Source organism: Nelumbo nucifera, chromosome 1 (genome assembly GCF_055504915.1).
Source record: "Nelumbo nucifera cultivar China Antique chromosome 1, China Antique-T2T, whole genome shotgun sequence".
In the NCBI taxonomy this organism is placed as follows: domain Eukaryota; kingdom Viridiplantae; phylum Streptophyta; class Magnoliopsida; order Proteales; family Nelumbonaceae; genus Nelumbo; species Nelumbo nucifera.
In genome coordinates this window covers 74783769-74855514 of record NC_142649.1, presented here as the reverse complement: position 1 = coordinate 74855514, position 71746 = coordinate 74783769, and the positions used below count along the sequence as shown (strand labels likewise).

Genomic DNA, 71746 nt, shown 5'->3' with positions numbered 1-71746 from the left:
CCAGTTGTAGAGACGGCTCCGACAAAGAGAGCAGTCGCGGTTCTGTCCCAATAGAGGTGATGACACCCGAATTGGCAGGAGCGCAGGGATAATCATACCCGACTTGACAGAAGCTTAGGAGTAAGTGCGCGAGGTGGTTATAAAAGGCTCCCTACCCCCCAAGAACGAGGTATGTGAATTTTGTGCCATTTGGTTTTTTCTTGCCTTTGAGAGAATACTAACTTGAGCTTCGGAGCAATCTCACCGGGTTCCTCCCGGAGATTCCCCACCTTCTTCTCTGTTTCAGGCCCCCTGTTGCTCCAATCAGAGGCAACGTCGTTGACAGCTAGGACCGGCCGGATTGCGCACCATCAATTGGCGCCATCTGTGGGAACGCTTCTAAAAGCCTCCCTCTAAAACTCTCATAACCTCTTTTTTCTCCAAAAAACCCCAACACTCGTGGCTTCTTCCAGCAACGATGGACGTGGCACGGACATGAACACCGTCGGGGAACAACTTCAAGGCCCCGTGGTGTGCATCGGGCAGTTCACCATCCCCCTTCCGGTGGATGGGATCCCCAGCCTGAATGCGCCACGAACAGTGGTGCCCATAAACCTTCCCGCCATGAATGTCCCCTTTCCACTCCCTATCAAAACAACCTTTACTGAACCAACTGCTATCCCCCTGGCGACTAGCCAGAGCCAGTTTGACGACCTGATGCAATGCATGCGGCAATGCAAGTCCAAATGCAATAATTCCAACAGCATCAACTCCAGCAGCACCAAGTACTACACCACCTCTCTCAACATCACTATCAGCAGTAGTTCCCCCAACTACCCCTGAACCAGTCACTACTTCCACCTCGGCACCCTGCTCCGAAGCCGGTTAAGGCCTCCCCTCAGGGTGGACGCCCTCACCGAGGAGAAGCCTCCCAACTCCAGAACCCCCTTAACAGCCAGGCCTCATCCCCAGGCCGAAGGGAAAGGAAAATGACCCTCGCCTCACTGCTCGCAGGCGGGTCGAGAACCTCGCCCGCAAAGTCAGCACCTCGGCGCTCCAAGCCTGAGTTCCCGCTCACAGAGAACCGATTCAGCACCCTAGCAGCAGACTACCAACATTCCGGGCCCATTGAGCTTGGCAACACAGAGGCCAGCAACGCCAGTACCAGGCCCACTCAACAACGAAGGCGCTGGCGAAGTCGCCGAACTGCCACCCGTGTCCTACCCGAGCTCAGAGGTAAGGAAGAGACGAGCTCGGATGAGGTAAAAGCTGCCCCAATTCTCTCAGTTCCTTCCCCCCTCGCATCAAAACTCCTAGGAGTCTCCATGCCCAGAGACTTCAAGCTCCCACCTTTGGACAAGTATGATGGGTCCTTTGACCCCAACGACCATGTCGATGCTTTCCAGTCCCAAATGCACATCGCTAGGGCCAGTGAATCATGCAAGTGCATGGCCTTCACCACCACCTTTAAGGGGTGGCCCGCACCTGGTACAGGAACCTAGCCCCAGGGTCAATAAGAAGCTGGACCCAATTCGTGCAGATCTTCATCGCACACTTCGTTACCAGCAAGCGGTGCCCCAGAACTGAGGAAAGCATCTTCGGAGTAGTCTAGAGAGAAGGAGAATCCATCCGGGCCTACATCAAGCGGTTCAATGAAGCGTGCTTGCAAATACTGTGATTAAACCCCGCGGTATAGCTCGCGGCGGCCAAGAGAGGAGTAACGCACAAGGAGTTTAAATGGCACATGGTAGCCAGCCAGCCCGCAACCGTGGCCGAATTCCTCAAGCTCGCGGACAAGTTCATGAGCATAGAGGAAGAGATCAACCAAAGGACCGAAGGTGGGGTCGAGAAAAGGAAAAGAGAAGGTGAGCCCTCCAACCCAGGTGACAGAAGAAACCCGGCCTGGGAGGCGAAGCCGGAACAGCCGTCCCGAGCTCCCTTAGAAGTTCGGACGGATTACACGCTGTTAAACACGAGGCGGACCGAGATCTTGATGACGATCAAAGACGCCCTATACGTAAAGTGGCCACCTCGCCTAAACGGGAATCCAAACGAGAGAAATAAAAATTTGTACTGTAATTTTCATAGAGATCACGGTCATAGTACCAAACAGTGTAATAATCTCCGGGACGAGATAAAGGGACTCATCCGTCGCGGATACTTGAGAAATTTTGTACAGCATAATAATAATAATAATAAGGCAGGTCGGCAAGGGGAGCGCGGAAAGGATGCCCCCGAATCCAGCAGCAGACCAGCCGAAGCGTTGCAACGACAGCCTCCGGAAGAGAGGCCAGTTCGGGGAACCATCCATGTGATAGTGGGAGGTTCGGTGGTAGCAGGGTGTACTTCGGCAGCATCCCAGACGTCAGTTCGCGAGGTAGCTCGAGAAGAATAGAACCCTCCAAAGAGGCCAAAGACAGAAGAACCGATCTTCTTCTCGGAAGACGATGCGCGAGGTGTCCACTACCCCCACGATGACACGCTCGTCATAAAACTAAGGATCAGCGATTTTGAAGTCAGGCGTGTACTTGTGGATTCAGGTAGCTCGGCGGACATCCTCTTCAAGTCGACATTTGACCAGCTACAGTTGCGGAGAAGCGAGTTGAAGCCCGCAAACACTCCTCTGGTGGGCTTCAGCGGAGAGGAAGTCAGGCCCCACGGGAAGATAACAGTACCTGTGGAAGTCGGCACATGGCCTTGTGCAGTCAGATTCAACCATGATTTTCTGGTGGTCGCGACCCCCTCCCCATACAATGCCATAATAGGGCGGCCAATTACGCATATTCTGCGGGCAGTGGTCTCCACCTACTATCTGGCAATGAAGTTCCCTACAAACTTCGGTGTGGGGGTAGTGCGGGGCGACCAGCTTGAGTCTCGCAAGTGTTATGTTGCCGCCCTGAAGGGAAAAACCAAGGCGGCCGATGACCTCGAGCTGGAGCGGCCTACGGAGCAGGGCGAGGAACGAGCTTCGCCCACAGAGGAAATGGTCGCAATCCCGACCTCGGCTACGGATCCGGGTCGGACGCTACAGATCGGTGCTTCCATCAAGGAACCTCTACGAACCGAACTGGTGAGTTTCTTACTTCAAAATTTAGATATTTTTGCATGGTCCGCGGCTGATATGCCCGGTATTGACCCTAGCCATATAACTCACAAACTTAACACTGACCCTGTAGTCAGACCCATTAGACAGAAGAAACGCAACTTAGCCCCGGAGCGCTAGAGGGCGGTCGACGAGGAGGTCGAAAAGCTCCTCGCAGCGGACTTCATAAGGGAAGTTCATCACCCGAGTTGGGTAGCCAACCCAGTGCTGGTAAAAAAGGCAAACTACAAGTGGCGCATGTGCGTCGACAACACCGACCTAAACCGAGCTTGCCCAAAAGACTACTTCCCCCTCCCCAGAATTGACCTCCTAGTGGACGCGACCTCGGGACATGAGTTGCTAAGCTTCTTGAACACCTACTCAGGCTGTACCAAATCAGGATGGACCAGTCCGACGAGAAAAAAACCAGCTTCATAACCGAGTTCGACCTGTACTGCTACAAGGTAATGCCCTTCGGACTGAAGAATGCTGGGGTGACCATCCAGAGACTTGTAAATAAGCTGTTTCGGCTCTTAATTGGCACGAAAATATAATGTTATGTAGACGACATGGTCGTCAAGACGCAGTTTTCACAGGAATTAATATGAGACTTAGATTTTGTCTTCCAAATTCTGCGTCAAGTTAGCATGAAACTGAACCCCAACAAATGTGTCTTCGGTGTCACCTCGGGTAAGTTCCTAGGGTACATTGTCAACCGGCGCGGTATTGAAGCCAACCCGGACAAGATAAAGGCCATCCTAGATATGAGACCACCCCGAAAAGTAAAAGAAGTTCAGAAGCTAAACGGCCGCATAGCCGCTCTGAGCCGCTTCATGTCCAAATCGGCAGACCGCTGTCTGCCTTTCTTTAAGGCAATCAAAGGCAAAGGGTTCGAATGGACCCGAGACTGCCAGCTCGCGTTCAACAAGCTAAAAATCTACCTCGCTACTGTGCCAACCTTAGCCAGGCCCGAGGAAGGCGAGGTCTTAGAACTGTACCTCTCGGCAAGTGACGAAGTGGTCAGTTTGGTACTAATAAAAGAAGTAGATCGGGTCCAGCGGCCCGTCTATTATGTTAGTAAAATTCTATAGGGAGCAGAGACGAGATACCCGCAGATAGAAAAGCTGGCATATGCACTGGTGATTGCAGCTCGGAAACTCCGCCCATATTTCCAGGCTCACACTGTCATGGTCTTGACCGACAAACCTCTGAGGCAAGTCTTACTCAAACCCGAGGTTTCCGGTCGGCTAACGAAGTGGGCCATCGAGCTCAGCGAGTATGACCTCCAGTATAAGCCACGAACTGCTATTAAGGCCCAAGCCTTAGCAGATTTTATCACCGAGTGCACGTTTAGCCTCAAAGTCCCTAGGCCGGTTGAGCCCGAGATCCCCAGCTCGGGTGAGCCCGGAGCTCCCAAGCCAATAGAGTCCAAACCCCGTGAAGTAGCAGCTAGTGTGGCATCTCTCCTAGTTAGGCCAAGCGCGAACTGGGATGAGGAGCCCTGGATCCTTCACGTAGATGGCTCCTCGAACCAGCAGGGCAACGGGGCTGGAATAGTCCTACGCAGCTCAGGTGGCATGAAATTGGAATACGCACTACGCTTTGGGTTCACGGTCCAACAACGAGGCGGAGTACGAGGCACTGATAGTCAGGCTGAACCTAGCGCAAAAGGTAAGAGCAAAGCACATAGTTTTCTGCAGTGATTCCCAGCTCATGGTCAACCAGGTTACGGGTGAATACAAAGCACGTGAGCTCACTGTGATCACATACTTGGCAAAAGTAAAGGAGGCTCTACTCAACTTCCAGTCACACTTCATCAGGCAAATCCCGAGGTCAGAGAACACTGAGGCCGACGCCCTATCCCGGTTAGCCAGCACGAGTCACAACACCAAGAGAACCGTGTACATAGAGGACTTACCTCGGCCTAGCATTCTCGGTGGAGCAGAGGAGGTCGCTCCCGTCTTTGAAGCAGAGCCGAGCTGGAGCGACCCACTCGCGAGCTTCTTGCTAGATGGAACCTTCCCTGCGGACCACAATGCAACCAAGAGGGTGCAGCGCCAGGCAGCCAAATACGTCATAATAGATGAACGGTTGTACCGATGGTCCTACACGCTCCTCTACCTGCGTTGCTTACGACCTGCCAAAGCCGAGCTCGTACTCTGCGACACTCATGAAGGCCTGTGCGGCGGACACCTTGGGGGCAGAGCCCTCGCCCAAAAGGCACATCGACAAGGATACTACTGGCCAACGATGAATGCAGAAGCTGTCGAGCTTGTCAGAAAATGCGACAAGTGTCAGAAGCATGTCAATATCCACCATCAGCCTGCTGCTGACCTCAAGTACCTCACCAGTCCATGGCCCTTTGCACAATGGGGCATCGACCTCCTGGGGCCATTCCCGCCAGCAACAGGTGGGAGAAAGTTCCTAGTGGTGGCAGTAGATTACTTCACAAAGTGGATAGAAGTTGAACCCCTGGCAACAGTCACAGCCCAAAATATACAGAACTTCTTTTGGAAGAATATAGTATGTCGCTTCGGACTACCTTGGGTACCGAACTCCGACGACGGCAAGCAGTTCAAGGATATCAAGTTCCAAGAATGGTGCCAAAATATGGGAATTCGTCAGAACTTCACATCGGTCGCACACCCGCAGGCAAACGGTCAGACAGAAGTAATGAACAGAGCCATCCTCTGCGGACTGAAAGCACGACTAGACCGAGCTAAAGGGTTGTGGGCGGACGAGCTACCAAGTGTTCTATGGGCCCACCGAACTACGGAAAAAACCGCCACGGGAGAGACCCCCTTTAACCTCACCTACGGCACTGAAGCGGTAATCCCAGAGGAAATCGAAATACCTACACTACGACTAGAAGCATATGACGATCAGACAAACGGAGACGAGTTACGTACCAACCTTGACCTACTGGATGAGGTAAGAGACCTCGCGCACATCCAGACAGCGGCCTACCAACAAAAAGTAGCTCGATACTACAATGCCAGAGTAAAGAAGCGAAGCTTCCGCGTTGGCGACCTGGTTCTCCGTAAGATCATGGTACCCAAACCCGGCGTGAGCAAACTTGGACCAAATTGGGAAGGGGGGCATACGAGCTCGAAACCTTAGAGGGCAAACAAGTACCCCGAGCGTGGAACATCGTCAACCTAAGGCGATACTACCTATAGACCACCAAGCGAAGTGGACAAAATCACTACCAGAGACTAAGTATTAACAGGGACATCGGCATCTCAGAGACTATGTATTAAAACCAAAACAGGCCGTGCAAGTGCAGTAACCCAGGCAAGAAACAGATCGGGCATATGGTTAGTTTGGCAAATACGGTCAGTTCGGGAGAAAAGTACAACCAACACTTAACCAAAAGAAAAGTCATTCCATTTCAAAATAAGGGAGTGTACATTTTGAAAAAAAAAACTTTTTTACATTTCACAGGCCCAGAGCTATTTCTTCATTATCAGAAGGCACTTCAGCGATACCCGAAGGTCCTGCCTCGCCCTCGGAATCTGGCTCACCATCAGCAGCATTGGCCATCTCCTGAGTTATGTGCGAAGTGGATATGGCACAGATGTCGAGCTCGGGATACGTATTCCGGATCATCCACCGGCTTAGCTTAAAACCCCTTCTGTACGAGTCTACCATCAGGTCGTCAAAGCACGGCGAGGCGATGTACTCATCGACAACCTTCTTCTTGGCATCTTCAATACCTTGAGAAAAGATCTGCGTCTTCTCCCTAATGTCCTCCTGAAGGTATTCGACCTAATATTGCAAATCCAGCCTCAGGTCCGCCATGTGCTTCACTACGACTCCCATGGCCTCGACATCTCTCTGAGACCTCGCCTGCCTGGCCTCTGCAGCGCGAGCAGCCGCCTCAGCAGCTCGGGAAGTCGCCTCTGCAGCGCGGAAAGCCTCATCGGCAGCTCGTGCCTGCCTCGAGCTCCTTTCCACCTGGGCCACCAAGGCATGGATAGAAGAATTCACCTACCAAAAGGGAAGAACAAGTGATCAAAAGGACGACAGCAAGAGGGATAAAAACAAAGAGCCCGACAAGAAATCTGACTTACCACCATGGCATGAGTAATAGCGTGACAAGTCACCTGGTTCAAAGGAAGATCGGTCCACGCCGCGACCTCCTCGGGGAAAATGGCCTCCCTACTCTTCTGAAGAGCGTGGTTCGGCGACAACACGCTCCTGAATTCCCCTTGGGCTCCTGAGCCTGAGGGCCCAGCTCGCGTATAAGCAGACCTAGAGTAAGCGGGAGCCCCCGAGTAAGTGGGAGCCCCATGTAAGTAGTCTCGGCATAAGGGGCCCCTGCCGCTTCTTGCATTGGAGGAGCCATCTCGGGCTCCCTGGGCGGATCCTCTGACGGGTAGTCTAGTACCTCGGGCTCCGCATCTCGGGGCAGCTCGGCACGAGTTCGTTTGGCGACTCGCTTCCTCCTCTTCATGCCTTGAAACAAGTGCCCACCACGAGTCCCTCCTGAGTCCATCACACCTGCAAAAGGAGTTCGGCATCAGAAAAAACAAAAGAACAGCAAAAACAAGACCTCTGAGTAAAGAACCTACCCGAACTCAGGCCGGCCGTAATGAGCTTGGCCTCCGTCAGATACTGATGGCATTTTAGCCCAAGCCGCACCCATTGCCGAAGGCCCTTCACCGTCTCTTTATCAAGCGTAACACCGGAGTCAGGGGCGGCCATTCCCCACCCGGTCTGAAATTGCCACCCCAATACACTTCGCACCCCGAAGTAGTCCTGCTTCCACGTCGGGACCTTGTTGGGAAGTTCATGTAAAAGCTTAAAACCCGGGCGAGGAGACAGGTAGTACGCCCGCCTACGCCCGGGAAGGGGACCCGCTTGCTTCTTAAGCATCAAAATGGAAGAGAAGATCTCCAAGTCTAAAGGAAAGCCTTGTTCGCAAAATAGGGAGATTGTCCCCACCAAGTTACGAATGGAGTTCGGGTGAAGCTGGCCGACCGTAACGCCAAAGTGGTTCAAGACCTTGACAAGGAGGGGTGGAAAGGCAGTTGCAGCCCCGTAGCGAGCTGCTCCCGGAATATCACGATCTCTTCAGGACCGTGTTCCCAAGGAAAGCTACCCGAAGGTATGAAATAGGCGTACTCCCCGGGCAAGTTGTAATAGGTAATAAGGGATTGGAGCCCCTCAGGCATCATGGTCGAGGGGTCAAACTTGTCTAACGTCTGACCCCGACGAGAAGTGGATGCCAAACTACCCGAGGCGACTCGGCCTACGGGTTTGAACTCTTCCTCGAGCTCTAACTCCGGCTCGCTAGAACCATCAGGGGATGCAACTCGGTTCATAGAACTTGTATCTGACCCACTTGAAGAACCGTCTGAGCTATCCAAGCTAGGCATCGAGGAGAGAAGATGGATTCCAAGAAGGTACTCACCCGGAAAACGGCTTGAATGGACTACGGGAACTTGAATGAGCAAAAACCTTGAATGCGAACTAAAAGCCTGGACGCAAGCTCAAGAAGCAAAGCGCAGAAGTGACAGCAACTGGGGTCGCCCACTATTTATACTCACAGTGATCGAGAACCAAAAGCACAGATCAAAGCCAATCCGACGGCCCGCAGTCGCGCTGACCACACGTCCCCTGAGACCGAGACGTGATTGGCGCACGTCTTTCTGAAACTGACAGAACATCGGCGCACGTCTTTCTGAAATTGACAGAACGCCAGCGCACGTCTCCTCACATTAAAAGCGGCAGCGGCGCGTTTTTTCAAAATTGAAAAGACCCGCTGTCACGTCTCCCAGCGGCGCACTTTTTTGAAATTTGAAATAAGCGCGTGCCGCCACGTCTGTCAACATTTTTAGACAGATCGGCGCGCTTACTGTCTCTTTGGCGCTCGAGAAACCCAAAAAATCCGGACGAACACCTCCCGCTATCAGTCAATTCGAAGTACGAGACAAATCCACCTGCCACCTCGCGAACTCCTCGCGCCAAGGCAAGTCCCTTAAACGTGAGGAGTGGGGGGCAATTGATGAAGGAAGATTTGGCCCGACGTCGTAATCACTCGACACGTGGCGAAGGCAACAGCTCGGCATGACAGCACACCCAAGACGCGAGCTCCGAAGCAAGGAACCAGCGGTCTGAATTCCCTGTAAGGAGCCTGAGCTCTCTCTTAAGCCCCGATCCTTGCAAGCACAAAGGGCAACGACCCGAACTGGCTTGCCCCATGGCAGTTCGGGACACACCTCTATCCGAACTCAAGACTTCACCTCGCTCACCACTCTAGCACTTCGCCTCCAGGATGCCAAACTGAACAAACCGTACCACACCTGACACCGAGGAAGTCCATACCTAGGGGCAGTGCACCTGACTGACTTGGGATCTGACGCTCGACAGCCGCACTCCAACGACCACCTGCCACCGCCACCTGCTACCGCCATCTCCAGTTGTAGAGACGGCTCCGACAAAGAGAGCAGTCGCGGTTCTGTCCCAGTAGAGGTGATGACACCCGAACTGGCAGGAGTGCAGGGATAACCATACCCAACTTGACAAAAGCTTAGGAGTAAATGCGCGAGGTGGTTATAAAAGGCTCCCTACCCCCAAGAACGAGGTATGTGAATTTTGCGCCATCTGGTTTTATCTTGCCTTTGAGAGAATACTAACTTGAGCTTCGGAGCAATCTCACCGGGTTCCTCCCCGGAGATTCCCCACCTTCTTCTCCGTTTCAGGCCCCCTGTTGATCTAATCAAAGGCAAGGCCGTTGACAGCTAGGACTGGCCGGATTGCGCACCATCACTTCTCTCCCTTGGCCATGCCTTTGGCTTTTGAATGAGACCAAGCTGTTCAAAGTTTCTCCTTCTCTTCTTTTTGTTATTTTTGTTATGTAAATAGAAAATACAATTTTCCAACTCATACTGTTGCGCAAAAGGCTAAGGCCTTATTTGACAAGTCTTCTTAAAAGATTTTTGGGCTTTTAGAAGCTGGATAGACCAAAAATAGTCTTTTTTGTTTGATTACTGAAAGCCTAATAGACCAAAAGACAGATGCCAAAAAAGACCTTAAAAAGACCATTTTGATCTAGATCTAAAAAGCTCCGAGCCAAGCTTGTCAATTCGGGCTTCTCAGCTTCTCGACATTTTGACAAAAATTCGACTCAGAGTTCAAACTCTCTACCCCCAGCAAGAGAACTGAGAAGCATCGAGTCTGTTTTCTAAAATAGTTGCAATTGTTAGTTATGATTTTCATCACTTATCCTTGGTAGTTATTTTGTTTTTTTTGGGGTAAGATACAATTGTTCAAAAATAGCTGCAAAGTCCTCCTTTAGGTAAGAGATGATTACCGTATTAGTAGGACGAAATGTAATTGAATATGATTGATTGGTAAGAGACAATTATTATTCTAAACAGTTGCAGATATGATTACTCTAAATCTAGCATTTGTTTGGCATTGATGCCGTTGCTCCAGAAAATAGTGATACATCAGCGCTATATCGGAAAAAATGGTGCTTTAGGAAATGTCTATTTGTTTGGAATCGTTTTTTCATAAAAAACAGTGCTCCAAATCACGCCATGGACATCGAGAAGGCGTGGCTTGGAGCAACTCTGAATTTGGTGTTTTTTCAGATTGCAGCTCGTTGTTGCCAATGAAGACATGATGTGACGGTGACATGGACTTCCTATAATGGGTACCAGTGCCGAAAACAGACATGGAGCACTGGTATCAAACAGAAAGTGTTGTTGTTGTTTCAGGAAACGTTCTACCTGGTAGCAACGTTTCCAAACAGAAAAAAAAAAAGACAGAAAACGATGCTTCCAACCCACACATCAGTTCTAAGAAAACGGTGTTATATATCAATGCTAAACATATACCTAATGTATATGCTAATGACCGAACTAATTTTGGATGGCTTAGTAGAAAGATACATTGAAAGAAGTTTTTGATTAATTGAAAGTTGATATATGGCCAATACATTTGCAATTGTGAACGCCTCTGCAACCATTTTAAAAATAAATTGTATTTGTATTTGAAAAATTAGGATTCTATGTATGTTAAATGTAGGAATTCTAAATCCAATGGTTAAAGAGAACCAACTGTGATTGAACACGATTTTCTTGGATTTTAAAAGAAAAAAAATATATATTAACTAAAACTGAAACCAATGGAAATAGGTATCCAGGTAGGTGAGGGCAGATGCAAGGGAAGAGGGGAGGGAGACAATAGATGAGTGGGGAAATCGTACGTAGTTTGATGTCAGTCCCCCCACCCCACCACAAAAAAAAAAATGGGTTCTAGGAGAAAAACTTATATCCATTTGGAGTGTCCATCAATACTTTTGCCATATGATCTAGATTCCCAGCATAAATGATAAGGAACCTCCTTCCACTTAAGCTAATGGATCTAATAAGAGGATAACCATGGCGAGTGGCAACTAAGTAAGGATAATGAGAATCAATTCTTCCGTCTACACCTTGCTATTATAGATTATATATATACATGCATCCATGTATATTTGTATGTGTGTAATCAGTTGGGAGGATCTGCGGTAAATGATCCTCCCATGGATTGGTTTGATGTAACGATGAAATGCAATTACTTAAATTAAGTATAGTTAGAGCTTTTCTCCTGAACATCATCACTCATTTTCAGAACTCGACTTACAGAGGTTTGCGCTAATCTTGATTCTGAATTAAAATTTCCAGAAGCAAACTACTATGAGGTCGTGATCGATGTCTATCGATTAATTTGTTTCCAAACACAAGTATCTACACTGATCTCAGTTATTGTAAATAATGGAATGTCAAGATCAGGAGGTGAACTGCCAATCTGAAACCTGAATTGTACCTCCAATTTTAGAGGTGCTCATGTAGATACACTACCTACAAAACAGAAATTTCATGCTAATCGGGCGCTCTTATTTATCTCATTAATCTCCTTCTTTCTACTATATATAATTACTATTACCAATACTAGAGAACGAATATATAATTTAAAGAAGCTGACTTCTTAAACCGAATTCTCTTTGAATTACGTTGAACTGAGAAGTGTCTCATGAATAAAAGTTAAAAAAAGAAGGATATTACAGTAGCAGATACATTAGAAGGAATTCCCTGTCACTTAACCAATCTTGGCGAGGACGTCGTTTAGGGTCGACACAGTCTCAGCATAGTACTTCTCTGCTTCAGGGGTGCTCTTAACCTTGGCAGCGTGGTCCAGCTGATGTTGAGAGCAATCAATCAGAAACCAATTTTAATATCTGAACCAAAGGATCAATCAAAATAAGAGATTAACAAGAATCTTGAGTTCAATTACTTAACACTGTCGATGGTTTGGAAGAGCTTGGAAGTTAGGTCCTTAAGGGGTTTCTTCTCCTCCTTGGGCTTAGCAGAGATGACGGTATTGAGGTCGTAGCGTAGATACTCAGCCTTGAGACGGAGGTCGTTCTGGACGTAAGGCCATGCTTTCTTGTCTATCAATTCCTTCACACCAACAATGCCCTTGGCAGACTGTTTTGCTCTCTGTGCTGCTTCCGTTGGAGTCAGTGGCTGAAGGTAGAACCGATTCTTCAATGGCAACTGAAGGTCCCTTGCCTGATCTGAATTTAGAGTTCCGGCTGTCAAACATAAGAAGGTCCCCGGCATCAGTGCCGGGAATATCAGAAACCGGACAAATCCAAGTTCTATATGCATATGATACATTGCTAGAAGACTATTCTTAGAATCTGATTGTCCTATGGGATCGGCTAGCGAACCCGTCGGCAGAGTCAGGAGAGCATTGGTGACAGTCCGAGCATTGCCCAAACTGCTCTAATCTATTCTTGGAACTCTCGTAAATATGGAATTAATTTCTTAAAATTGATTTGCGGCTGCACACAGAGAAGAATGACTCTTCACCAGAGTGGAGTGGAATAGAAACTTACGCAGTCCACCGGACGGCGGTGGGGGAGGGCCCAGCTTGATCGACTTAGCGTCGGCAAGCACTGCTTGAACGAAAGAACTGGTGGCCAAGCCGGCGGCAACGAGCCCAAGGACTGCTCGACGGCTACTCTGAGAAGCGGATTCGCTGTCGGACGACGCTTGTTGAGCTCTGACGGTGAAACCGGATCGGCTCACGGCTAGACGGTTGTTGCCATGTACGCTCAAGCGGGTGGAGCCGTTAAGCTGGAGACTACCTTCCAAAACGGCCTGAGACGAACCGCGTAAGCCAGCCATGGAAGCCATAGCTTGCGCCATTTCTTAACCTCACTCTTTGCTTTCTTGCGCTCTCTCTGCTGAGTGCTGACTGCTCTTCACCCTTCAGAAACGGTTTCGGCCTTTCGGGTAAGTGAGAGAAGGAGATTTGCAATTTAGAGGTTCCCCGGAATGCGTGTGGATGTGGAATGATTTCGGGCACCGGGCAGTTGCCTTATCTGCCCGTTCTCGTTGGATAAGTTGGATTTGCAGTCAGCCATTCATGATTAGACACATGTCTAAGTGCTTCTCCCCTAATGGAATGGCCGGATTGAGTGATGGCCTGGGCGAACAGTAATTTGACACGTCGGCTTCTAATGAGATCAGAATCTTAACAGGGGCCTGAGCCTGACCACGTGGGGCAACTCTTGGGTCGTGATTCGTGATTGGGGTTTGGTAACATGCTGTGATTCAAAGAGAATTCGCGGATCTCTTCAACCGCAAAAACTCTGCACACACGGCATCTAGTCACACATTAAGAATATCTTTCATTTATGTATGTTTGTTTAATGGGAGATGTTCCCCATGTGTGGCAAAGATGCCCCTATTTGCAAAGGTTTTTTCTTGTAGGTGATCCCCTTGCATTTGGCAAAGGGGTGGTATCGTTTTCAAGGAATTAGAAATGAAAAATTTATTGTTTTGTTTTTAGTGAATAAGTCTTTAGGTAAATTGTTAAAACCTCCCTAAGTCTTCAGTTGTTGTTACACCTCCCCTAAAGTTTGATAATTTGTATTCACTTTCTTCAACTTTTTGACATTATTGTAAGTAGACGCTTAGAATCTTCTAAACAAAGGCATGAATGCAGTTACTTTTCACAAAAATATATATTTTCCTATTTTTCTCTTCCTATGAATCACTTTCCAAACTCTTCCAATTTCTTTTTAGAATTGATTTATTTCTTAAAATTGTCCTTCATGGGTTCGCATCCGCCCCTCACAGCTTTGCCCTCCCAAAAACGCCCCACGGGCTGAGCACGCCGTGTGTCCTCCCACACGTGGATTAGAGGGACTTGTGCGGATCTAACGGGACGACCGTTAGCTCCCTCTCGCCAAAAGGTTATCCTTCTCACTCCTCTCTCTCGAATTTCAGCTCACTTCAACCCTCGACCTTCTGCTCTCAGAACTGAAACCCGTCGGAGATTGCCCCCCCCCCTTTGAGTTCCGTTGGTCGACGCCGACGATCGTTCTGGCAGATTTATTTATCGAAGGTAAGTATCCCTCAGTTCTCAAATAAGTTTTTTCTCATTTTTTACATAGTTTTTTGTTTTTTTTCTCATTTTCGCTGGAGGTGGGAGCCCCCTTCCAGTTCCGTCGGTCGATGCCGACAAATTAGAACCGCTACAACATCTGCAACTCTGTGCCTCTTCCATTGACCAACAACTCACTTCACAAGAGAAAAATTATTATGCTTTTAATGACAATTTAAGGTTCTGATGGAATCACCCAATTTAATTTAATAAAAAAATGCGTCGAACTGTACAATTTGATGTTTTCTTTTCCCGATGATCTTCGTGGGCTTTTCCAAATCACTCAGCTTGTACAATTTTGCTTCTCTTGTTCTCAGGTCGTCATCAAGGATTCTTGTTTCCTCAACCTCTATGTTCTGTTTCTTTGTCACCGGTCTAAATATTTACAAGTCAACTGCTGCCATCTCCTAGATTCGAGAATAAGGAAGAACTTAATTCCTTTCCTATTGCAGACGAAGCACCAATTCCTCCAGACATGCGGGAATATTCAAATGACTATATGGCTTAATCCATATAGTCATTTGAACAAAACATTTCAACCCAAAATCAGCACTTAATTCATTTTGTTTGTTTCAAGCATCGAAATATCAAACACATTCCGTTGTACATACCCATTTTCTTTGGCGCACATTCTTCTCAGGCCAGTTGTCTAGTAGCTTCTTGACACGCAAAGGATACATATATCCCTCATAATCTGAACCAATCCTCTTGCTCTTAAATAACCATCCACCTAATCCTTTTTGCAATAAACGAATTAAAGAGATTAGTTCTGCTTGTCCAGGAAAGCCAGGGATTTGCCAATGCCGAGAACATGACGTCTCTCGCTCAGCTGCTTCTACATTGATTCATCTTGTTCCCAACCTCCCTGATTAGCGCAAAATCGATTGCACCATGTTAATGTAGGACTAAGAAGCAACCCATTACTCGCTTCAGACAGTAGAACAAACCCTTCAATTGTCTCAAATTTAGGGGGGTCAGTACCTTTGGAAACCTCACAACGGAGCACGAGATTCGTCCCTTGCTGCAAAGTAAGACCCATCAAGAAGGCCTCAATAAAATCAAGAAACAGTGACTCACCCAACGACTTGGCGACGACCGACTTCATCATAACGTTGCGATTCTCTTTCCCTTTCCAGTACGAGAAAACAAAACGTCCACAACAGCCATTTTTTATTCTCGGAGAAAGAATAAAAGCATCCCCTTTCTCTTTCCCTTTCCTCTTCCTCTCTAATGGGAGACTTGAAGGACAACCTCAACTCAAACCCCTTTTCGTTTCAAACCTCAAGAAATGGAGAGCTTGCTATCGAAAACCAAACCTTCTCACTATTAAACCACTCGGTTTGTGTTACTGACGCGTCAGCATCGCCTTCGGGAGGAGGCGTTTGAGAGGACATCTTCTTCGTCATTTCTCACTATTTAAAATGCTTTGGTGAAAATGAGAAAAAAAAAAACAAGGTAGAAAATGAGAAAAAACTTATTTGAGAACTGACGGATATTTACCTCCGGTAAATAAATCTGCCAGAACGGTCGTCAGCGTCGACTGGCGGAACTCAAAGGGGGGCAATCTCCAGCAAGTTTCGGTTCTGAGAGCAGAAGGTTGAGGGTTGAAGTAAACTGAAATTCGAGAGAGAGGAGTGAGAAGGATGACCTTTTGGGCGAGAGGGAGCTAACGGGATGAGCTAATCCGCGTGTGGGAGGACACGTTAGCTCCACACAAGTCCCTCTGATCCGCGTGTGAGGGGACACGCGGCGCACTCACAGCCCGTTGGACGTTTTTGGGGGGCAAAGTTGTGGGGGGGCGGATGCGAAACCGTCCTTCATATCAATCACTCAAGTTAAAGTTGCAACTTTAAATTATCTTGTTTTGTTGTTCAAAATGTGCATTATATTGCTTTTTTCATATAAACCAATCTCAATAGTAATTGTATGGGTCTTTTGGACATTTTCATAGCTCTTTTTAGAAGATTACCAACCTCAAAAAATTCAGGGGAAGTGATTGTAAACTTGTAATTACCAAACTTCAAAGGAGGTTTCAGCAATTCAAAAACTTTAGGGGAGATTTTAACAATTTACCCAAAATTTTTAATGAAATTGTGAATTCCTTAAAATGAAAGTGAAGTTAGGAACTTAGGATAGACCACCGTACCCTTAAAATTTTTATTATTTAATTATTTTAACAACTAAAGATAAAATAATAAGTCTTTTACTTTAAAAACTTCAGCCCTCATCAAATGGCCCTAAGTTAATCTTTCAGTTCAAAAACTTCAGCCAGTAACACAAGCATTGCGCGTGAGAAATTTTCCTTCATATTAATTACTTGAATTTTAGATATATCATAGTTAAAATAGAAATTAAAAATTAATAAAAGTAACAATATATTAAAAATAAACTTAAATAAAAAGTTGGATCATTGACCCACCATCTAGAAAAGAAAATAGCTTTGCTTCAAACTAGTTTTAAATTATATATTTCATCTAAATTTTGTTTGACATAATTAATAAATAATTGTGTATATATTCTTTTGATTACTTATACTTTTTATTTTTTAAAGATTTATTATTTAACTATTATATCATTGATTAATCCATTTGACCCAAACCACTAACCCACCACCCAAAAAGGAAAATAGTTTGATTTCTAGGTTGAGATTAAATTTTGTATTGCATTTCCATCATTGATAAAATTATTTCTTATGTATAATACTTATTTTTGTTTAATAAATGTATAATATTAGAAATGTACCCAATATTTTATTTTTTATAAATATATAGCATTAAATATGTACCCAAAATTTTCTCTATTTTTTATTTTTGTGATTCATTGTATTTTTATTTTTAAAAATTTTATTATTTCACTATGACATCATTTAATTTTTAGGTTGATTTTAAATTTGGCATTCCATTTTCATCATTAACAAAAACAATTCTTGCATTCCATACTTATTTTTTTTTGTTATAATGAATATATAATATTAGAGATATGCCCAATTACTTTTTTTGTTTTGTATTATATATTTTATTTATTTTAACTTTTTATTATTTAATTATAGCATTATTTATTAATCCATTTGACCCCAAATGATTCCATCATTGGGAGAGGAAGAAAATAGTTTTGTTTTTTATGATGCGTGATTTGGCAGCTCCCTGTTGGAGGACAACTCAAACACCGAGTTTGCGAGTTTCCCTACTGGAAGGTGGCTCGGATGCCGAGTCGGCTAGTTCATTGGGTCAACTTGTAAAGAGACAGAGTTAGAGTGTCCGGATTGCTTTATCCGGGGTGCGCGCTCTGATGCTTAGTCAGTGATGTGGAGATTTTAGAGAGAGCTAAAATGTTAGAAAGCTAGAGAGTTGTGAGAGCTAAGTTGTGCATACCTTATGATGTTGGAAATGAGACCTTTATATAGGCATTGTTCAGCGTGGGCTTCACGCACTGCATCCGAGATCTTTAGGAAGATGTGGCTAGCTGGTCCGAAGTCCTCGGAGGTAGTGGCACACGTAGACCAAGTTTTGTGCCTTATTCGGTTTTCTCCAAAACATTCGGTGTAGGAGTTGACTTCTAGAAGATCCGGGAGTGATGGGATGCACACACGGAGGAGGTCAGCAAGTACATCTTGCAAATCGCCACCTATATCTTAGTCGAGTGGACAAGTCTTCGAGGGAGGTCACTCCTCATGTCGAGGTCCCTTAAACTGGTAACGACGAGGTACCACAAGTCGGCCCTGGACGAGGTGCTCCTAGCCACCTTGCCGAGGTGCCCAAGTTGTGTATGAGGTCGCCAACTGCGACTCCATCAAGTGGGTGGAGGTAGGTCACCAGATGGGTCACCAGTAGGTCGGTAGTTGGGTTTCCATCATTTTGGTTAAGGCTAGTCATCATCCTCGTGGTGCTGGGGTGTCGTCCAGCTGTTCTGAGATGCCACATGTCATGATGTCAATAGAGGGCCAAATTTGCCCTCATCAGTTTTCAAATTACTTTTAAAATATTTATTTGTATACTATTAAAATTAATGTTATGAATTTAATTAGTAGAACTTAATTATTAGAAAACTTATATCTTAAATATAGGATTTAATGAGAGAACATACCTTAGATACGAGATTTAATGAAAGAGAATAGGAAAATAGTTTTATTTTCAATTGATTTTAAATTTTATATTCCATTTCCATCATTAATAAAAGTATTTCTTATTTATCATACTCATTATTGTTTAATAGGTCAAATGTATGATGTTAAAAATGTTCCCAATTTTTTTTTAATTTTCTATATTTTTTCATTTTATTATTTAATTATGGCAATATGGATTGACTCGTTTAACACAAAATGGTTTAATTTTTTACCACCACCTAGATGAAAACACTAGTTTTTTCAAGGTAGATTTTAAAAGTATAAGTTTTTATGTTATTGGAATTATTAATTTATTATGTAGGAATTTAATTAATAGAATTCAATGATGAGAAGAAACAAAAATGCCTTAAATATATGATTCAATGAAGGTGAATTCAAGTTAATACCTTAAATGTTGGATTTAATGAGGGGGAATTGAATGCATTGAATATCTTAAAATTATCTCTACCCATTGCCCTATTCATCCTCATTTTTATTAATAAATTAAATTTAAATATGGAGGGGTAAATTTTGTTCACAAAAAAAAATCCAAAAATATTCTTGAGACTATTCATGCTTTTTAAAGTAGTGTGTGTGTGTGTGTGTCTATATATATATATATATATATATATATATAATTATGTGCAAAATTAAAACTTAAAACAAAAAAAAATAGAGTGAGTATTGTCAAAAGTACTAATACACCTTTGCCGATACACAGAGGTTTATTGATACTTTGAACCATGGTTTAGGGTTTTAAAAATGTTTAAACAAATATTCCATGAAGCTAATAGACAAAATACTAACTAATAAGTGTTGAAATCCAAAGTGCAGGATGACTGCTTATAATTTACTCTTATGTTTCTCTCTATCCTTAATTCATCTCTCTCCACTAAAATTCAAATAATTTTTTAATATGGAAAGTAGACAATAATAGGAGGGGTAACATGTCCTTTTAAAGTATATTTTTTCCCACAGTGGTTATTTTGAGGATTCAAGAATCTTAGGGATTTTACCTTAAGGTTGTGTGAACCTAGGTGGTGTTTTGTATGGCTTTCATTTATTTGATAAACGGTGCCATGTCATCGTCAAACCAACATTTATCCCATCATGTCCATCTATATGCATAGGTATTCACAAAAGTTGGTCTTGATTTATGTGCGCACCAACTATTGGGGGCAGCTTCACTTTAAAGATTTCCCCAACGGTTGAGCGTGTATTCATTGTTCTGTTGATGTGGTGTCTAATTGTCAATAAACGGCTTATCAAATATCTCGGTTTTGAAGACAAATCAACTACAAACGTTTATTTAATAAATGTAAGCTATACCAAACATTTATTGCTTTTGTTGGTTTGGTTCCCATGGATGTTTATTGATGGGGGTTCTTATCAGATAGATAAATGTTTATTTGAAAAATGTTACTTTAAACATTTATTGCTTTTGTTGTTTGGTTGAGCGTTTTATGGGTGTTTCAAGTAACACCCCATAAAATTACTTTCCACCTCAGCTTAAGTGCACCACATAAGCATTTCATTTCAACAAATGCCCAAGTGATGAGAGCGTGACTAGATGACACCTAGACACCATCTAAGTGATGATTTGGAATTCCAGATCGCAACTCGTCTTTACCCCCACCTGGCGACCTCCCTTTACCACCAACCTGGCGATTTCGACCACAACTTAGGTCGGCTTGTAGCACCTCGTCCAGGGTCAGCCTATAGCACCCTGTCACCAGCCAAAGTGACCTCGACGCGAGGAGCGACCTCCCTCGAGAGCTTGCCAACCTGACTGGGGACCAGGCGGTGACCTGCAAGATGTGCTCACTGACAAATTCGGCATGCATATCCCGATGCTCCCAGATTTCTTGGAAGTTGGCCCACGTACCGAATGTTCTGGAGGATGGTCAACATGCATGGCAGTTACCTTTGAGGATCTCAGACTGGTTAGTCACGACCTCTCAGAAATCCCGGGTGCGATGTGTAAGCACATTCTAGCTCTCATACCTTGTGATTTTTTAGCCTGCGATTTACTATGAGAGTACTAACTTAATCATCGGAGCGACCTCGTCGGGTTAGCCACCTCGGGTCCTTTAACATTGATTCCTTGCAGGTTTCTCTGAAGAGCTACCTAGCTGAGTAATCAACCCAGCTCGGCATCCAATCTACACCCAGCTCGGTCTAATTAGCTCGGCATCCAAGTCATCATCCAGCAAAAATCCTCCACTTCATCCTCTGAGTCGTCGGCCACCTAGAAGTAGTCCGAACGGTAGGGTGCTGCCAAAAAACCCTTCATCAATTGCCACTGTCTGTAGGAAACGCTACAAGAAGCTAAGTTCTCACCTTCTAAAAGGCTAAGTCCTCTTCTTCCAGAAAGCTAAGATCTCACCTTTTAGAAACTAAAGTTCTCACTTTCTAATTTCCATTTCTTATGAACTCAAAGGCACTTTTGAGCAACATCAACACCCAGAATGAATATCGATTACTGGGGGGCAAAAACATCTATGAGGAACCTAAAGAACTCCCCTTTGACAAGCAGACAAGTTCAGGCCAAACTCAACATCCCCAGTGCCCTAGATAAATACACTGCTACTGTATGTGAACGCCCCCTCTCCCCGCGGTAGAGCCATCAGTGGTTCCCGCCAGGATTGAAGCGTAGCAGTTCTATGAGATGAAGCATGAATTTCCAGATTTGAGCATGGGAGAAGCCTGATGTAGACAACAACAGAACATCCTCAACTCATCCTCAATAGTAGTCAGCCAGGACGAGGCCTCATCAGCCCTGTTTCGTGAGGTCACCTCTAGAAGATGAGCTCTTTGTAGCTTCCGCAGGAGTTAGCAGCCAATAGACTGCATGGAAGCCCTTGTAGGTCGAGCCTTCCAAGGCTCTCGTGCGAGTTAGTGACCTAGAGTCAGTAGTGCTACCCCCGTAAGTCGAGCTCCTAGTGGCTTCTTGTAGGAGTGGATGACCAGCATCACCAACGAGGCTGATGTAGTGTAGTCATGGCCCTGAACTGTCGACTCACACCGACAACAACGTTTTGCCCTCGCAAGGGGGGCAGAACATGTACATTGTGGTCTTGCAAGCAATCACCCAAGAAGATAATCCCACAGGATGACGTAGAACCAGCCATATGAGAAGTTACTATAGAATGATCACCCACTTAGGAGGAAAGGTCAGGTCGCACGTCGGCTAAATAAGGATAAGGAGAGTGGACCACGAGTCACTCCTAGAGCCTAAGGGCTAAGGTGTCGAGCTAATAAAAGACCTCGGCACCACATGAGACCCAATCGCCTCTTTAGCATGGGCAAGATCAAGGATAAGGAGAGTGGACTGCGAGTCGCTCTCAGAGCCTAAGGGCTAAGGTGAAAAGGTGATAAAAGAGCTCGGCACCATATAAGACCTAGTCGCCTCTTTTGCACGGGCGAAACAAAAAGCAGCTCGCATTCAACACGAGAAAGAGAACAAAGGAAAGATTAGTTTGCTCTCAACACCATGACGGATGCAAACTTGGACTATCTCTTCACTTCGGTTTCAGGCTCCGTGTCGAACTCATTGGCTACTCTTTTGAGAACCAGTTCAAGTGGCATTGCATCGAAATCTACTTAGGCGGAGCGACCTAATAAAGCAGTCACGTGGTTAGAACCCCTTCTTGAGGACAGCATGAGGAGCTCTGCTCTTGATGTAATAGGTCATATTGCAGAACCCCTTGATGATTGCATCCCTAATAAGGTAGATGTCCTCGGGATACCTGCTTCACTTCTCCTCGAGTGGATGAGTTCGCTTTCATTCCTCGAAAATCAAGATGACAAGGTCCTGCGCAAGGCTGCAAACACTTGAACTCTTTCGACCTGAGAAACAAATTGGACCAACGCATACGACTACGAGCTTATCAAACAGTCATTCCGAGCCAAAAGGAATGATCTACTCCCTTCACCGAGCTGCCCTCAGCTCGGGAGTGGGGGGCAGTTAATGAGGGCAGATTTGGTCCTCTAGTCACGTCGTGACGTATGGCATGTCAGAATGACTAGATGACACCTAGACACCACCTAAGTGATGATTTGGAGTTCTAGATCACAGCTCGTCTTTACCCTGACCTAGCGACCTCCCTTTACTACTGACCTGGCGACTTCGACCACAACTTAGGTCGGTTTGCAGCACCTCGTCCAGGGTCAGCCTGTAGCACCTCGTCATCGGCCAAAGTGACCTCGACACGAGGAGCAACCTCCCTCGAGGGCTTGCCGACCTGACTGGGGACCAGGCGGTGACCTGCGAGATGTACTCACAGACAAATTCGACATGCATATCCCGATGCTCCCAAGTTTCTTGAAAGTTGGCCCATGTACCGAATGTTCCAGAGGATGGTCAACATGCATGCCAGTTACCTCCGAGGATCTCGGGTTGGTTAGGCATGACCTCCCAAAAATACTTGGTGTGGTGCGTGAGGCCCACACCAAACAATGCCTATATAAAGGCACCAACCCGAATGACACAAGAGGGGCGAATAAGCACATTCTAGCTCTCATACCTTGTGATTTTTTAGCTCGCAATTTGCTACGAGAGTACTAACTTAATCATCGGAGCAACCTCGCCGGGTGAGCCACCCCGGGTCCTTTAACTCTGATTCCTTGCAAGTTTCTCTAAAGAGCTACCTAGCTCAGCAATCAACCCAGCTCGGCACCCAATCTACCCCCAGCTCGTTCTAATCAGCTCGGCATCCAAGTCCTCATCCAACAAAAATCCTCCACTTCAGCCTCTGAGTCATCGGCCACCTAGAATTAGTCTGAACGATAGGGTGCTGCCAAAAAACCCTTCATCACCAAGCATTAGGGGAAACAAGAATTTGACGTTTCCCCAAATGCCTTATGCACATAAATCCAAGCGTTATGTTTTTAGTATTTATTTGGTAAACATTGAAACCAAACAGTGGTTTCATACACAATAAATGCCAACACCTATTTGATGTTGATGTAGCGACATTTTTCCAATAAACACCCACAGAACCAAACATAACCCTACCTTTTTCTTCCACTTTCCCACATTTTCTTTCAAACCAAAAATAAGCAAAAAGGATTTCATCTGAACTTACATATGTGAGAACACCATGGTTGGAGGATTACCTTGCAACATCCCAATTAAACACCAACGAGGCAATAGTTGAAATAAATCTTGACATGATTTTGTGTTTCTTCCACCAGTGTTTCATGCACAATAATGTGCTCTCCTTCCAATTTCTACAATTCCACTAGACCACCACATTTGCCACATAAATATGTTCATTCTCAATATGCAACATTTAACCCAATAAATTTGCACCATGTGGCAAAGAGAAGATCCCTTACTAATGTTTAAAGAAAAGAGGCAAGGATTCATGCTTTGCCCTCAAATTAATCAAGAAGAATTCACATCCTCTATACCTTATCCTTCCCCATTTCGAAATTAAAGTGATTTTTTCTAGGTGATGTGGCAAATTGCTATTAGTTGGTGTAAAAAATTGCACCAAGGGTGCACAGGATGTGGGGGCTCAAATTAGGGTTACAAAATGATGTCCCACTATTTCGGTGCCAATTAAGAGGGGCATAGGACCTATTTAGCGATGGCAACAATTGATGTTTGGCATTGATGCCATTTTTAGAGAAAACGATGCCACATAGGCACCACATCAGAGAAAGCAATGCTTCAAGCAATGCCCTCTTCTTTAGTATTGTTTTTCCAGAAAATTTGTTGCTCTAGACCACACCTTGGAAATTGGGAAAGTGTGGTCTGGAGCAACACCAAATTCAATGTTTTTTGAGAAAATGGTGCATGGCTGCTAGTGGTACAATGATGTGGCATCATCTTGGATGTTGGATAATATAGATCAATGTTGAAAACATTGTTACCAGCACTGGTACCAAACAAAACTAGTGTTGTTTTCTCAAAAAATGCCTATGTGGCAGCACCATTTCCAATCAAAAAATAAGCACCATTTTCTCCACATGCCCAACACCGTTTTTATGAGAAAACGGTGTGGTGTTCCCAGCACCAATGCCAAACACCTACTTGGTATTCTTACCATGATTTTTGAACCACCATTTACACGAACAGTTAGACCATTCAGCTTGCAAACCAGCCAAGCAACTGGTTTCTATTTCACCTTTGAACTGTCTTTTGTCAAAAATTATTGACTTTGGTCAGAGAATCGTTGACCTAAATCGTTGAATTGATACATTGCTCGACCTAGTGAATGGTTTTGTAATTTTCAAATTTTAAATATGTTCTGGGCTGATCCATTTGGTTTGTACAATCAAACCGTTGGACAAGAAATTGGACACAAAAGCGGTTCATTCAGTGGGTCGATTTTTAATGCCTTGATTCCTACTACCATAGGGGTGAGCACGGGTAAGTTTTTGGAATTGGACACCTCAATTCCAAGGTGTTATGACCATGGTGGTTCAAGGGTTTTTACCTATGGAACTTGTTTTTCCATTGCCCTCCCCAAATGAAAAAGGAAATTGTTCTTTAAAAATTGTATTTTCAATAATAATAATAAATAATGTTAAATATATATAAATATATATTACTTTAATAATTAAACTAAGTAATTTAATTTGTATATTATCATAATATATTAATATATAGTTTGAAACTTATCATTATAATTAAAAATTTGTAAATATTATCTTTTACATTACTTATATATTAATATATATAGTTTAAATTGAAGAAAAATAATCAAATCATTAAAGTGGCCCAATGGTCAAGTGAGACCATTATCTTTGTAACCATGAGTGCTTGGATTCAAATCTTCACATTTTTAAAGTATTTTGGGATTTATTCCAAGGAAAATTCAGCTTCAACTTCCAAGGTTGATTCCCTACGTTGGTTTGGGTAGGGTAAACCCATAAACCCTAGAATCAGCCTGGATGGGGGTCGTTTCCAAGAATTTGGAGCCAAACCTTACCTACTAATAGATTGGGTTGGGTCATATCAAGGCCAATTTAAGGTTAGTTCCATTCAGTTTTGAGTAAAACTTACTCAGTTGCTCACCCCTATTTGTGGTAGCAAACAATCTTATTTGGACCTGTTCTTTGGTTATGGTGTTTTGGGATTCATCATGTTCAGTTTGCAAGCAACTTGGGTGATGTTTGGCATTGATGCCGATTTCCCAGAAATCAGTGCCACATCAAAATTTGAAGAATCAATGATGTTTTCCTTGTTTGGTTAGCTGATTATGATGATTTTTTGGAAATCAACAAAAAATCAATCCATGAAATCGGCTTGGGCGAGGGATCACCACATTCGGTGATCCCCTGATTTTCATGTGATTATGATTTTTGTTGGGTGAGGTGGCCTCCTACACGGCAGGAGCGAGGTGTTCCAATGCTTCAATGAAAAATAATCACTCTTGAAAATCAAAACAAAACAATCTCAAAAGTGATTTCTAAAAAATCGACTGACATGGAGGAAATGATACCAAATAACAAAAAAAATTATGATTTTTGGAAAATCATTCATTTCAATAATCACTGATTTTCAAAAATCAAATTTGAGATTTAAGCCCTATTTGACATCAATTTTGAAAATTCTCATCTCCATGATCCTTCCAAAAAAGAATGAATTCTAGAAATTATCATCTAAAGAATTTCACACATTCATCTTATTCCTATTTCTCAAAATCATAATCACGTTTGGCATGCACATTTTTTCCTTAAATTAATTCTTCCAATGAGAAATACATAAAACCAACCCAAATCAAATAAGCATAAGTTCACATCATACTACATTGTATTCTACTGTGCTTAAATCATTCTCAAATAAAAAAAGGAAGTTATCACACGCGTGGTTGAGTAAAAAAACAAAGAAAAAAGGAAAAAAAAAAAAAGAGAAACTTAACTCATGTAGCTTCTTCTAATTGAAAGAGAATAAACATGAATGAAGAGAATGTTAGGATTTGAGATCTCCTTGAAGGGAAACTCAAAGACCCCTTGGAATTTCATTAACAAATAGGGGTGAAACTTGGATGGGCCCAACCTGAGCCCGAATTGGCCTAGCTCGAAATTTTACATGGGCTGGGCTTGGACTTTCGGTCCTTGGGACCAAGAAGTCAGGATTTTTTATTTTTCGGGTTGGGCCCAGGGCTAGCCCTTAGGTAGCCCGAACCTGGTCCAAGCCCAACTCAACTATACATATTCATACATACATATGTATATATGTAAATTTTGCATACATATTTACATATATATACATACATATTTGTATATAATATATATACACACACATTTGTATACATATTTACCTATATACATACATATTTTGCATACATATTCACATACATACATAAATATATGTATAATTGTAGAGTGGGTTCATTGACCAACTCGAGCTCGGCCTGGGCCCAAACCCAATCTGAGTGCATCAAATTACAGTGTGGGTTGGGCTTGGGTTGGGAAGATCAAGCTTGACCTTGGTCCCGGTCCAGGCTCAGGCCTTAAGCCCAAATTTTAGGGTCGAGCCCGGATTGACCATAAACCCAGCCCAACTCACCCGACTTACACCCCTATTTACAAGTACTTAGATACAAATCAAGAAAGTACAATTAGCAATAAAGGCTAACCAATTTATCAAATCAAATACAGAAAAAAAAGAAGGATAATCTATTAACCAAAAGAGCATATCAATCTTTTGAAGCAAGTAAATGTGTATGTTCGAGCAACAAGAGAGGACAACACATGAGACCTTTACAAAATGATGATGAGTTTTTGAACCACTAAAAAGGATGAATGTCTTCCTCTAATAGAGACTAAGGCCCCATTTGGCATCCATATGGAGAATCATTTTTGGCAATTGAGGCGATTCTCTAGATGAGAATGTCATTTGGGCTTGCCAACTCCTAAGAATAGCTCTGTTTCTAGATAGCAGTTCATGTATGAAAAACACGATTCTCTGAATCTATAATTTTTCCCTTCTAAAGATGAGAGATTCTGATCCTACAATTTCTCACTACACCGTCTATTAAAAAACGAACACATGCCCCATGTTCCTCGTGCGAATAAGGGAGTTAAGTAATTTTGCATTTAAAAATTACCTACGCCAACAAAGAAGCCCTAAATCCTCTTGTTTTTTACTATTTTCTTTTCAAGCTCTCGTGGACTTTCTTTTTCAAAGGCAATCAAGGACTTGGAATATTCTAAATAAGAATCTCTTCTTCATGTTTTTGACAAATTTCTTAAACTATCCTTATAATTTAATTAATTGATTAATTCTATCTTTATTATCTTGGAATACTCTTACCATTTTTGAAAATTGTCTGAAACCTCCCCTATCGTTATAAACCGCTTACATGTAACATTACTTACTGATATATTTTTCAAAAATCCTTAAAAATACCCATTTTGTCAAATATCCCTCACATGCAAGACATGGTTTGAGATTGGAGTCATGGCTTTAATTAAGATTTTATTCTTGGTATCCTATGAGGCCATGGCTGCCAGAATTTGCACATCGGCGATACTCTTCTTATTGGGAGTCAAGTGGCGCATGTACAGAGAGAGAGCTAGCATGGCCGCCTTGAAAGATACCACCACGTCAGTTGCCACCGTCTCCAGAGAACCCAAACCATCAAATCTGATTCTTCTTCTAGCCTCTCCATAATTGTAATTCCACGATAGCTGAAGCTGCTCTCGACCGAAGTACTGTTTGCTTGGAGCGCATGAGTACTGTGTGTAGCTCTAGTTACAGTAGTCCATTCTCATTTCTTCTTTCTCGTTTATGTAATAGAAATCTGTAGACCGGAAAGAAACAAGCAAAGCCCACTCTATCTCAACTATTGATTTCGTTCAAGTGGACATCAAAGAATCTTAATCTTTGATCTTAAAGGGAAAGCTGTCTAACAACTTGTAACCGTGGCGGAAGGGAAGATAAAAACAATAGGGCACGTGGGGGGACCTTCTTCATAGTACACAACTCAAAGAAGATATCTAAGTCTAAAGGAAAATTAAGGTAATGACACATGGAGATCAGCCTTACAAGTGTCCGAATTGTGTTTGGGTGAAGCTGACCTAGAGAAACACCATAATACGAAAGCACCACAAGAATAAAAGGGTGCAAGGGAAAATGAAGTCTGGCGACTAGCGCCTCCTCAAAAACACAGACCTCACCTAGAGAGTTCGTTTTCCTTCTGCCACTTCTTATTGATTGAAAGAAATTGCATACCACTTCTTATTGAAGAATCTGAAAATATTCAATCTTTGATGTCCACTTCTTATTGAGGTCATGCATGCATGGAAGGAAGACTAACTTTTCATTCTGCCACCTCACGTGCTGCAACCAGAATGGTCTCCCAAAAGTAAAGAGCTAAAACAACTTAACCAATACTTAGGATTTGGTGCCGCCTCCCATGAAAGACGATGATCCTTTGAACTACGATGTGCCTTTCCCCGAACAGTTTGTCAATTGGAGGGAGTGAGAGAAGCGAGTTGGGTTTTATTTTGAAATTTTGAGAAATAATGGAGGGAAAATTTAACATTTTGTTTTTTCTATTACCATTTATTAATGATGTCAATTGTTAGAAAACCTAAGGGAACTTTAAGACAATATGTAAACAGTAACAGTAGAGTTAGTCAATTAATTAAACCATAAAGGTAGTTTAAAATTTTACCCTTTTTCTTACACTTTTTTACTTCATTCTTCGTATCTTATTTTTTTCCCTTTCAAGTGTCATCTTCTTTGTTTTACCATTTTTTTTTCAGACGTTTTCTTCTATAGTTACATCCAATCTCAAATCCTACCATTCTCTTCAAATGCCAAACGTATGACCATCTTCAAACTTACAAGTATGTTGGAGGATTTTACATTCCTAAACTAGGTGGTATATGGTTGGGAGCATCATTTTGTTTTTTGGCTTTTCATGTGGGGTATATGATGATGGAAAAGGGGGAAATTGCTTATCTTCCCCTATTTTGTTAAGATCATTTGGGTGCCAACAGTGTTGAATTATGAAAGGCAAATTTCTTAAACTATCCCTACTATTTAGTTAATTAACAAACAGTATCCTTACTTTTTAACTATCATCTTAAACCACCCCTACTGTTTATGACAATTGTCATTACTGTTAAATTGCAATGTAAATGATGAAATGTCCCTTTTGCCCTTAATCTCTCCTCTGAAAAATTACTGTTCATTCTCCCCTTTCTCTTGACACACAACGGTTAATCAAAAGAGACGAGCAGCGATGCTAGATCTCCGGTAGTCCCTCCTCTCCAAAAGAGATGGGAGGCGATGCAATAACCCCTCCACCTCTGCTCTATCTCTCTCTCTCTCCTTCTTCCCCTGTTCCATCACCGGCGCTACAATGAGATTTAACCTCAGTAGTAGCTCCTCCCCATGATCTACATAACTTAAATAGGTGCCTTCAATCTAATAGGGACCCATATTAGAGAACTGATCCAATAACCACCAAATACGATCAATTTTGAAAAGGAATTGAAGAGTTTCAACAGCAAACAGAATGGATGTTGGAGTGAGAACAAACAATACCATATCATAATCACTAGAGCTGATAAACGATGTCAAAATCATAGGTGCACTCTTTTGCTCTAACAGCTTTTTTAGCTCTCTGCTATATTTTGAGAATGAGACTAAGAGAGAATACGAGAGAAATATTAGCGAGCGATGGAGAGAGATGCATACCCTCTATAAATCTTTGAATCACCTTTCTCTTAAATGGCATTAGAGGACAAAACCCATGACACCATATAGAACATGGATTTCTATACAGACAAACACACACAGACTCTTTCCCTCTCCTCCCATGTGTGTGTGTGTCTTCCTCCCTCCTCTAAAACGTTGGATCTAAAAATCGGGTGGTGATTCTTACCTGACTTACAGAAGAGAAACAAAGAGTAATATTGGGCTTTAAAAAAATTTATATGTTACATAGTATTACATGTGTACGGATTTTGATGGAATATTAACGGATGCTAACGTAGGAATAGAATTAGTTAATTGTTAGAAATAGTAAGAATAGTTTAAGATAATAATTAAACAATAAATGTACAGTTTGTTAATTAACTAAATAACAGGGATAGTTTAAGAAATTTGTTCATTGGAGGGGAAACAACATTAAATTAGAAAGGTAGGATTTGGGATAGTGGCAAATATCCTCATGAACTTTCATTTATGATAATGACCCCTTGAACTTTTAGATTCTAACAAAGGCCCCCTCCCCACCAAGTTGAGTGATACAAGAAATTAATTTACCAATATTCCCTCCTAATAAACTTATATAAAATGGAAACTACAACAACAACAAAAAAAGAAACTTCTATCAAAACCAGGAATTGCAACAAATACAATATGCAAATAATATCAACTAAACCAGTAACAAATGGAAATCGAAAAAAATACTAAAAACTGTTGAAAAAGCCTAATTTGGAAATTAAAAGAAAACATTCACATGAGAATCTTTTTTAAAATTAACCAACAAATGCTAATGGAAGCAGGGACCTTTGTGACAAAAAAAAAATCATGGGTAATTGTCATTACGCCAAAGTATGTAATTTACCCTTTTTATTTTTTATTCATTAATAATATATAATTTGTGGCAATTTTATGGAGCCAAAGAAATTCTGATAATTTTACTTGAATTTATTAATGCTATTCGATATCCAAATCCCATTCAAGTTCGATCAAAGTTTTATTGACAAAGATTTGATTTGAACATTTTAAAATCAAATTTGGAACTAGGTCTATTTAATTTGACCTAATCAATTTGTAGCCCTACCTTTGACACTTGTCCTCTTTTCCCAAGATGAGCTCCTCCATTTCATCCCTCCCAATTCATTCATCAGGGGTTGTCATTTGTATCATGTAATCATGAGTCTCTTTTGCTTGAAGGGTAATGGTGGGATCCTTCTAAAGTGGACAAAGGTTGTCCTCTCATTCTAAGCAACTATGTCTTGAGAGGACCTAAGCTTCAACTCACTCTTACTAGGAGTAGTTGGAGATAGAAGGAGATCTAAGTATCGTTCTTTGCTCTTTGCTTATCTCTACAACGACAACTCTCTTTGGGTTTATCATCAGAAAAAAAGCAATCTATCGACATCAGTTGAAGGGATGGCATCTCAAGGTGAGAACAAGATTCAATGCATGCTTTCAACTTTTGTTTTAATCATCATAAATTTTGTATGAGAAACATTTACAATAAAGTGTTTCACTTCTTTATAGGGTGATTTTCACTTATCTTCGAAAACAATGCAAATATGTAGAGTGTAAAGCGGTTCATATAAATTGTAAAGTTGTGTTAGTTGTAATGGATGCAAACATGAATTTCAATAAAGCATATGTTTTTTTTTTTTATTGATGCAAACATGAATTGTAAAGTTTGAATGCAAATTTACTTTTTTTTTTTATTGATGTACTTTTACATCTTATTATCAATGTAAATATACATTGGTTTGCCATTTGCCAATACATAAATGTAATATTGGCAAACACAAGCAAAAGTGAACCAGAGTGCAAATTTACCCTGAACCGGGATTTGTACTCCATTTGCATCGTTTTCAAACGTAGCCTTAATGAAGAACTCGTGGCCAAGACCTAATCATGAATGTTAGCATTTAAATAAAGGTTACTATAACCTACATGAACAACTTCTGTTACTGGTCACTATTTTAGATAGGGGTGAGCATTATTCGGTTAAAACCGAATCAACGAACCGAAAATTTCGGTTATGGTTTTTTTGGTTCGGCTTTTTCGGTTTTTGAGAAATTCGATTTTTCGGTTTCGGTTTTCAGATTTAGAAATTCGGTTAACCGGAAAAACTGAATTAGCTAAAATTCATTATATAATATATAATATATATAATATGCTATATATCTATATATTAATATATTATATATAATCTATTATAATGAAATTAAATTTTATAATATATTATAATAATAATATATATATTATAGGTTATAATATATAATATTATATATAATAATAACTAAATTCAGTTTTTAACCGAAATAACCAAAAACCAAACCAAAAATTTTCGATTTTATTGAAAACCGGTTTTAATTTCGATTTTCATTTTAGTATTTCGGTTTTAAAAAATTCAATTTGGTTTTTAACCGAATAAACCGAATGCTCACCCTTAATTTTCTACCAAAGAGGGTCCTAATAAAAACAAATAATTAACATTTTGAGAAGCTGAAGCATGTGAAGCTCAACCCCAAACAAATACACAATTAGGAGTTAGGGACATCCCATTTCACTTTTCATCAATTCTTATTTTGGAATAAGTTTGTATGTATCGTGATTTTGCTTTTCAACATGTAGCTTCAAGACGGCATGGCTTTTAGGAGGGCTCAGGCTCTTTTTGTCTAGGATAGATTGATAGAGTAGTAGGAAGAATCTTCTATGACCCCTCCTCTTTTATTTACAGAGTGGAGAAGGGTCCCTTTCTGTCCAAGCTTTCCAATGATGTGCCTGGCCGTCTTCTATGTTTCTTGCTGATAATTTCTGGGGGAGCTCTGAATTGGCTTATGTGTTAATAAACCTCTAACTTCTACCAATTTTTTTTTTTTTCTTTACGCTGTGTCTGGAATTGATGTAAAACTTCATGGTATAAAAGTATATTGATGATGTTTACACCAAACCATAAAAAAATGACTGTTAATTTAGAAAAGCGTGAATTCAAAAAGTATGGAGTTTTACATCGATTTTACCGATGTAGTATTTACATCGATATATAAAACTTTATTTTTGATGAAGTTTTACATCAATTTACTATGTAAAACTCTACTCCATGTAAACACCAACAAATCTAAATTGGAGTGAAATTTTATGTCAATCTTGATTTACACTCCTTCTGAACACCGATATAACCGAGCCAACGTTATATCAATATTGATTTATATCCCTTCCATATGCAGCCTTAGTCTCTATTCTGCTGCAAGTATTCACTTGAAAAGTAGCTGCTGCTACTTCCCTTGCGCCATTGAAACTTCTTTTAGCTGCCATTAACTGTACTGTCTTTTTCTGATATCATCAAAGGTGAACATGGATCGACCCTCTTCTTTTTTCCCACTTTTCCTTTAATTTCTGGTACCTTCCTTGCCTGATAGTTAGCTTAGAAAGTAAGACCTTGATCAGTTTGAAGATACTCATTTAATTAGTAACCTAATTTTATATAATGCAAGAAACTAAAACAACTGTATCAAAAAGGGAAACCAAAGAATAGAGACATTGTACAATTAATTTTCTCTTGTATCAGTGATGGGTATGATACACGCTTCTCTGCACTTTCCTTGTGCAGTTTTGCTGGCTTTATATAGAAACGGGCTAGGTGACATTTCAGAGCTGGCTCCTGCATGCCCAGCTTGCTTTTTCTATCTCCCAATCTGTATTGCAGCCTTGCCAGTAGGGATGCCATTGGAGTGGATTTGGATTAATCCAATAACAATCTAATAGCACCATTTATCACTGTAATACAATAAGAGAAGAATATACCCTGATAGAATGAGGACTCTGGATGGCTAGAAACTTACTTGTGCACACCAGGCTCGGGGATCTCTTAAAGGTTTCTCTACTGTTTCCTTCCGTTTACTATCTTTTTCCTTCAAATCAATAAAACCGATCATATATAACTGTGCATTGGGAAATGGGCTCTACATGGGCCCTATGTGCACTCAATATAGGAAATGGGCTCACTGCCCTTTTCAGCCGTGCATTAGAACATCTCCCCTTGAATAAAAAAATACACAAGTATGGAAATATTTTCAATGCATGGCTGAAAACTTGAAAAACACTGTAAAAACAGTGTGAGTGCAATTTGGTGAGAACTGAATCCACCCTCTCAATATTGGTGTACTCACTCTTGATAGGTTACCTAGCCCGATGTGTATGACTTTGTTTGAAAAAAAAAATTACATGTAAAAACTGAGAGAATTGAAAATGGAAGAGAGAGAAAAAGGAGTTTAGAAGAAAACTAAGGGAGAAGAGATTAGGAGAAAAATAGAGAGGGGGGTATAGCCCTACACTACATTTGTTTGGTTTTGGATTTGTTCAAATTATCAAAATCCAATGGATTGAATGGATTATATAGCCACTAGGTGAACATTCAATTTACTCAGCTAAGAATTGAATTGAATAAATCGACTTTTTTGAACCAAACCTCTAACTGGAAAATCAAAATTTTTATTTCAATTTTTTTGATTAAAACCAGATTATATATATATATATATATATATATATATATATATATATATATATATATATAGATTTTTCGGTTAATTGGTTTTTTTAATCTGAAAACTAAACCAAATCCAGAACTGAATTAGTGAACCAATTTACTCGAAAACCTATAACTGAGCCAAAAAACTGAAATCGAAAATTTTGGTTTGATACTCCTAATAGCCACTTCAATAAATGTCTACTTGGAGTGGATTTGAACATGGACCAATTCCAATTCATCGATAAAACCTAAAAAAAAAAAAGAGGAAGACGAAGAAGAATTAAAAAAAAAGAAAAGAAATCCTTACAAGTCCTATCTTTTTAATTCTATATATATATATATATATATATATATATATATAAAAGGATGATACATCTGCATCAAGCTATGGGTCAACCAACACTTATTTAGGTTAACTAATTCAGATTTCATACACAGAAAAATGAAAGAAAAAGGAAAAATAATTGTACATATGATGACATTTAAACTTTTGCTTGAGAGTGGAGGGATTCCTAATCCTTATCTTCCATCATTTTCATAGTTCAGGCTCCACTAGTCGGCATGCAAAAACAAAAACAAAAAAAAAAGAAAAGAAAAAAATATTGCAAATTAAGCATTGTTAGTGATTACATTATACCCCCTTAAATTAAAATTTAAAAGTGCACATCATCACAATCAAAACCTAGAAATATGGTTAAGGTAAACAGTCTAATTAAGATTGATTAATAAATCACATCCACCTCTGTTTCAATGAGTGAAAGCGTCCTTGAAAGACAAGAAATGCACATCAGTAGCTTTAGGAAGAGATGATTAGTCTTTATAACATTAGGTGGTACAAGTTGAACAGAGCAAATCTTGATCAATGGAGCACATAAGACAACATATAGTAGTGATAAAAATATCAAATATGGTAATAGGTGAGAGTTGAGACATGGGACAGACCTTATTTTATTAGAAACCTCTTGCTTGGATGCTGAGTGAAGAAGCATCATTTGAGGGTGAAGCCTCTGAAAAGTAGGGGTGGAAATTGTGGAAAGAAAAGACAACAATTCAAAGCAAAATTCGGCCCAGCACCAAACGAATGGAAAATCCCACCTACAAACTACACAATGACTAACATCAAGCATCTCCACCCCTCCACGTGTTTCGGGGAGAGAAACCTGCGCTGCTGCACACTCTTTCTCTCCTCTCCTGTGTTGTGTCAGAAAGCGCTGAACAGTGAATGCAAAAATTGAAGCGTTCCATTGACGCCGCGTGTGGTGGACAGGGGCGGAGAAGCTTTAATTTTTTATTTGCGTTGCACTTGCACAGTTGCACAGGGGGAATATTTTGGAGTGTGAAATGTGAAATGACTCTTACGACCATCTCCATCCTCATTATTCTATCACCTACCTTATTTTGGACATATATCCAAACAGTAGGGGCATATCCGTCAGCAGATGTTTTAAGAGTTAAGAGTTAAGGGTTAAGACCGCCGGATCCCATTTCAAAAAATTTCAAACTCTCTCTCTCTCTCTCTCTGTGCTGTGCTGAGTGAGTCCCGACCCTAACCGCAGTTGAACGAAAGATTTTCAAAGAAAAAAAAAACCGAAAACGAGACGAGTGAGAGAAGAGAGCAAGAGTTGTCTCTGGGTTTCAATTTTTTCTTTTCCATATGCTGTGTTGGAATTCTTGTTCTAGAGTGTCTCTGTCTATCGGCTTCTCCACCATTTCTTTTCCTGCTTGTCAAAGCAACGGCGGGAGAACTTCAAATGCAATCTAAAGCCCCACAATAACCCTACTGAAAGTTACATCTCCAAGAAATCCTCTATCTATCTCTCAGCTTCAAATGGCTTCGAGGAACCAGAACAAACCCCCTCTACCCAACGCTACTCCTCGAAGTCCTTCTAATGTAAGGTTTGATTTGCCTCCCTCTGTGTTTTTTTTCCTGTCTTTCTCTGCTTCTAGCTTCGGGTTTGTCGTTAATATCTTCTTCTCCCTCCCTGTTTCATCGTTTTCTTGGTTAATCTGTGCCTTTTTGTTACCTTTTCTTTTTTTGTCTCTGGTTTTACAGAAGAAAGATAGCGTTGATGAGGTTCCAATAGACAAACGTAGGAAGATTGGATCGGGAAAGATGGTGGGTCCAGCGAATAGCGGCCGAACACGTCAGGCATTCTCCGTGTTGAATGCTGGTCAAGATCCTGCTGCCTCTGGTGACTCTACAGGAAATGGGAGCTCTGATTGCAGCGCAATTGAGTTCACGAAAGAAGATGTCGAATCCCTCTTGAATGAGAAGATGAAAGGGAAGAACAAGTTTGATTACAAGGTTGGTAGATTAGTTCATTATTTGAAAATTCTGTCCATGTGATTGGGCCTGATTTTAGTTTTTGAAATTACTTCTACTTTGTGGGATTTGCAGGGAAAATGCGAGCAGATGGCTGAGTATATAAAAAAACTTAGGCTTTGCATCAAATGGCTCCAAGAATTAGAAGAGAACTCTGTCCTTGAGCAGGAGAAGCTACGTAATATGTTGGAATCTGCCGACAGAAAATGTTCTCAAACTGGTAAATTTGTACCTTCTTTTGTTATCCACAATCCTCAGATAGAAGGGAAAAGGAAATCCTACTTTTGTAGACTGAATTGTAAGTTTTAACTTGCTTAGAGGCACAAATGAAAAACAAGGAAGGGGAACTGAATTCGATCATAGCAGAGTTGAGGAAAAATTGTGCCCTTTTGCAGGAGAAGCTTACAAAGGAAGAGTCAGACAAATTGGTAAGTATGTTTTTCTTTAGAAAAATGCTTGAGCTATTTGTGATGTTTTGTTTATTTTTACTATTGCGATTTAATTGTTTGGTTGTTTTACAATATAAAAACCCAGGCTGCAATTGATTCTCATAGAAGAGAAAAAGAGGCCAGAGTTACTGCTGAGAAGTTACGAGCTTCTTTGGCTGAGGAGCTCGAAAAGGCCCATCATGAGCAATTGAGTGCAAATCAAAAGGTAATATGACAACTGTACCTTTAGTTCTTGTTTATTATTCATTTCCTTTTTATATCTGAGACTTGATACATATTTCCATTTGATGGCATTTCATTTGTAGGTGGCATCCCTTAATGATATGTATAAACGATTACAAGAATATAATACAAGCCTACAACAATACAATAGTAAACTTCAGACAGAGCTTGCAACAGCGAATGAGACTCTAAAACGTGTAGAAAAGGAAAAAGCTGCAATAGTGGAGAATCTTAGCAACTTAAGAGGTCACTGTAGTTCGTTGCAGGATCAATTAACTTCATCCAGAGTAAGGCATTTCTTGGCTTCTCATTTTCTTTTTTCTTCTCTATGTACACTCTTTCTTATACAAATTAATATATTTTTTGTCCTGCTTAGTGAACAAGATTGGTCATCTTTCTTATGCAACTATGCATTTGAAGTTTATTGAATTATTTGAATAGACAAGCCATTAAAAAAGTTGTTTGTGGGCTTACTTATATTTGTTTCAGAGTTTCAACAATGAATCTTTTACTTAATTGGTAAAGACCTAGATGCGGGAATGACTTGTAGGTGATGAATGAGGATGATATCCGATAATGGAATCTCTCTAAGTGGCTATAATCTCTAATTGTGCTGTGCCCGAATATAATAACAGTAAAGAAACAAATCAATTTCCATAAGAACATGAAAGAATTTTCTAATGCATGTAGGGTCACAAAAGGAATTCAGCAGGAATAATTGTTTTGTTTAATGCCTATTTGTTTAGTATTATCAAGGTCTTCAACCTTTATAATTTTTCTGAAGCCTCCACTTGGCTTCCTAGAAAGTGATAATGATTAATGAGTGAGAGAAGCCAAGGAATTTTCTCAAGGAACATTTGGGACGGATATTTTGGTCAAAGAAACTGGATGGACCCACTATAGGATATCATTGATTCCATAAAATTTTCTTTTAAATTATGGGCTTTCACCTTAGAGAACTATCTGAAAATGTACGAGTGTTGATTGCAGAAGGCACGATTTGTGAGTGGACCCATTTGCAAACTGCTAACTCGGAAATTTCTTAACTTTTTCTTGCAAACCAAAAAATTTAAAGAAAACAAACATTTTCTTTATTTTCTTTTTTAATTTATTTCACTTTCTCCTTGGCAACTAAAAGGATCCTAAATGAAAGAAAATATAGCTCTACCTTTGTCTCAGCAGCTAGAAAACAATAAAAATCACAAAAAAAAGAACCAATTAAACAATAAAAGTTGAATGTTAACAACCCTACATGGTCTATGAAAAATAAAACCTGGAGAGTTAACACCTTATTTTGTTAGTGGAAGGTGATATAAAGACGATATCTATGTGCTTGTATGTGATACATCAAAGAATGGAGAAGGAAACAAAGGGCAAAGCCCTTGCTATGATGAATTCAGCAAAGATATATAAGTGGATGTGTTAATTGTGAAAATAAATAACGACAATAGGTCTTTTCTAGTTGGAAAAGAAGATATATGATTATAGAGGAGAAAACAAATGAAAAGCTAGAGCTCCTGATTTGACATAGATTGAGGTGATACTCTTTTTAGTTTAATAAAAATTGAGAGGGAGGTAGAAGAAGAAGCTTTTTACATTACGTGCTTGTATTTTTGTATTAATATATTCATATACAAAGATCATTAAATGCATTTATATCTGATTAAGTGGGGACATGGATTTTTTTCTTCTAGGCTTCCCGGGATGAGGCTGTGAAACATAAGGAGGCGTTGGTAAATGAAGTGGGATGCCTCAGGGTAGAGTTGCAACAGGTGAGGGAAGATCGTGATCGCCAACAACTACAGGTGCAAACTTTAACAGATGATGTAGCAAAGTACAAAGAAACCACTGGAAAATCTTCTGCTGAGTTGGACAACCTTATGATTAAATCAAGTGCTCTAGAGGTATGCCACTACCATTTTTCCTTGAAAGAAATCAATTCTTGCATTTTTTATTTTGGTTTTGCATATTTATTTTGCAGGACACCTGTTCTTCCCAGCGAGAGAAAATACAGATATTGCAGCAACAGCTAGCAGTTGCAAATGACAAATTGGAGGTATCTCGATCTGTTTCTTTTACCACTGCTGGTTGTATTTTGTGCTGTACAATGGTACTGATTGACTAATGACATCTACTATTTCAGAGAGCTGATTTGTCAACTTTGGAGATAAGGACAGAATATGAAGAACAAAAGAGAACCATTCAGGATTTGCAAAGTCGCCTGACAGAAGCAGATTCTAAAATTATTGAAGCAGAGAAACTTCGGAAGAAGTTGCACAATACTATATTGGTACTCTTCTTGCATCTGTATCTTTGCTTATGGTACATCAAACTTATAATTTCACCCTACTAATTATTATCTTCTCAACTATCAAACTGCAGGAGTTGAAAGGAAATATCCGAGTTTTCTGCAGAGTGCGGCCTTTATTACCTGATGAGGGTGCTGGGGCCGAGGTTATTTCTTATCCATCATCACTTGAAGCCCATGGACGGGGCATTGACTTGTTGCAAAGCGGTAAATCCCTGCCAATATATGCTCACTATTTGCCTTGTCTGGACACATTTAGTTTCCTGCATGATTAGTTTAACCGACATTTGTTCATTCTATATTTCTATTGTCAACAGGGCAAAAACACCCTTTCTCATTTGATAAAGTATTTGCCTATGATGCCTCACAAGAAGATGTTTTTGTGGAGATCTCACAGCTAGTCCAGAGTGCACTTGATGGTTATAAGGTGATCCTTAATTATTTCCTTAAACACCTGAAATCAGAATTCAAACCCTGTAGTTTAGATTGAACAGTTTTCCATCTTCTTAGTAGCTGTTCATGCTAACTTAGAGATCATGTATATTTAATTCTTTTGCATTCTTATGAATGCAATCTTTGAATATAAAGTAAGGCTGTAACCTACAAGAACATTGAAATCTTACTTACTCGGGCAAGTTTTACCTTGGTAAACGTACTTACCCAGGTAAGTAAAACCAACAGGGCCTAAATGGAGGGTTCCCATTCTTTGAAAATGTGAAATGCACACGAACAGACTAACTGATACCCCAGACTTGTGTATTGTTTTTGTTCTTCATTGTTGGTGGAACTTATCTATGGGTCTTGTAGCCCCGATTGCTGCAGGAGTTGTGCATATGTTTCTGTCATCATCAGTTCATATATATTGTGCTTTGGGTGACCTTTGTAAATTGTAATGTATTGGTAATGATATCTCATTTTTGGTTACGCATTTACCTCATTGGGTCTAGGTTCTTTGACTTACTAAGCCATTGCCAATTGTAGCTTTCTCAAATGTTCTCTAGGTGGTGGAGACATTTTTAGATAAAAATGCTAGAGTTTGCCTAGACCAAATTGGTAATGTGCTTGGTAGCAGGTCCAAAATAGGTGTGAATTACTTAAAAACTGAAGGAATGCTTCAGTAAGTGTTCCCTGAAAAATGTTTGCACCAATTTATTGCTGGAGCAGTGTTTTCAAGAAGTTGTTGTAATTATCATCATCATCATCCAAGCCTTATCCAACTACATGAATCTTATTTCGTTCTATTCTATTTTTGTGCCATATCCATTGTTAAAATATGAGTACTTAAAATCTTTCTTACTACTTTAATCCATGTTTTTTTGGGTCTACCACTAGCCATTCTAGCTCCTTCCACTCGCAATAGAGCACTTCTTCATACTGGTTCTGTCAATGGTTAATGGTCTTCTATGCACACGACCAAACGACTTTACTCTACTTGGCTCATTTTGTTACCTATTGGAGCTACTTATAAGTTCCTTCGAGTGTCTTCATTTTTTACTACCCTTTCTAGTTCTCTACTCATCCATCTAAGCATGTACATTTCTGACAAACTGAAATTTTGGTTGTTGATGGTAGAAAACACATTTTGGGCTTTACTTCTGATTGTCAAAAGGTTTATATTTTGCAGTTAAATGAGGAATTTAGTAATTTTGTTTTTCCATTGAATAGATGTTTTCCGTTCCTCCATAAGTGCAAGCTTTATATGGTCCCAAAATATGACATTTCTTGCATTTTGGCAGGTTTGCATTTTTGCTTATGGTCAGACAGGTTCAGGTAAGACATATACCATGATGGGCAGGCCAGAAACCCCTGAGCAGAAAGGCCTGATTCCCCGATCCTTAGAACAGATATTCCAAAGTAGCCAGTCACTTCTGGCCCAGGGTTGGAAGTACAAAATGCAGGTTTGCCCCTGAATCTCCTGGTTCATATTTTCTTTGTTCATACTGATTGGATGCTAGAATGTGGGTGTGGTGTTATCAAGTATATAACTTTTCTGATCTGTGGCTTGTAGGCCTCAATGTTGGAGATTTACAATGAAACAATTCGTGATTTGTTATCGACAAATCGATCAGGTCCAGACACATTGCGTGCAGAAAATGGGGTAGTTGGAAAGCAGTATGCAATCAAGCATGATGCAAATGGCAATACCCATGTTTCTGATCTTACTATTGTAGATGTCTGCAGCATCAAAGAGGTATCCTCCCTTCTGCATCAGGCAGCACAAAGCAGGTATTTTAAGTACTGGCTTTCTCTAATGCATTTTATTTTCACGGGGGGCTTGCACTTTCCATTTTTGTGAAATATGAATATCCCTATTGAAAGACATTTCATTGATGATCACTTGTAATGATAATAGTCAAAATGTGAGGGTATTTTTTGTATTTTCAAACATGTAACCTTTTGTCTCAGTATTGAGGATGCATCCTCCAGAATGGATGTGCCCAGGTCACCCCATTCCCTCCTTTTTTTCCCATGTGATATGGAATAGATGATGTTTACCATTACTACTCTATTGCAGGTCAGTTGGTAAGACCCAAATGAACGAACAGTCATCAAGAAGTCACTTTGTCTTCACGTTGCGTATATCTGGAACTAATGAGGTAATGCTTCTCTTTGTGCTATTAACACTTTTTGAAACCTTGTGTAAATGAGTTTGTGTGCTTAATAATTTTCAATTTGCTAGAGCACTGAGCAACAAGTTCAAGGCGTGTTAAACCTCATAGACCTAGCTGGAAGTGAAAGACTCTCCAGAAGTGGGGCAACTGGTGATCGGCTTAAAGAAACCCAGGTATTTATATCATTTCATTTGTCATTTATTTCTTGTTTTCAACATACTACTTTCCAAAATAAAAACGTCAATTTATCTACAATATTAATCAGGCCATTAATAAAAGTCTCTCCTGCCTGAGTGATGTTATATTTGCGCTTGCCAAGAAAGAGGACCATGTACCATTCAGGAATTCAAAGCTTACGTATCTTCTCCAGGTAAAAAGACTTGATGCTATTTCTCTCCTAGTTATACCTCTCAGAGTGATGCATTTTATTAGAGACAATTTTCTTGTAAAATTCTCCTAGGTTTTGTTAGAGTACTCTTGTTTTGTCTTGGAAAGTCCTTGCTGATGTTTTAATATGTGTCACTTCCACCAGTTTTGTCTTGGGTCTCAAAAGGCCATTTACATCAAGATTACAAGATGAGCATTTGTGCAGTGTGTATGCACTGCACTTAGGTGTTTGGATGGCAGGAGGCAGCAACCATTTAATATAAGCAGCTTCTATAGGGTTAAAGAGACTTTTTAAGAAAAATTTCCCATCAACTTGGACTTGTTAAGATTTTCCCCATCAGTAGGTTCTTTTGTTATTTTATTTTTTAGCTGAAATTTCTCCAGCTCAGGTAAAACATTCATCCATCATGGTGGTCATTTCCATTATTAGGGGTGCAAGTCATGCCGGGTTACATCAGGTTGAGGTCAACCCTAACCCAACTCGAGTTGTTGAACCCCCAACCCTAAAACTTCAGGTTGGGTTCAGGTTAGTTTCAGGTTGGCCCGACTCCTCAACTCTTGCCAGATATACTTATTTCCTAGACTCCAAGGGTTATTGGCATTGTGTAAAAGAACATCACTATCATGTTTTAGAAAAGATTTTGCCTTTAAACTTAATTTTTAACATACAATATACACGCATACATGTATAGGTATATAAATATGCATATAGTATACACAAATACTTGCAGTGAAAAATACATATAAATATAGATATATACATTTATAGATGCGTAGTTACATATACATACATGCGTGAACAGTGAATACACATACATAAGTACTTACATTTATAAAAGCATACTTGTATGATATTTATACATACGAATATGAAATTAAGTTGGGCTTGGGTTGGGTCAGGCTGGTCAAGGTGTCAACTCTAGTCCAACCCAAAGTTAAGTTGGGTTTAGACTTTTCAACCATAACCTTGGCACGAACTTCAGCACTACTTTTTTGGTCTGGATTTGGGCTAACCTGGCCCAAGTTGCAGCCCTATGTACTATGATTTCCGTCATAGTACATGTGTTAGTGGAAAGCATTGCTTCCAAGCAAGGTTCAAAAAATTGATACCATACGCCTTGTATCGGGCATATCGTATCGTATCTTTTGGGTTCCAAAACATTTCTTTACAGGTGTTTTGGGACCCCACCCTTTTTTAATACAAAAATACCCTTTTTTAACTCTCCAAAAACCAAATTTTGAAAAAAAACTAAAAAAAAATTATTTCCGTGTGTATTTAAGTACTGATATGCCACTTCCCATATGCAGAGGCTTATCGATACTTTGAACCATGTTCCAAGTCCTGATTCCATTATTTATGAATTGTGATATTCAACTGCTTTTGGTTGTTTTTCTTATGATTGCTTACAAGTAACAACCTTATTTCACTATCGATTTGGATGATCCCCTTGTTCTTGTCTGATCACAATAAGTGTGCCATCTTTGAGCCCCTAGCCAAATATGGTTTATCCTACTTATTGTTTTTGGATCACGTGGCATTTGTTGACCTTTCCTCATTTGATGTCAACCAGCCTTGCTTAGGGGGAGACTCCAAAACCCTAATGTTTGTTAACATCTCACCTGACCCGGCATCAGTTGGTGAGTCTCTCTGCTCACTACGTTTTGCTGCCAGAGTTAATGCTTGTGAGATTGGGATCCCCCGGCGCCAAATGAATGTACGATCTGCTGATTCACGACTGAGTTATGGCTGAAGCTGAGTGTACTTTTCATACATATGCCACTCTTTTCAGCTGACTATTAATTATTGAAGGAAAAACAAAGGGTTCTCCGTTGCAGCATGTAAGTTGTACAGTGAAGGAATTGATTGTGTTTGTATCAGTTAAATGCAGGTTAAGATCACTTTGTTTCACAGTGGTCCTGTTCTCATTATTTGGCCTTTCTGAAGAATTTTGATGTACTACTTGTATATCTCCATATTTAAGGATGCTATTTAAGGCTGCTTACATCTGTCCCTCCCCAGATCAGCATTATCAGGAGCCTCGTGCACTGGATTTGTATATCTCCATTTTTAAATCAAAAGAATGATGTGTTGTATATCTCCACACACATGGAGACGGCTTAAAAAAGGGGAAAGTACGGACAGGCTCAATTCTCAATTCTGAATTACAGTCCAGCTATACCAGAATCCAAAAACATATATAACTCTACTTTTTGAAAAGTTAGGACAGATTCCCACACAAGGTAGGAATTATTATGTTGACTGATTTGGTGTTAGGCCAACATTGCTTCAATGTCAAGTCTCCCATTTTCTTTTGAAATAGGACTAAAATGCCTTTATTAGAAAATGATTCATTCAAATAAGAAAATTCAATCTCATCTTGGTAAATGTTTATCAAGTTGGCACATATAATCCACATATGCCAAATGGTCATTAAGGAGATGATGTATACACAATAATCAATATTATTATATCATTGTCTTTAAGTTAATTGTGATAAAACAATACTATACATTTGTGATAGTTTTTGTATTATGTTTTCAAATTTGAAATTAACCCTTTAATCTCATCTTTGTAAAATTTTACTAAGGGCCTGTTTGGCATGTCTTTTTGTGCGGTCTTTCGGCTATTTACAAGTTTGGAAGATCGAAAGTTGGTCAATTTTTGTTTGGCATATGGAAGACCTAGTTGCCAAAAGACGAGATGTCGAAAAGACGCAAGAAGCTCATTTTGGGCTGATTTTGGAAAGCTTCAAATGAAGCTTGTCACATCTTTCATGTTTTAATCTCGTGTGGAAAGATGTGGAACAACGCACGGAAAGATGTGCATATGCCAAACAGTCTTTGGGCTTCCTAGATTTTATGTCAAAGGTTCAATACGTCTTTTGACTGTCAAAATTACAAGATCTTTTTAAAAAGACTTTCCAAATGGGCTTTAAATTGGCACATATAAGCTCATATTTTCTAAATGGCCCTTAAGGAGATGGTGCACACGATAACCAGTGCTAGTATGTCACTGTCCTTGACTTGATTGCAATGAAACATTTTATCAAAATGAGGATGGTTATGTTCTGCACAATGAACTTAGCCAACACCCTAGACCCATCTTGATAAAATTTTACCAAGTTAGCAATTAGGGTATATAATGTCATTATAGGAGGATAACCAAAATATAACACCACCATACCTATTACCTAGTATATATTTTTTCCATTACCAAACAATATTATACTTCTATAATGGTTTTTGCATGTCTTTAGATTTAAAATTAACATGTTAATTCCATCTTGGTAAATTTTTACCAAGTTGGTTGATATGGATTCGTATTGCCAAATGGCCATTAAGGAGAAGTGAGAACACCATAATTAATATTTTATGTCATTGTCCTTGAATTAATTGCTATGAAACATACACCAATGAATTTAGCCAACATCTTCAATCCATATAAGTAAATTTTTACCAGTATAATATTGAATTCATATACAATCATTATGGGAGAGCAATCAAAGTGTAACTAACACAGTTATGTCTAATATATTTTTGATTTATTATTAAACAAAAAATAAACTGTCATATGTCCCTGCACTTCTAATTATTCTCATAATTCCAACTTTGTAAAGTTTTATTAAGTTGGCAAATATAATTTGTTGTTGCCAAATGGAATGTAAAGAGAACTTAGCAAATGGGGCATTCAAGGCTAATGTGAATAGACAATAACCATCACTTTATATGATAAAAACAAACTATTATGTTACAAAAAGAAATTAAAATGAAAATAAAATTACTAATACCAATGAGCTTAGCCAATATCTTAGATCCATCTTTGTAAATTTCCACTTGGTTGGCAATTTGGGCATTCAAGACTTCAGGACCAATATTGAAGTAATCAATATGCAACTTATAACATGAAAGTCATCCCATAATAAAAATCAAGTAAATCTCTTCTATTTTGCTAAATTGATAAATTCATACTAAGATAGAAAGCAACGTTTTAAAAAATGAGTTAGAAACAGAACTGTTCTTGCCACCGGTTTTTAGGTCAATGGTCCAACCGTCTGGTTCGAATGGATGGCCCATTCGAATGAGTCATGTTTTGTAATAAGGGAATTTTAGTATTTGTTTTTTAAAGGGGAAATTGGGTTTTGAAAAGTTTTATTTTGAAGAATTCAAAATTCTTAAGGGCCATTTGACACATATGGGCTATATGTGCAAACTAGGTAAACACTTATCAGGATGAGATTGCATTTTCTTCAAACATTTTCTTCGAATGAGTTGTTTTGTAATAAGGGCATTTTAGTCTTTGTCTTTTCAAAAAACATGGGAGACTACATTGAAACAATATTGGCTTCACACAAAATTAGTCAAAACAATAACTCCTACGTGGTGTGAGAATCTGTCCTAACTTTTCAAAAAGTGGAGTTATATATATTTTTGGATTCTACTATAGCTGGGTTGGAATTCAGAATTCTGAATAGGGCCTGTTCATACTTTTCCCTTAAAAAAATTAGGGGTTTTTATGATTCAGTCCAATCTTGAGAAATCCTACCTCTACCTAGGAATGCAATTTATAGGGAACTACTAATAGATCAAGAGGGGCTGCAAAAAAGATTTCTGAGGAGTGCAGTCCAAAAATCTCAAAAAATTAAGGTAACATGGACCTGATCAAGGATGTCAGGTCGGGTCAAGTAGCAAATCTGCACTCACCTGACCCTATTTGGTTATGGTCAGATCAGTCAGATTGGGTTTAACTTTATGGTGAAGTGTGCTAACCTGATCGGTTAACATTGCAGCATTGAAATAGCTTGGTTGTGTACGTGCCTACGTACTATATATGGATTGGGTTCAAATATAAGAGATTAAAATATTGATTTCAAAGGTTACGTGTAAAATATCAAGTGTTAGATAATCCTAACAAATATATGCATGATACTCAGTTTTTTTTAAGCTGTTATGAACGCAACTGTTGATATTCGTAGATCGTCCGGGAAATCAGTGCCCCACTGTCTCTTGCCCCACAAACGCCTCACACACCGAGTGCCTGCTACCTATTCATTCGCACGCGGTCATCATTCCCACGTGTGGGGTTAATAGGATGGCCGTTAGTTTGTCCCATTTGCATCCAAATTAGCCCAAAACTCTTATTTCTACATTCCTGCCCCCTCAACTGATTACTTGTGCTTGAACTGTCGTCACCTGACTCCCATTCTTCTCCCTTCCACCCGAGCTCGGATCCAACTCTTTCTTCGGCATCCGCGACCGCTCCGGCCAGTTCATCTTTGCAGGTAATCTACAAAATTCATTTTGTTTTTTCATTTCAAATCAAAGAAACCTCTATTCTTTAATATTTTATTTTCTCATTTCAAATCAGAGAAACCACTGGCCATCTACAACGACAGACTTGTTTGTGGTACAGACATGTAGATTTTGAACTTAAAACCTCTGAGCTTTTTTTCAAATTTTTAATAATTTCCTCTTTGATTCTTCTTCTTCTTCTTTGGTGACTGAGAGAGAGAGAGAGTGGGGGTGGTGGTGGGTTAAAATACTAGCAGTGGGTGTCACTGGATTGGTTGCCAGAGTGGTCGCTGGTGCCGGAGGAGTTGGATCCTATCTCAGGTGGAGGGGAGAAGAACGGGGTCAGAGGACGGCCAATTCAAATACGAGGGAGCGGGAATTAGAAATGAGGGTTTTAAACTAATTTTGAAATTAACTGGTCAAACTAACGGACGTCCTGTTAGTCCCACACGCGGGAATGCTGACCGCGTGCGAATGGATAGGTGGCGGACGCTCGGTGTAATGGGCGTTTGTGGGGTGAGAGGCGGTGGGGCGCAGATTTGAACTGTAAGAAGGTAAGGCTTTATTCATCGTACCGCCAAATGCAGCCTTAATAGCCTATGTGATGTATGTGAAAGGTCTGTGCTACCAAAATGTATTTAAAAAAGAATTTGAAGATCACGTTGGAAATGAAGTGTGTGACGGGGGTGAGGTTTGCTTTCCAGATGATTGATAGTTGAATGTTAACAGACCTGGACCTGGGTTCGTATCTTATCATAAACAATATAATTGAGTGATTTGAATTTCGAACTTGATTAAATGTAGGGTGTTAGTGGCAGGTTTGTCTAAAACTTCAAGTTAAACAAATGAAATTTAAAAGTTTGCGGTAATTCTGTCAAACCTTGCTAAAGTTTCAGTACTCAAACAGTAGTATTCTGGTCCATATTGAATCTGGAGGTAGTCGTTCCACTCCCAAATCCCAATTATCCAGTTGACGATTCTATTCCCAGTTGGGTAGGTTGACATGAGCAAGTTCGACGATGTCATTCTTCTTTGGTTTTCTTCTAGGTCCTTCCAGACATTAAACACTTGGTCCCATCACCGGAGCAATTTTTCTCCAATTCGGCATCTCTGATCCTGTTCCAATTTCCAAGCAATTCAAATCCACCAAGTCACCACTACCCTAATTTCCTTAACCGAGTCGAATAATTATGAACAAGTGAACTGTACAGAATACCATACGGTTCATAACTTCTTGGCGAAAGTACTGTGGTATCCTGATAACAAGATTCAGTCTGAAGAAGACTGCAAATTCACGGCATCTTTGAGCTGTCAAGACAAAAGTCAGATGGTTCAACTTGTAATTCATAGAGATTTACTCATATGAAATTAGCAAACGAAACTACACAAACCCAGGATTATAATGTGAGAGCAAGAAATTTGTATTCGTTACCTTTTTCTACACTAGTGAACAATAAATCTGTTGGCTAGATCAAGAAATTTGCTGTAGGCAAAATTCCAGTTAAGGGAATACCAATGTAAAGCATTCCTAAATCAATATCTACAATTCTCCTGTTTAAGAGATGATATGAGTAGCTAACATTAGTAATATAATGGATAATTCAAATCGAAGCAATATCAAAACATTTTGGAGATAAGCCTTGTAGGGTCTTACCCAATTATGGGACCCTTCCAGAAATTCTCAGAGGCCAGGGGAAAGCCCAGGCCTAAGAGGGGGTTTGGAAATAGTTTTCAACCAGCAATTGACGCGCCTCGGTTAATACCTCATTGACTGCGTCATTGCCCCAAGCGCAAAGATGGATAGTATTTTTTTCCTATCACTATTTTATAGAACCAGATCTCCACTCACCTTTATCTCACATCCGATGTGGGATTTGTCCAGCCGTATTTGCTTCCTTCTCATTTCTCAATTTTAGGGTGCGTTTCATTCGCGGACAGGACCGGAATTGGAATTGGAATCGGAATCGGAATCGTAATCATTTATTCTTGACATCTGTTTGGTTCAGTCAGGAATCAGAATCGGATTCTGATTCTTACTGTTTGGTTCAATTAGAAATTGGAATCGGAATCAGCCAAAGTTTCCAATTCTACCTCTGTTAAAAAACTTCAAAAACATCCACAAATTATATATTTTCAACATATACACACATTGGCAACCTGCTACCAAGTCCATATATGGAGAAAAGGCTTATCTTCTTCTTTCATATCATGAACAAGATCCACATCCATAGGATCATTTAAAACAAATGTATTTACAGGAACAATAGGGGAAAAGTTCATATTACTGGGTTTCATAACTTCATTATCTATTTGGAAGTTTATGGTCTTTACATTATTCAAGGAACTTGGAGGACACATGTCATGATCACTATCAAGAAGTTGATAGACCATTTTATTTTGCACTGTTTTGACATCAAATCCAAGTCCTTTCCAAATGGATGCAACCAGTAGCCATGGTATATCAGAAGAGAACTGATCGCAATGTAGTATAGCTCTGCGCATGAAGGACCAGTCTTCAGAGTAGCTCCAATGATAGTAGACATCTTCTGAAGGTTTTCTCTGAAGTTTTTGTAAGATACCAATATTTTCAAGTTTTACTTCCCCAAGTGTCATCCTCACCATGCTGTGATGTTCTTGGGCTCTATAGCATATTACATAAAACCGGCATGCACAACCAGAGTCATGGGGCTTCCTCTCAATTGAACTTATCTTAGCATCAACATATTCCTGCATGAGAAAAATATTTGCTTTAAATTAAACATCATTCTAAGACTAACCCTCTTGTTCAATGGGTTAATCATCTGGACCAATATTATGGCATCAAAACCATTATTGAAATCAAGCACATATAAAGAAAGATGTAAATCATGTTCCATATCCAAATAAAATTCACAAATGCACAGGTGAAAATAAAAATAAGAAATAATTAGTCATCATTGAACAATATAACACTCAGTTATGTTTATTATCTATTTAGTTATGACAGACGATATCACTGGTTGCAACATTTTGCCATTTCCCTACCTGTTGCTAGCACCTAATAACAATATTAGTTTATTAGTTATATTTTAGTTAATTCTTTAAGTATCTTGAGGCTACTAGCAAGAAATTTGATCATATAATTCATTGGTAATGTCTACAGCAACAGTATCTCAAGTACCAACCAAAGATACAGTGGAAAAAAGTGCTAGAAACATGCACATCCAGTTTAGTGCTTTATTTCTCAAGGAGATTTTGAAAGCTGAGAAACTAAAAAATCATTCGATTTCAATTTTCTTTGAGCAATCCAAAGTACCATATGAAGGACTGAATCAACTTAATGCCAAAAAAGAAACCATAGTGAGAATTAATGCCAAAAAAGAAACCATTGTAGAGACACTTCTCACCTGCATTTGGCACAGGGGTTTGAGGCCCTGATTTGCTATGCTTTGGAACCTTTGACTTGCTGTATACCCTGCCCCCTTTTCCTGATACTGGTGTACGAAGGGGGCTGTTAACCACTTCAGTGTATCCAGGACTGGTAGTCCACTCATGGAAGCCTTCACAATCTTCTGTTTCACTCTTCCGCTTCAGAGGCTGAGAATCAACAATTGTGTTTGCAGAATTTTAATAAGCAATTTGAGGAAATAAATTAACTGCATCACTAAATTGCAATATGTTCATAGGCATACAATTTTATGATGAAATAACTGAAATGAAGTACAATTGTAAAATGTGCACTCAAGCTTTGATCAGTATTTCTTGTTCCATTAGAGGGAATATTAAAACATGACTATTCAACTAAAAGGAATAATCCAAGGTATCCTATCCGCACTTCAAATGACAGATTCACAATATATAGTAATGGCACATATTCTAGTTTGACATACTAGTGTCCATTATAAAAATAATGAGCTACAGTAGTACACATCCAAAGAAATACCTAAACTCCAAAGCAAACTTACCAATGTGTGGTGTTTAAGTCACAGTTTTTCAATATATATATATATATATATATATATATATATATATATGTTTGAATGTAACAGCATACTATGAGCAATAGTGAGACCATTGAGATAGTTTCTGCCAAACATAGATGTAAATACAATGGGCCTAGTCTTCCAATATATACTACAAGAATACCTATTGAAGAAGATCGTTGCCCCAGCTATCATTATGGCCATAATAAACCTGAAATTTACATAGCAAGACTTATAGATAGGAAGTGTCTTTGCCAACTTTTAAAGAATTGGTACAAAGGGCTCCAAAAATAGTGGAGGCAAAGGTTTATATATAAATCGATAAAAGCATTTCCACTATATATACATAGGAATTGAAGAAACATTTAATTAATGAATTATTTAAATGAGAAGAGATGGCATTGATATAATTGGTACCTGTTGGAAAATTCTCACTAAGATCCATTCCTTGAGATTCCTCAATCCACCCAATCCTACAGTAGAAGTTCAGGACTGTTATCAATCTTGAATCTTAATGGATTTTAGGTTCGAAAATAAGAAGGAAGGTAAAGAGAAAAGAGGAGGAAGAGGGAGGAGAAGCAGTAGAACACAAGAGTTGAAAAGGAGGAGCAGAAGCTTAATGTTTTGCCGTCGCCACTTTAATTAATATTTATAGGTTATGCTCATTACATGGAAAGGACAGATCTGCCCTTAGTCTTTACATAACAAATAAAGCAAAAAGATTGAAATAAATAACACAACTGTAACAACTAAATGACCAATAGCTAACCCTAGGAAGACAAGAACACCTTCTACCCTACGAACACAGTGGGACCATAGCTGTGGGGCCCACATCAGTGTTCTCTACACTCCCCCTCAAGTTGGGAATAAATGTTTATCATGAAATAAATAACACAACTGTAACAACTAAATGACACCCTAGGAAGACAAGAACACCTTCTACCCTACGAACACAGTGGGACCATAGCTGTGGGGCCCACATCAGTGTTCTCTACACTCCCCCTCAAGTTGGGAATAAATGTTTATCATTCCCAACTTGGATAGATCCACCTCTAGCTTCTTCCGTGGTACAGCTTTGGTGAGGATATCTGCCAACTGCATGTTGGAAGTGCTGTATGGGAGACACACTTCTTGTGATGAGACCCTCTCTCGTACAAAGTGTCGATCAACTTCAATGTGTTTAGTTCTGTCATGCTGCATCGGGATGTGTGCTATATTAATAACCGCTTGATTATCACAATACAACATCAGGGGCTTTTCATACTCAATACCCAACTCCTCAAGTAGTGATCTCAGCCAAAGAATTTCAGCCACTCCATTAGCCATTGACCTGTACTCAGCTTCAGCACTAGATCGGGAGACAACACTCTGTTTCTTACTCCTCCAAGAGACCAGGTTACCTCCCACAAGAGCACAATATCCAGAGGTAGACCTTCTGTCATCAACACTCCCAACCCAATCGGCATCCGCATAGACTTCCACCTTCATGTGGTTATTGTTCTTGAACAGTATACCTCTACCCGGGCATCTCTTCAAGTATGCTAGTATTCTTTCTACTGCTAGAAGGTGCGTGGTTCTAGGAGAATGCATGTACTGACTGACAATACTAACTACATAACTGATATCTGGCCAAGTGAGGCATAGATATAGAAGCTTTCTCACTAACCGCTGGAACATAACTTTGTCTTCAAGTAGCTCCCCACTCTCTACACTAATCTTGTGGTTCTGTTCAATGGGTGTATCTGCAGGTTTGACACCCAGCTTTCCAGTTTCAGCCAACAAATCTAGAACATATTTCCTCTGAGAGACAAAGATCCCCTGTTTAGATCTAAAAACCTCAATACCCAAAAAATACCGTAGTGTACCCAGATCTTTCACCTCAAACTCTTGATGAAGGAGTTGTTTGAGGGACTCAATCTCATGGCTATCATTTCCTGTCACCACGATATCATCAACATATACTGCAAGTAGTGTCAGTGAGGACTCCACCCTCTTGATGAACAGTGTATGATCTGACTGGGCCTGTACATAACCGAACTTCCCAAGGGCTAGTCTGAATCTGTCGAACCAAGCTCTAGGTGACTGCTTCAAACCATACAATGCCTTATTGAGCTGGCAGACCTTCTTACCTGCCTCTGTATCATAGAATCCAGGAGGCAACTACATGTAAACCTCTTCCTGCAAGTCCCCATTCAGGAAGGCATTTTTAACATCCATTTGGTACAAAGGCCAAGTGTACCTTGCTGCAAGAGATAATAGAACCCGAATGGTGGTCATCTTGGCTACCGGGGCAAATGTCTCCAAGTAATCTATACCATACGTCTGAGTGAACCCTTTTGCAACTAGCCGAGCTTTGTACCTCTCAATGGAACCATCCGCATTGTGCTTCACAGTAAATACCCATCTGCATCCAACTGGTTTCTTTCCTTTGGGCAAGTCAACTAGCTCCCAGGTATTATTTTTCAATAGGGCATCCATTTCAACTTGCATTGCACCTCTCCACTCCGGGACTGATAGGGCTTCTTGCACTGTTCTTGGAATAGGGACATTAGCAACGGAAGTGAGATAGGACCTGTAGGAGGGAGATAGGCGATCATAGGACAAAAACTGGGAGATGCAGTGGGTTGTAGATGTGGTGCAATGCCGTTTTCCTTTATGGATGGCAATGGGAAGGTCAAGGTCATCTACAGGGGGTGAGGTAGCAACAATGGAATGAGTCTCTATGGGCCCTGGGACTGTAATATCTGGACTTGGAGCCGTAGAAGAGGTTGGAGCTGGCCGGGACTGCTGATGATCGGGATCAACCTGCCTGCATCGCCTGTGATAGATTCTCAACTCCCGATCCCCCTGACCACCCTCGCTACTGTAGCCCTCATCACCCACTGGAATAGGTAAGGGAACAGCTCCAAAAGTATTAACCCTGCCCTCACTGCACTCCCCTTGAAGAAAAGGACCCAAATCTCCACGCTCACTACTCTCCCCCTGAGGAGAGACCCGAGAATAGTAGGGTTTCTCCTCAAAGAAAGTGACATCCATGGATACAAACTTCTTCCCCGAGATAGGATCGTAGCAGCAATAACCCTTTTGAGTTTGTGCATAACCAAGAAAGATGCATTTGGAGGCCTTGGGTTCGAACTTGGAGTGATGGGGACCGAGCAGCTGAACAAAACAAGTACAACCGAATGTTTTGAGGGGAACAGTGAACAACTCCTCATCTGGGTATAGAAGGGAAAAAGGAGATGACATATCAAGAACCCAGGAAGGAACTCGATTAATAAGATATACCGCCGTGAGGATAGCATCACCCCAGAAGTGAATAGGGACATTGGAGGTAAACATAATGCTTCTAGCCACCTCCAAGATGTGCCTATTCTTTCTTTCTACAACCCCATTCTGCTGAGGTGCATGAGGGCAAGTGCTCTGGTGAATAACCCCATGAGTAAGAAGGTAAGATGCCAATGGCTTAGCAAAGTATTCCTTTGCATTATCAGATCTAATAACTTTAATCTTGGCATCAAACTGGGTTAGGATCATTTGGTGAAAGCTTTGGGTTAGGGCGGGAACCTCATCTCGTGAACGCATAAGATAAACCCAAGAAAAACGGGTATGGTCATCAACAAATAACAGAAAATATCTGTACCCACCCATGGAAGGAATGTGATATGGGTCCCAAACATCCGTATGCACAAGATCAAAAGGACAATTGCTCCTTTTATTGCTCAATGAATAAGAGTGTCTACAATGTTTAGCAAACTCACAACTTTTACATTGCAATTGGGACAACTCAACAGACTCAAACAAATTAGGAAACAAACTCCTTAAGGACCGAAAAGACAAATGACCCAATCGGTTATGCCAAAGCATAACCGAACTCACACTCTGGGAAACAAGTGACTTCTTATCCCCTGACTCTTTCCGACAAGAACTCTCCCCGAGCAGATAGATCCCATTCGTCTCACGGCCAGTCTCAATCACTTTCTTCGTCTTTAGGTCCTGAAAAACACACCGGTCAAGGAAGAAGGTTACTGAGCAGTTCATGTGTTTGGTAATACTACTGACTGAAAGAAGGTTAGTATCAAGTTTAGGGACATGTAAGACAGAAGACAAGGAGATGGTATCTGATAGCTTGATGTCACCCTTGCTAGAAATGGGGACAAGAGAGCCATCAGCAATAGATACTTTATCCCTACCAGAAGATAAATGATAAGTGGTAAACAATGAAGGCAAGCTAGTCATATGGTCGGATGCACCTGAATCTATTACCCAACAGGGTTCAGTGGTACCTGGAGCTGAGGCATGGCAGGCTGAGGCTCGAGTACCTGAATGTGCAGAAGCAAATGTGGCAGGGGCTAATGGTGACTGCGGTGGCTGAGCTGAGTTCCCAACTTCCCCTTCCAACTGTATAAGAGCAGCCCGAACTGCGGCTAAGGTCTCTAAGAATGTGCCTCTTGTGCCAGACGAGGATGCTGAATTAGTATGCACTGCCACGTCAACGTTACCCTTCTTGCTTCTTAACTTTGCCGGGACCAAATAAGGATGTAGCTTCCAACATGTTTCTTTTGTGTGTTTGGGTTTCTTACAATGCCCACATACCACATAATTGCTGTTCCCAATACTGCCTTCTGCTTGATTCTTAAACTCCATTTCGGTCAAGAACCAGAAGTCTCAAAATTAGGGTTACTACAGTTAAAAACAGCACTTGGACTATCAACCACAATCACAAAATCAGTATAGAACCAATCTGTACTCACAGTGGATGTACATGAAACAGGTATAAAACTGATCTGGAATCAATAACCACACACAACAGCAACAGTCCGAACTGTTTTCACCCCCTTAGTCGAAACCCCAAAAGAAAACTGAAAAACAGTTTGAAGAACAATCTGATATGCTGAAGCCGAATAGGGGTTTTAATAAGTCCTAAAAGTAAACTCTCAGTCGTACACTCCAGACAGTACCGTACGGATAAGGTTTGTAGTAGGGTTAATATAAAACTCTAAAACTGATCAATGTTGAGAACTATTAGGGTTTGTCGTAGTATTAGATCACAAGGTGCAGTCCAGCACTAGGGTTTGCCGCAGGCTTAAGACAAAACCCTAGAGAATAGAAAGATAAAACCCTAAGAGTGGTTCGGCCGCCCTTGCTAGATAGGTCCAACCTATCTTCTCTGATAGTACTTCTCTCAGAAAATAAAAAACTTACAATAGGATGTTGTTCGCTGCCTTCCAAGGTTACCCGAACCCTAGCCTTCTCTGATTCTTCCTGATCACCAACTTGCTGCAACTGTGGCAATTCTTCAAACAGCTGCTAATCCTCTGGAGATCTCCAAGAACTAGTAAACGAACTCTACTTTCTCAGCTTCCAGCTTAGATGGTTCTCATGTGGTCGGCTGGACTAGACTCACATGAGAAACCCTAGCTCTGATACCAAGTAGAAGTTCAGGACTGTTATCAGTCTTGAACCTTAATGGATTTCAGGTTTGAAAATAAGAAGGAAGGTAAAGAGAAAAGAGGAGGAAGAGGGAGGAGAAGCAGTAGAACACAAGAGTTGAAAAGGAGGAGCAGAAGCTTAATGTTCTGCCGCCGCCACTTTAATTAATATTTATAGGTTATGCTCATTACATGGAAAGGGCAGATCTGCCCTTAGTCTTTACATAACAAATAAAGCAAAAAGACTGAAATAAATAACGCAACTATAACAACTAAATGACCAATAGCTAACCCTAGGAAGACAAGAACACCTTCTACCCTACGAACACAGTGGGACCGTAGCTGTGGGGCCCACATCAGTGTTCTCTACACCTACAAAAGCAAGTGCACCACAAATATATTAATTCACCACTAACTGCACAGGGCTTAAGTAGGAGAACTTATTGAGAAATGAGAATAACCCACATCCCATGATTTAATTAATTATCAGCCAGTAATTAGCAGGTAGACAGTGAAGAGATTGTTAATCTATCTCAGGCATATACTCCTTGATATTCAAGGCCAAAGAAAAAAAAAGTCCAAAAGTCTCTACATATGTGACCATTATCAAGTCTAAATCACTCTGCTTTGCTGTTATTTATAAATTGAAGGGAGTTGACCAGCAGAGAATAATGTGGAAGTATAGGGAAGAAACAAAATTGTAAGCATTGTAAGACATATGCATGAGGCCTATCAGAAATTCAAGAACCTAGACAACAGGATTCGAAACTGCACCACCGCTAGAACAATTCATCCAATGCACCAACTGGGCTACCCTTCAATCTTTAAGCATGCTTTTCATGAACCCATTCAAGTAATATATCCTGGAAGTGTCATTAAGTAACCTGATTACAGATGACAAGTAAGCTTCTTCGGTATCTACTAAGGTGAATTGTAGAATTTGACTAGTGGTTATGTTAATGTGATGAGAGTCATGAGATGAAATAGCTCTGGGAGTATAATGGATGCATATTAATTTACCATTTTCTTGAAATATTCAAGCAGCAATTCCTGCAAGCCAACTGGGTTGAAGGTCGTTGACAAATCTGGTGAGAACTGACTCGAGGATGTCCTATCTTTGTAACTGCAATTCATTGTTGAGGAGAGTTAAAGAGTTTTTTTCCACAAACATCATTCTATAGAAATCTAGATGCTCTAGAATATTACTCAAAGTCAAGAGGGGAACCTAAAAACATAATGCTTTCCCATTACAGCTTTTAGGAACCTCCAAAGTTCTGATTTAAAACACAATATGCAAGCATCAAATGGAATCAGCCTATCTTAGGATAAATTGTGTTCAGATTGAACGTATTACCTTCCAAACATCACTGGAATGGTAGTAGCACTAATTCTTCCAAACATCACTTCTAGTTTTGCCTTGACTAGTTGTACTGCCACCAACTGAAGGTTAGCAGCATCTAAGGCAATCATCCTATCCAAATTCATATCTTTTTCCCTGTTTCACTCCTTGTAGAACAGCATAGAGTTCAGCCTTCATAGAACGATAGAATGATAGAATCCCCAACAACAATGATCCTGAACACAGTGCTATAATATTACCATCTTTGTCTCTAAATGCTCCCCCCACTCCAGAAGGACCCACATTAGCTTAGGAAAAGTCTTTCTTTTGAATAATAAGACTATATTTGTTTTTGGGCCTTTCTTCTGTTACCACTCCACATACATACATATATACATATATATGTAATATATATATATATATACATATATATGTAATATATATATATATATACATATATATGTAATATATATATATATATATATATATATATATATATATATATATATATATATTTAAGTCCTGTCCTTTATTGAGGTTCCACTTTTATTACTTGAAGCAGTATACCATCCTCATATAATCTGATAAAACAATTAGTGCTTTGATCTCTTTTTTACATTTTAGGATGGCAAACATGAGTCTCAAATCTCAAGTTGGTAAATATGCCTGAAGGAAGGTGGTTGACAGTGCCATGGCTTGCTAAGCTAAAGTAATTTAACAATGCTATCCCATACTACCCATATGGGATGGTAAACCTGTATTTGAATCAGGTTCTTTGAGAAGTGTAGATCTGAGTCATTAGGCAGGACCATGTGATTAAAACCAGAACTGAACACACACTGGCCCCTACATGAGGCCTCAAATGCATGTATTGTTTACTTTCTGTGCTTATGGTCTGTTTGCTTAGTAATCAAAATATTATGTGGGCTGTTATGCAGAAGTGATTTACTTTACATATTTGTGGTTTGTTGATTCTACAAGTGCAACCCTTGTATCATTCAATGGGTTCTCTTGCATGTATTTTGAAAACTGTTGCTTTCTGACTCTGACCAGGAGAGAAGGAGCAAGCTATTTTCTTTGGTTGTTGCATCCATTTTGCTTTGACCAAGGACCATTTCTTTCTTACATTTTGGTTTCTTATCCCTTCAAACTTTGTACTCTTTTCTTTCTTGTGTACATCCAACAAATCTGAGTACGTTATCTACAAGCTTAAGGAGATGGGGAAGATAACAGAGAAAGATATCTTGCAGATCTACAACCAGTTTGACGGGCTAGACATAGGCAATTGTGGGAAGATCACACTTGCTGATCTTATGGAAAATCATCATTGAGTTGATGGAAAATCAACCGCCCATCTCGGTTTCAATGCATGACCAGCTATAGTAGAGGAAACAATTAAATTATGAACAATCTTCCTGTTCCATCTGAGATTTTATGAATAACAAGAGAGAGAGAGAGAGAGAGAGAGAGAGAGAAAGAGAGAGAGAATCTTTTCTTTTTGGGGATTAAAAGGAAGAATGGGGAAACTAATGTTATACATCTTGTTCGACAAGACCCATAATTTAAAACACTGATCACCCATTAGAGAAGGGTAATGTTATACATTACCGGTGATCAGTGTTTTAAGAGGCTTATGCCTTTGCCTCCACTTCGATAAGACCCTCCCTTTCAACTAATGTTATACATCTTTATTTTTATTAATATAAAAGATTTTTATTAAAAGTAAATAAAAAATGAGATCCCCCTTCCTCTTTATTCTCCTCCCCTTACACCTCTTTGTGCTTAGGAGGCTTATGCCTCTTGCGTTCTGAACTATGCCTCACGCCTCTAGGTAGTGGAATGCCTTGTCTCCACGTTTTAAAACATTGCTGATGATTAATTGTATTACCAAGAGTTTATATTCTAGAAACAAGAGTAAAGTGAAGAACTTTTATTAGTGTAGATCCATGAAACAGTAGAGGCAACTTCGGGTCTAGTTTCTGTAGCATTTTCAAATGGCGCTCCTTGGGTTTGAATTTCTTTACTGCATAATAAATCACTGGAAAATTGATGAAATGTTATCTATCACATTGTCCAACCAATCGGCAAAGGAATCACCAACACTCATATCTGTTTCTTTATCAAATTGGTATGGCTTCATTGGATCTGTTGCCTTGAGAAGATCCTCAATTGGAATCTCTGGCTTTGACCTCTGCAATGGAACCAGGGGATGGTAGTACTTCTCTGGGTCTGGACAGTAGTCCTGAAATGAAAATCAACCCAGTTCACAAAATTGATTTTCATTGCGCATAAGACATCCAAAGACCAAAGTTCTACACATAGTTCCTTACCTGGTTGGCATGCATCTTCCTCACAAATGTCTTGAATATCTTGAAATTCTTCCCTTGCAGCAGATCATCTGATAGACGGAGGTAGGTCATAGCAGCCATACGCAGTTTGGGCGGACCATCTCTGTTGACCCCATTTGGTCTGGCATTCTTTAGGATCTGATTATAAGCTTCCCTATCATATCTTGAAAGAGCATTCTCACCCGCAACATCAATGTTCTCTCTCCAACCTGCACTAAAAACCTGCAACCCAGAAAATATATCGAAATTTCAACCTCACAACCTTGGTTCTACAATATGCTTTCCTGAGTTTTTGTTTATGCTCTGAAAAAGTGAAAATCAACCTGCTGAACAAGTTCCTCAGGGCCACTTTTAGCTCCGCCACTTTGTTCAGAGTCTCTCATCTCAATACATGTGAAATTCAAAATTGCAAAATGCCTAGATAACATCCTGGCTATGGGCCTGTATCCATCACGACTGCCCAAGTTGTAGAAACCAGTGGTAAGCTCTGCAGCATGGCTATCAGCTTTATACCACCAATGGATTCCAGCTACCTGTTTAAGCATCAAAAGAGGGAGTCACCCATCATGTGCTAATCAAATATTAGGTACACAGTCTATAGTGGATTTTGGAAAGACTTACTTTAGCTGCTAACTTGAGTTTACACCCTAGGAAAGCTTTATTGGCTTCATCAAGGATCTGATCTCCATGCTTTAGTAACATGTTAGAATACCAAGTTAAGAAGAATTTCCCTTTCTCAGTGAGATAGGTCCCATTGGTTCCAAAGAATTCTGTAGACTCAGGTGTGTCATTATATGTCCCTGCATTATCTGACAATTTCCATTCTGGATGACCTGCTTCTATTGTAGCCTCCTTGAATTCTGATTTGAGATATTTGTCATAGCACTGCAATACCCATAATTTTGTTAAATCATTTTGTTCAATCGTTTGCATTATACCTGCCATTCAAGCCTCTTTGCCACTCAAAAGAAGTAGCAGGAAGAGACAGAGAAGAAGAAAAGCAACGAATCGATCTGACCTGAAATTCCCCAATGCCTGGAAAGACCCATCCTTGGTTTTGTGGGTAAGAAGGGTATCTAAGCTCCCCACTTGGACCAAGTCCCACTTCAATATCTGTAAAGAGCCCGGCCTCAAGGAAATCTGACATGTTCTTTCTAAAGCTCTTCATGTAGTCGCTATAAACCTGAACAAATCACAAACCATGTTTCAATATCAACAAAGTCTTAACTTCCAAAAGCTTTTGCCACTATTTCTTTCCTTCAAGTACTGTCAAGTGGAATATAATAAGAGAAATGTAAGAATGGGTTCTTAGTCAATCAAACCTCCACGGCTGTTCAACCGTCAAAGAGGGATTGATTATCCACGCCAATGGTGAGATACTCCTTGTTCCTGGTACCAGACTGGTTAGTATAGAAGATATCTGGATCTGATTCACCGATGTGAAGGACCCATTGAGGAAGAGAAATGTTGACTAAATCTCCCACGTTTCCTCCACACTGGTGGAATGACATTATAGCTTGAGATTTCAACTCACATTGTTGAATGATTCTGAACAGACTCCGGTAAGCGCTCCAGTCATATTGCTTAGGGCCCTTGGACTCAACGATCCCCCACCATACATCCACCATCACTCCATCCACGCCTGCTGCTCTCAATTGCTTGAGCTGCTTCTCAATTCCCTCTGTGTCACTTAGCACATTATCAACCGTCACAACATCCAACTGTTTGCACCACCACCACCACCAATATAATAACAGAAGAAAGTTATTTTATTGTTAGTCATGACTAATGTTCATAAAATGTTAAGCGAAATATGGTTCAAAACTTCAAATTAAATGGTACTTACAGGAAGCATCACATAGACGGGCACATAGTTGCAGAGCATCTTCTCTTTACCAGTGAGAGGGGTTGGAGCCTGCATTTTTCTCTTGGTTGGTGTGAGAGAACTGAAAATGTTTCCTTGTGAGAATGAAAATGGAGATACAACTCTAGCTGAACATGGGATTTTATAAGGTTAGGTTACTTGTTTTAGTTCACCCTTATCTTCTCAAGCCCTGGTTGAACTCTAATATGGCCCAGGTAGGGCCGTTGGTTAACTAATTAAATATCATTCGATTACTAATAAGAGCATTTACTTAAGCAGACATCTCTGAATGTCCAAAGCTAAAAGCATAAAAGACATCTCTCTCTCACTCTCTCTCTCTCTCTCTTTACCAAAAAAGGATTACATGGGTGTCATGGTTATTTCACTGTCAAATTTCTGTACCAGTTGAACTGCTAGCGTGGTCCAAAAGTGACAATAAACATGTCTAAAAGGGTGAAGAAGTTTCTTCAGTAGTTGCACTACAGAACATAGATGCTTGCAATGCTGTAAATGCTCCCCCAAGAAGGTTATGCAGTGAATATTACCTTAACTTCTGGTTCTGGACTGACCACGTCTGTTGCCACAACTTTAGAAGTGATAACATTATTCAAGTAGCTGAATGAGAGACCACTTGGAAGACTGAGCTTGTTAGCGTGCCTAAATTCTCCCCTACATTCGATCTGATTGAGGGCCCGAATTTTCAGATGATTTAACTTCGTTCCTTGAAGCCTAATTCTCTCCTCCCATCCAGCTAAATTTGAATATACAAAGCTTATCATGGTGGAAAAACTTATTTCGTTCTCAGCAGAGTGATAATTCTGTATTCCATGATGTTTTTGATTGAAGACTGTAAACTTGTATTCAGGTAAGAAGAAGAAAGGACTGGAAGAAAAATACAGAGCAGAAAAATGCATGGCGCATATTATTGTAGATATGTTTCTACCTTCCTAGTTCCTACTAATCATTCGTGTGTTTTGCAATATGAAATGGAATGGTAGGTATGTTGTGATTTTGAATGCTGTCCTCTAACTCTTACAGGGATGAACCAAGATGATAACCACAGAAAAATTGGAGGTTCTTAACTTTCTTACAGACACCCATCAGTAAACTGCAATCATAAACAGGAAATCAACATGTATTTTTCTTGATTTGCTCAAACAAGAGTTCTTGAAGCTATTCCATTTCTTGCTTTCCTTTCATTAGTTCATGTCCATTGATGTTAGAGTGATTTTGTGGTCTTCGTTTCTTTCACGTAAGTTATATTTTACTGTGATCTGTTATTTGTCCAAGCTTTGAAAATCCTTTTTCTTTTGCAAGGACTGTAAATTGTAAAAGAGCGAGGGTAAAAAAAAAAAGAATCAAAGATCACCATAAGAACACAATGGAAACAGAAACAACAAGAATCCCACGAAGGAGATCAAAGATGGATATGGAGTGGTGGGCCTCAGTAACAATTCTTTTGTTTTTCCTACCAGATATTTGCCTGTGGAGTTATTGGTGAGTCTGGCGAGTGCAGACCCTTTAAATGATCAGTAGACAAACCTCTGGCATGATGATATTCGGCCACGTGAAGAAATTCTTGCAATTCTCAAGTTTTCGGCAAATTGGAATTGAAGTATAGTACAAGCCATTTGCTCAATGGAGAATTAGCCGGTGAGGTTCCAACTTTCCTGGTTCCATATATCACCCATTGGATTGGACCCAAGGAAATGAGAAAGAGAAGTAGTAGCATTCTGGGGTTTATTATTTTTGAGTGTTATCAGTTATGTAAAAGATTATGAGCTTCAAATCAATTTGCTTAAGCCCCTGAGGGCCGCCGAGGGGTTAGGGATGGCCGGATGGGAGGTAAGAACGAGAGTCTAGTTGATAACTCTATTTTGAGATCGGCTTCGACCGTGTTTACACCCTTCGCATGCACACAGCCTTTTACAAAACCTGCATTGGGAATGTCTCTATTTGTCATGCAGAGATATTCCTGATACATGGCTGCAATAAACTGTGCGAAGGCCGCCACTAGGGTGCTCACGGTTCGGTTACCGAACCGGGCTAATTTTTGAAACCGAACCGGGGTTAACTGAAATCGAATTGAAGCTGGTGGGTTCGGTTTGTCAGTTTTTTGGTTTTTTATTATTTATAATATTTATTATAGAAAAATATCTATATATATATATATTAAAATAAAGCGGTCAAGAAATTTTCTCATTTTTTTTAAATTTCTTGTTTTTTTGTTCTATGTCATTTTTGAAACAACCAATAAGATGCACTTTCCCAATAACCTAAAGGGAAATTATCAAAAACTCACCATGAGTTTTCAGCTAGCATTTCTCTAAAACTCACCACAACTTTTCAAAATGTCTAAAACTCACCATGTCACTAGCTTGACGTTAAAGAGACTAATGGCTGTGAATATATTACCATTTTAACCTTCATAGAAAAATATAAAATATATATATACATTTTAATATTTAGACATCAAAAAAGGAAAAAAGTTCAAAAAATTTTTTCAAATGTAAAAACACAGAAATTACAAAAAATATAAAAAGTTATAGAAATTGCACACAAAATAAAAAATTATTTTCAAATTATAGAAACTATAGAAATTGAAAAACAAAATCAGAAAATAAAAAATGTAGAAAAAAACACTAAAATTATAGAAAAACACAGGAATTGCAAATAAATAACAAAAAATGCAGGAAATTTTATAGCTAATAGAAATTAGAAAAATGTAAAAAAAAACAGAAATTATAAAAACATTAGAAATTATAACAAAACACTAAAAATGTAAAAAAAGAAAATTAAAAAATGAAAAAGACCCTTTTCCTCTAACTCACCATTCAAGTGTGATTTGGTCATAAAAAATTGTTATTTATGCTGACGTGGACACCTCTGTTAAGAAACATTAACGGTGCACTAACGGAAGGTGAGTTTTGGAAAATAAAAACTTACTGACATCGTGAGTTTTTAGACGTTTTGAAAAGTTGTGGAGAGTTTAAGAGAAATTCTGAAAACTCATGGTGAGTTTTAGACAAATTTCCTAACCTAAATAATCTCTTATCCTAATATTTATCCTAAATTACACCCCTAACTTTCTCTAGAATTATCTTCAATTCCTATTTATCTTCTAAATTATCTCTAATTCCTATTTATCTCCACAATTATCTCTAATTTAGTAGAGAGTTTCTCTCCTAAATTATTTCTAATTCCTATTTATCCTCTCCCCTAATTTTTATGTATATCTATCTAAAGAAAGTTTGGATTAAAAAATTTAAGAATTATTTAAATATTCTAATAAAATTATATAATAATTTTAAAATATTTATTAAAAAACAAAAAATAATTTTATATCTTTACAAAATATATCATGAAATTATGTACTAACAAATTAAATTATGGTGATGTTTGGAACTATCGTTGTTTTTCAAAAAAAAACGGTGCCACATCGGATCCACATAGGCGTTTCAACAAACGCCCATGTATCTCACTGTTTGGTTCAACCGGTTATTAAAAATCGGCCATGCCTAAAAAATCGGGACCCCACCGATGCATGAAACACCAAACATGGTGTTTCAAGAATCGGTGAACCATTATCTTTGAAGATAATCACTTCACGTAATCCTAACCGAAAGACTAAAACTTTAATAACATTATTTTATGTTTTTTAAAAATTTTATTCTTCATCTCCTTTATGTTGTGTTGTTGTTTGCCACCCAAGAAAGATCTATCGTAATTCATAACTCATAATAAACTATAGTAATTTCTAACACTTGTTTTTCTAAATTTTGTACTAAAAGAACAAAAAATAATGTCAACAAACAAATACTAATGAAACATAGGATTAATATATGTAGTGAAAGATGAGTTAAGATCTAAAATCGAGAAATTCTATGAGGTTTTAAAGGATAGGAAAAAGGTTGGATTGGACCCAACCCGAGCCCAACCCAACCCGAAATTGACTTCGGGTTGGGTTGGGTTAGGTTAAGGTTAAAGGAATTTAGTTAGGATTAGGATTAGAATTGGGTTGGTCGGATTAAAAATCGGGTTGGATTAGGGTTAGGGTTGAGATTTAAAACTTAGGGTTAAGCTTGGGTTGGCCTCAACCCGACCTAACCCGGCACGACTTACAGCCCTCATACTGTAAAAACAAACTCTGTAATTGTGTGAAGCAACGAAGAAATGATCGGACCCACTGCTTCGATTCCAGAATGACAGAAGAGTTGAGCTGCACTGCTGAAGCTAGAAGAAACCGTGTGTGGCTGATTGATGGGAACCCATTAATAAAGGGTAAAATGGTAATTCAGTAACAGTAGTTAGTTTGTTTAGAGAAACACTGAAAAGTCATGATGAATTTTGTACAATTTCCCTAAATTTAAATATGAAAGGATAAAGCCATAAGGCTACCATCTCCATGTGTGATGTACGTGTATTTTTGAGTTTGGACTGGGTGAGGCTTGCAAGGTATCAATCCAAGCCCAACAACCCTAGTCTAAGCTTTTACTCCAAGCCCAACAGAATATCGTTGGAGGGGAGCCCAAATGATCAAAAGATATGGTTGACTGGGTTGGGGGCCTGGTTTTAGCCTTAGAGTCAAAGTTTTCACAGTCTATCTCTATGATTAGGGGTGTCAATTGGACTGGATTTAGTCCAATCTGATTCAGTTCAATGTGAGTCCATTACAAATGGACTAGGTCCAATCTAATTCAATGTCTGGACTGTTCAATCTGTTTAAATTCATTTTAATTTAGATTGGTTTCAACTCAAACCCGGTCCATTGACACCTATATTCTTATTTTATATCAATGGACCAGATCTTGGCCTAATTTAGCCTAATCCAATATAAATTTATTATAAATGGACCAAATTCAATCCAATCTAATAAATAATTTGGACGAGATTGGTCCAATTTAATACACCTTTTTGGTCCATCCAATCCGTTCAAATTGATTTTATATTGGATGAGGTCCAGTTCAAAACCGGACAGTTGACACCTTATCTATACGTGACTAATTCTAGGGTGCATTAAACCCATCCTTGTACCTTTGTCTTTCCATCAATTGTGCCCTACAAATTACAAACACTTGGTCTAATTGTTGAGTTTGCTTTAAAATCTTTGTCACGTGTCTTGTTTCATATTCTAATTCACATTTGTGGAGAAAGGCCCAAAGGCAAAATTTTATAGTGATGCATGGTAGCAATCAATTTTCAAACGTGTTCAACCCAAATATGTTATATTAAATCATTGGGGTTTTCTTTCTTTATGTATCTTTGGCTTGCATAAAAAGATAAAGCAAGTATACAAGTGAGAGTTTCGGTGTATTGGGGTTTAAGATTTCTCTGGAGAGATTTTTAGCACAAAATTGTATTTTCTATTCTCATTTTCAATAATAGATTTTTGCTCCTCTTTCACCAATAGACATAGGCTATAGGCTAAAATGCTAAATCACGTAAACTCTACCTGTTCCTTGAGTTCCTCGGTTCTACGTTTTCTTCTTGTTTTCTCTATTTTTATCGATCAATTTAGGTATTGGGTTTATTGTACCACAACATTAATTGATGAAAGTTGATTTCCTCGTTGTGAAGCTAGGAGTAAATAATGTTTAAGTTCATGGTTTTAAAAAATACCCAGAAATAGAATCGTTTTGACCACCGGTTTCTAGGTCGATGGTTTAATCGTCTGGTTCGAATGAATGGCCTGTTCTGACAAAAATTAAAAATAAAAAATAGTTAAAAAACGTTGAACAGATCGATAATTTGACCACTTGGATCAATGGGTCATTGATTGATTCAACAATTTTTGACTAGGGACCAGGTATGGGGTAAAACGGAATTGGTTGCCTGGATGGTTTTTGGGCCAAATGGTCCAACCATTCGGGTCAACAGCGGTTTGAAAACCATGGTCAAGTTCAGTGCAACAAAAAAATGCATAAAATGTGGATTCCCAAATCCCAATTGAAGTAGGCCACCAATCCAATTACTTAGGGGCATTCTACATTGTGAATTATTTTTCTTGTTGCTGGATCCAAAGACAAATCAGAACCATCTAGTTTGAAAATAAATTATTAAGCAAAATAAAATTCTTGATTGTGCATATGTTTTTTTTTTCAAAATTGAAACAAAAAATACGTTTTTGAATTCCTAGCTTCAAAAGCAGGTTTTTGTTTGATTATATCGTGTTCCATAAATCATATGATTTCTACATTAGGGCTTAGGGTTCAGTTTGTAAAATGTACAAATACAAATATGCAAGTATACAAAGTTTTGTGGTATACATTTGTATTTTTATTTTTCTCAAACTGAACCTACAAAATTTAATTTAATTTTGTTTTAAAAACCAATATTTTGATTGTTCCAAATTATTTTTCTACCTTTCAAAACAAAAATAGAGTTAAAAAATATAGTTCAATCCACTCCTAGGGTGGAGATAAGATTTCTAGGGGTGGACTGAATCCTGCCCGTGGATTGATGTCAAATTCAGAGTAGGATGTGATTTATAGGGGGTTGAAACTACTAATAGACTAGGAGGGACTACAATTTCAGATTTCTGAAGTGGATTGGAGACAGAATCTGTTCCTCTCACCTGGCGCCTCACATGTGCCTCACACGCACATAATCATGCATTGGGAATATCTCTCGGACTTATTAATTATAATTCACGGGAGATGTTCTCAATGCACGGTGGATTACAGTCCACTTATCCAAAAATAATATATTTTTATTTTTTTATTGATGTGACAATTTAAAAAAATAATTGAAAACAAAAAATAAAACCCCATCAATCCCTCACTTAAAAGTTAAAACATTGACATTGACATCAGAATGTTGGGTAAAGACTAAAGAGTTGTTAGGACTTCATGTAGCTGGTAATCGCAATGAAGCAATTGTAATTTCATTCCTATTTTTTTCTTGTGGAAATGTTGTCATATATGCCTCCGGACTCTCCACAGTACAAAGGCTCCGTAACCATAACTTGCGTACACGACTGGGCAATTGGGCATCCTTTGAATCTGATGGGAAATAGACAATATCACCGAATGTTATGTCAAAAACAGGTACTAGGTTTTATTTCAAATCATGTAATTCAAGCTTCTTTGTCATCAAATAAAAGATGCAATTGAAATGGGTATACATCTAACATCCTCATAATCCATCCTTTCAAAGGGGCCTATCCAAAAAGGAGAAATGGCACGACATCATTCGGAGAAGCGTGGGCCTGAAAAATGGCTTGGGCCATGTTAGAAGTTAAAGAAAAAAAAAAAAAAAAAACCGGAAAAGTAAGGACAGGTCTAATGCAGGTTTAACTGCGGATCTATAAATATTTAAAATGTTAAAAAATTTAACTTTATACACTAATGTCCGCCCATGAATGGGCATCAATCCCGAACTGGCATCTACTTTGGGCTTAAAATTTCTGACCCTAAACTGAATCGTCTTTCTCCCAAAAAAAATCTATTCAACAATTATGGCGTCATTCTGGTATTCATTGATTGTTTTATTTTATATTATTATTTTTTTTATATTGTATCACACCCGCCTTCGTATTTCATTTTCTTTTTGGTACAATGCAACATTCTAAATTTCTAATAACTCTAGTGATAGCGGGGCTTAAAACCACATCTCGTTTGGGACTAGAAGTTGGCGGTATTTATTGATGATTAGGATCCTTTTTCACTTAAAATAGCATAGCCCATTAGGTTGCTTGATTGCTTGAAGAGTAAAAAATAAAAAGGAATCTGGATTAGTTTCACATTATAAGATTGGATGTTATCTTACTATTTTTCATAGTTCTTGCTTTTAATTATTTATTATGCTTTCATGAGATCCAGGCTCACATTTGTAGGTTTTCATGTGCGTGTGACATTAGGCTCCGTTTGGTTTGTGGGAACATTTGGGTGGGATGGGATGGGATGGGAAATTATACTTTCCAGTCTTTGGTTTTATACATGGGAAAATAAAGGAAAAGTTGTTGGTTCTTCACCGGAAGAAGAAGAAGAAGAAGAAGAAGAAGAAGAAGAAGAAGGTGAGGGAGGAAGACGGGAAGAACAGGGAACAGGGAAGCACTGTTGGTTCACCGCTGGAAAAGCACTGTTGGTTCTTCGCCGCTGCCTAGTTCGCCACAGCTTGGTTCTCTTTGCCGTTGCCTGGTTCGCCCTGGTTCACCACAGATCAAGTGAAGATGGGAAGAATAGGAGTGCCCCTCGTAGATCGCCATAGATCTGGTGAAGATGGGAAGAAGGTGAGGGAGAAGAGAGAAGAGGAAGATGGAGGGAGATCACCGCTGCCCCTCGCACTGGTTCCTTGCCAGGTGAAGAAGAAGAAGGCCAATAACAGTGGTTCTTTCAGTTGTAACACTGCTTTTCCAAATTTTTCCACCGGGGTCGCATGGTTTTGGTGCGACCCCAAA

General features: G+C 39.8%; 4 protein-coding genes and 1 non-coding gene across 7 annotated transcripts; 1 reads left to right on the top strand and 4 right to left on the bottom strand.

Moving 5' to 3' along the window:
- Positions 1–12040: 12040 nt before the first annotated feature.
- On the bottom strand, positions 12041–13375 carry LOC104604934 (oxygen-evolving enhancer protein 3-2, chloroplastic-like). The gene is made up of 3 exons (XM_010269513.2): positions 12957–13375; positions 12355–12650; positions 12041–12253 (listed from the first exon to the last, which is right to left on the bottom strand). Exons 1-3 carry the CDS (start codon positions 13267–13269, stop codon positions 12155–12157), a joined length of 708 nt encoding a protein of 235 aa, XP_010267815.1. The 5' UTR covers positions 13270–13375; the 3' UTR covers positions 12041–12154.
- Positions 13376–36294: 22919 nt separating this feature from the next.
- On the top strand, positions 36295–45120 carry LOC104604933 (kinesin-like protein KIN-14C). 2 transcript variants are annotated; one of them, XM_010269511.3, is made up of 17 exons: positions 36295–36712; positions 36870–37121; positions 37215–37359; positions 37458–37567; positions 37674–37793; positions 37894–38097; positions 39505–39714; positions 39792–39866; positions 39954–40100; positions 40193–40325; positions 40436–40545; positions 41855–42016; positions 42127–42344; positions 42634–42715; positions 42799–42903; positions 42996–43100; positions 44689–45120. In XM_010269511.3, the coding sequence occupies exons 2-17, from the start codon at positions 36930–36932 to the stop codon at positions 44866–44868; spliced, it is 2298 nt and encodes a 765-aa protein (XP_010267813.1). In that variant the 5' UTR covers positions 36295–36712; positions 36870–36929; the 3' UTR covers positions 44869–45120. The 2 variants fall into 2 exon arrangements, with proteins under 2 accessions (XP_010267813.1, XP_010267812.1); XM_010269510.3 differs by having other exon boundaries at positions 36302–36707.
- Positions 45121–46337: 1217 nt separating this feature from the next.
- On the bottom strand, positions 46338–60906 carry LOC104604932 (SNF2 domain-containing protein CLASSY 1-like). Of its 2 annotated transcripts, XM_088904236.1 has the most exons (9): positions 59152–60906; positions 58818–58920; positions 52786–52841; positions 51793–51982; positions 50061–51133; positions 49839–49957; positions 49628–49714; positions 49287–49522; positions 46340–48401 (listed from the first exon to the last, which is right to left on the bottom strand). In XM_088904236.1, the coding sequence occupies exons 4-5, from the start codon at positions 51937–51939 to the stop codon at positions 50567–50569; spliced, it is 714 nt and encodes a 237-aa protein (XP_088760362.1). In that variant the 5' UTR covers positions 51940–51982; positions 52786–52841; positions 58818–58920; positions 59152–60906; the 3' UTR covers positions 46340–48401; positions 49287–49522; positions 49628–49714; positions 49839–49957; positions 50061–50566. The 2 variants fall into 2 exon arrangements, with proteins under 2 accessions (XP_088760363.1, XP_088760362.1); XM_088904237.1 differs by lacking the exon at positions 52786–52841 and having other exon boundaries at positions 46338–48401.
- Positions 50053–50204, bottom strand: LOC148803442 (U4 spliceosomal RNA). The gene has a single exon (XR_016081514.1). It is a non-coding gene; the product is annotated as a U4 spliceosomal RNA (small nuclear RNA).
- A 146-nt stretch (positions 60907–61052) lies between the features above and the next one.
- Positions 61053–64456, bottom strand: LOC104604929 (beta-amylase). Its single transcript, XM_010269509.3, is given in 8 exon segments — positions 61053–61378; positions 61467–61706; positions 61808–62017; positions 62106–62369; positions 62503–62667; positions 62807–63205; positions 63331–63399; positions 63894–64456. Coding segments are annotated over 8 exon segments (1923 nt in total). The 5' UTR covers positions 64263–64456; the 3' UTR covers positions 61053–61171.
- Between the last annotated feature and the right edge of the window lie 7290 nt (positions 64457–71746).

Excerpts from the sequence above, each read along its gene's own strand:
- LOC104604934 (XM_010269513.2), bottom strand. The coding sequence starts at position 13,269 with ATGGCGCAAGCTATGGCTTCCATGGCTGGCTTACGCGGTTCGTCTCAG. Across the intron at positions 12,651-12,956 it reads ACCGCCGTCCGGTGGACTGC|CCGGAACTCTAAATTCAGAT; the intron begins GTAAGTTTCTAT and ends TATGTTTGACAG. Across the intron at positions 12,254-12,354 it reads TCTTCCAAACCATCGACAGT|CTGGACCACGCTGCCAAGGT; the intron begins GTTAAGTAATTG and ends TCTCAACATCAG.
- LOC104604932 (XM_088904236.1), bottom strand. The coding sequence starts at position 51,939 with ATGAGTGGACTACCAGTCCTGGATACACTGAAGTGGTTAACAGCCCCC. Across the intron at positions 51,134-51,792 it reads AACCCCTGTGCCAAATGCAG|GAATATGTTGATGCTAAGAT; the intron begins GTGAGAAGTGTC and ends TTTCTCATGCAG.
- LOC104604933 (XM_010269510.3), top strand. The coding sequence starts at position 36,645 with ATGGCTTCGAGGAACCAGAACAAACCCCCTCTACCCAACGCTACTCCT. Across the intron at positions 42,716-42,798 it reads GTATATCTGGAACTAATGAG|AGCACTGAGCAACAAGTTCA; the intron begins GTAATGCTTCTC and ends TCAATTTGCTAG. Across the intron at positions 43,101-44,688 it reads AGCTTACGTATCTTCTCCAG|CCTTGCTTAGGGGGAGACTC; the intron begins GTAAAAAGACTT and ends GATGTCAACCAG.